This window comes from Homarus americanus, unplaced genomic scaffold (genome assembly GCF_018991925.1).
Source record: "Homarus americanus isolate GMGI-L3 unplaced genomic scaffold, GMGI_Hamer_2.0 scaffold50165, whole genome shotgun sequence".
NCBI lineage: Eukaryota > Metazoa > Arthropoda > Malacostraca > Decapoda > Nephropidae > Homarus > Homarus americanus.
Window position 1 is genome coordinate 555,051 of NW_024748747.1, and position 72,089 is coordinate 627,139.

At 44.8% G+C, this 72,089-nt stretch overlaps 1 protein-coding gene across 2 annotated transcripts; it reads right to left on the reverse strand.

Annotated features, from left to right (window-relative positions):
• Positions 1 to 22,171: 22,171 nt before the first annotated feature.
• Positions 22,172 to 50,705, reverse strand: LOC121880398. 2 transcript variants are annotated; one of them, XM_042387586.1, is made up of 15 exons: positions 50,477 to 50,705; positions 33,199 to 33,299; positions 32,580 to 32,723; positions 32,194 to 32,305; positions 31,553 to 31,721; positions 31,196 to 31,334; positions 30,886 to 31,089; positions 30,442 to 30,560; positions 30,106 to 30,173; positions 29,808 to 29,891; positions 29,389 to 29,553; positions 27,847 to 28,326; positions 25,932 to 26,129; positions 24,980 to 25,129; positions 22,172 to 24,754 (listed from the first exon to the last, which is right to left on the reverse strand). In XM_042387586.1, the coding sequence occupies exons 1-15, from the start codon at positions 50,514 to 50,516 to the stop codon at positions 24,660 to 24,662; spliced, it is 2,268 nt and encodes a 755-aa protein (XP_042243520.1). In that variant the 5' UTR covers positions 50,517 to 50,705; the 3' UTR covers positions 22,172 to 24,659. The 2 variants fall into 2 exon arrangements, with proteins under 2 accessions (XP_042243520.1, XP_042243521.1); XM_042387587.1 differs by lacking the exon at positions 27,847 to 28,326.
• Positions 50,706 to 72,089: the final 21,384 nt, after the last annotated feature.

The following is a 72,089-nucleotide window of genomic DNA, read 5'->3' on the forward strand; positions in this document are numbered from 1 at the left end:
TAGGCCTCCTCACTATAGGCCTACCACAAGGGACTACCGTACCTTACCCCTAAGAAATTCATTACTTAATTTAATCCTTTATGACTGAAGCCTCGTTTCATTCGTTATACTTTTATCTGTAACGAAAGAACAGGTACAGTGAAGGTACAGGTGCGGGTACAATTCAGGTAAAGATATACCTTCAGTACAGGTACAGTTATAAATACAGTACAAGTACAGATACAAGTGTAGGAACAGAGCTTTCAGTAAGATCACTGTACACAAATACTACTCAATGTACAGCATTATGTCACATCATTTTGTACACAACAAAGAGTCAATGTACACACTTACTGTCCGTCACTGTACTACCCACCGCACGCTAGGGTAGTCTCCTCTCCCTCCACTGTTTATTCTACTCGAAATTTATTATCACTCTGGCGGGGCCCTTGAACGTCCAGTGGACCAGCCTCGCTACCTACAGTATGTCTCCATTTACTCGCCAGATGGTCACCGTGGAGGAGCGGGGGAACATACGCCTTACGCCACGGGGACACAGGTTCGACTCTACTCACTTCTCCCGTGTCGAGGTAAGCCCGCGGTCGGTCGGAATGGGTGAGAATTCGAAACCACAAAAAGTGATGGAAAATCATATAGCGTCTTAATTGTTCTGTGTGTGGGAGTCTTAATTACTCAGGAATTTTGCCAGGAAGGGGGGGGAGGGGTGGAATGTGCAAGGGAGGGGGTCGTTCTGGACGAGTCACTGCTGGGAAAATATGTAAAGAAAATGAGGAAGTTCTAGCAAAGGAAGGAGGGAGAGCGTTTATGTGTGTAGGTCTGGTAGTTCTGAGGGAGGGAGGGAGGGATGGGTATGAAGGGGGTGGAAGAGAGAGAGGGGAGGGAGGGGTAAGGTGGGAAGAGGAGGAGACAGGAGGAGGAGGAGGGACTGACAGAGGAGGAGGAGGGACTGACAGAGGAGGGGGACAGAGGCCAGTTGGGACCTGAGCAGCCTAAAGACGGGTCGCTGACAATGGATTTTTCTTCGTGGCTGGAAAACATATGGCTTTGCCACCCGGCGTCTCCCGGCAGGGGGCGTGGGGGGGAGGAAGAGGGGAGGGATGGAGGTGAGAAGAGGAGGGGCTGGAGAGAAGACGAAGTACTGTTGAGAAGGTGGTGAGAGGGATAAGACAAGGGGGAGGTAGAAGCTTATAATTATGTGGTCTTACAAATATACGAGTCTTCTGTGTTTTGTTGACATTCTCGTACGACAACTGTAATGTTGTCGTACCTTATTGAGTTACTATTTTTTAGCTCTTTTTTATGCAGTCAGTCATTCATTCATCCTCCCATCCATCCAATCAATCAGTCAGTCAGTCAAGGTATTCTTAGAGCTGTTAAACATAGCCGATAAGTAATTAATGCAATACCTGACTCTATTCATATTTTTACCTGCTGGATTGTGTAAATATTACCATTGTTGGAGGGTCTCTACTTGGGACCTGAACTAAGAAAAGTATTAGCGTAGAGAGAGAGAGAGAGAGAGAGAGAGAGAGAGAGAGAGAGAGAGAGAGGTATGTTGAGCATCTGAAAGGAAGGACCTCAAAGCCAAGATAACTTTCCCCTTAAAATGAAAAATTAACGTAGCTTTCACCCTCCAGTTACGAATGAGCCCAGAGAATGACCGGGTTATTCATTCCTCCTAAATACGTCTTGGATAGAGAGTTGGACGTAGAAACCACCAAAAAGCAGTCATGCCGTCATCAGATAATAGCCAAATAACATAAAGCTCTCAGGGTGAAAGGAAGAAACGCCAAGGAATGACGAATCGACCCTCCAGAGTGCGACAAAAGCGCATGTGTGACCCACCTCAGGCAAGTGACCCCTTCAAACAGAAAACGAGAATGGATGGCTTCACGGTGAGGTGGTGTCTGGAGAGGTCGACTGAGTCCTCAAGATGGTGGCGGAGGAGGAGGAGGAGGAGAGGAAGAAGAAGGAAGGGGAAGAAAAGTAGGAGGAAGAGAAATAGGGTAAGGAGAGAAATATAGGAGGAAGAAGGAGAGGGGAAGTGCAGTAGGGGAAGTGGAAAAAGGGGGAAAGTGGAGGGGAGAGAAAGGTGGGAGAAGAGGGGGGAGAAGGGGAGGGAGAGGGGGTAGGAAATTTAGGAAACGAAGAAGAGGAAGAGAAGGAGGAAGGTGGGGGAAGGCAAAGAAGAAGTGAGCAAGAAGAGGAGAAGGTGGAGGGAGTGGAAAAAGACCTCTCGTTCTATTCCTCTTCCTCCTCCTCCTCCTCCTCTTCTTCTTCTGCTTCCTCCTCTTCATCTTCCTTCCCCTCTCTGATTCCTTCTCTTCCTCCTCTCTCTATTCTTGTGCTTCCTCGTCTTCCTCATTTTCTCCTCTTCCGCTTCTTCCTCCTCTTCGTCCTCCTCCCCCTCGTCCTCCTCCCCCAGGTCTTTCAGCGCCACCCTCAGAAAGGCCCTGGGCGGTGACACAGCGAAATGGGTTTAAATTTATAATGAGCAATAGGTGTGGCCCGGGAGAGAGAGAGAGAGAGAGAGATTGGAAACACGTATACATAAATTCTTTAAACTATAACATACATGTACAATTTTACGCACACACACACACACACACACACACACACACACACACACACACGCACACACACACACACACATCAGCTAATACATTACTCCCAGACAACAGAAGGTGGATGTGTGTGTGTGTGTGTTTAATTCCACCTGTGTGTGTGTCCGTCTGTTTATATCTGTCACGTCTCTTTCTCTGTTTCCTCCTTTAGATTACCCTGCCTGTTTGTCTATCTCGCTCCGTCTGTTTACGTTCACACACACACACACACACACATTTTGCTTGGATATCTAACCTCAACAGCACTCTCTCTCTCTCTCTCTCTCTCTTTCTCTTAACACGTATCACCCCTCAGCTTTTCTCCCCCCAAGGTTACCACCCCAGTCTACTCATCCCCAGGGGCCGCACATTCCCCCTGTCTCCCCGCTGACGCCGCCCCCACACAGCATTACGCAATAAACACTGATTATACGCCGCGTATATTAGTGGTTGTAAGTAAATTGTGTGTGTGTCCTCCCCCGGGCGTCTCCCAGGCAGGGCCGCAGGGTCGGTCCGGCTGTAAACTCGTCCCGTGTGTGTGTTCATCTTGGCTCCAGTAAATAATCTCGTTGAGGTGAGAGTAATAAATTGTACTATAAATCGGGTTGAGTTCTCACCACCCTTACCTGGAGGGAGGGGAGGGGGGGAGGGATGGGGGGTAGGAGGACTTTTGGTTGGTTTGGGAGGAATGGGGTCTGTGGGAGGGAGAAAACGTAGGGGAGTAAATGTGGACTCGAGGGAAGGGGCAGGGTGGTGTGGGGGATGGGGATGGGGTAGGAATTGTAGGTGAGAGGGATTGGGAAGAGGTGGAAGAGGAGGGGTTGAGGGAATGTAAGGAGGAATGGGATTGTGGAAAGAGAAAGGAAGTGAGAGAGGGGAGGATGCGAGATAGGGAGGATGGGTGGATGATGGAGGATGAGTAGGTTGGGGGAAGGAAGAAGGGAGGAAGGAAGGAGTGTGTGAGCAAGGGAAAGGAAGTGAAATGTAAGGAGGCCGTTAATGAGGGAGGGAGGAAGGTAGAAAGTGTGGGAGGTTTAAAGATCATAAAACAGTTATTTTGTCCTCGTTATGCCACTGTCACCACTACCCCACACACCACTACCCTCCACACCACTACCCTCACACACCACTCACACCACACACACTACTCCACCACACCACTACCCTACCACTACCCTTCACACCACTACCCCACACACCACTACTCCCACACACCACTGCCCCACACTACCCACACACCACTACCCTCCACCACTACACACACCTACCACACACCACTACCCTCCACACCACTACCCCACACACCACTACCCCACACACCACTACCCTCCACACCACTACCCCACACACCACTACCCCACACACCACTACCCACCACAACCCCTCACACACCCACCACCACTAAGTTGACAAATTGGCCTTAGAGCTCATTATGCTACGGCAGTTTTGAACAGTAAAATAATGAGACAGTTTACGACGCACATGGACTTAAAAAAGAATCGGTGTTTATGTTATTAGCTCATAAAATACAGCCGTGGTTTTAGTTGTTTTTGTCTTTATTTGTTGAAACTCTGGGCATAAGACGGAGACATCTGATGAAAATTAATCCAAAATTATTAATCCAAAAAGTAGCCGGGATTTGAGTGCAAGATGGCGAATAGTGTACGGGAATTAGCCAAGAAAATTGCCACGGTTAAAATTGGCGCATTTCGTCTGTATATTTTCACCCACCGGCTACAACTCTATTAATAAACCGTTTATTATTATTATTATTATTATTATTATTTAGACAGAAATAGGCGTAGAGCAGGCATAATACTATAGCATTTTTGTATTACATTCCAGGTTCAAAAATAGCCAAATATAACGACAATTTAGTCGTAAATAGGGAGATTCATGACATCGCCTCTGACGGACTTCCCGCACGCGAGGGTCGGGTTGGCTTTTCGGCTCAACTTCTTAGAATTGGAGTGAAAAGAATGTGTGAGAGAGAGAGAGAGAGAGAGAGAGAGAGAGGTGTAAGCGGGTGACCACGGGCCATCACCTCGTTTACAACACCCTCCAGTAGTTAGTCATGGTCGGCTCCAGGTCGTTCCTGACTTAATTGCTTGTCTTACAATCGTCCGAACGTTAGCAGTAGGTTTACAGTGGCCATTTTAGTTATTAGGGCCATTGACAACTCTTAAAGGCTATTGACAGGACGACTAAATGCTTGGATTATTGTTGACTGTTCTACTAAGCTGTTAAGGGCTGTTAAGGGCTCTTGGTAGGGCTGCAAAGGGCTGTCGACTGGGTGTTAATAGCCGTTAACAGGGCTCCTAAGGGCTGTTGATTGAGATGCTTAAGCCCTAAAGTCTAGTGCCAGGGGTTACTAACATCTGTCAGCTGTAGAAAAATAAAACGGCAGACGGACCTGTTAAAACCTGTTGACAAACCTGTTAAGGACTACAGACAGAGTTCTTAAGGGGCGTCGACAGGGTCTTTTTATGACTGTCACCTGTCTACTGTCTGTTAGGGAGGGAAGACGGGTAATTTACAACTTTACACTGTACGGGTAGTTTGGACTCGTGGTTTAAACATATCTCTAAACAATGTCTCGTTTAGAAGGTAGAACACGATGGTTAGGGGGAGCTATTACCTCTCTCTCTCTCTCTCTCTCTCTCTCTCTCTCTCTCTCTCTAAATGTCTTAAACACTCTTTCTCTGATTCACTCTCTCTCCTCGTCTCATGTTGGAGAGAGAGAGAGAGAGAGAGAGAGAGAGAGAGAGAGAGAGAGAGAGAGAGTACAAGCGGTGACTCATAAGGTAATTACACGCCTACGTCCAAGTACATTGTTGTCATACTCTCCCCTAGCCCCCCTCCTCCCCACCTCCACGTCCCCACACGCCTCCTCCCCTCCCCACTCCCTCTGAAGCCACCAACAGCTACTTACGTTAACGACTCAATTAGGTAGTTGAAGAAACCTCAATTGGCCTCAACTATGCGTGTAAGAGGACAGCTCGTGTTGTTTGGTGGAGAGTGGACACGAGCCTCAGGCCATCTGGTGGTTAGAGAGAGAGAGAGAGAGAGAGAGAGAGAGAGAGAGAGAGAGGTGGGAAAGAAATGAGGGAGAGAGAGGGGGAAAGATTTATGGAAAGGAAGTGAGTGAAAGAGGAAGGGAAGGACAGACAGAGAGACAGACAGACAGACAGACAGACAGACAGACAGACAGACAGACAGAGAGAGAGACAGACAGTACATTTAGTTTCCATAAAAATACGGTGGGACAGAAAATAGGATAAAAGACTACAATTTACGTCTTATTTAACCTCACAGTATTTCTGAAGGTCAATAACAGTGGAAGTTAATTAATCCAGAGGGCCCTTTGGTGTGCTATTTGCTCAGCTCAAACAGGTGAATGAGGTAGCGGCTTCTGATTGGTTTCTGCGGATGATTGAGAGGAAGGGGTGGCTTTTGATTGGCTCCTGCGGGTTATTGAGAGGAAGGGGTGGCTTTTGATTGGTTCCTGCGGGTGAGTGAGAGGAACACACACAAGCTAAGAGAAACATCTATAAGGTTATGAAGGTTTGGTGGGAAAGTAGTGTTGTTGTCGCTTACAGGTAGAGGTACAGGTAGAGGTACAGGTAGAGGTTCAGGTAGATATATAGTTACAGGTAGAGGTACAGGTAAAGGTAGAAATATAGGTGTCAGTACCAACTTATTTCAGGTACAGTTACAGGTACACTAATTTACAGCTGATGAAACATTTAACACCTGTTATTCTCAGTTAGTTAATCTCAGGTAATTTAACCAACCTGTTTCATAATTAGGTCCAACACACAGGAGAGAGAGAGAGAGAGAGAGAGAGAGAGAGAGAGAGAGAGAGAGAGAGAGAGAGACTTATCAGGTTGCCACTCCTTTGTCTCTCTTCTTTTCTCTCTCTCCTCCCTTTCCCTCACTCACCTTTTCTATCTAACTTCACCTCCCGTCTCTCACTACTTTTTCGTCTCTTTATCTCTCCTTCTTTGTATTCACCTCCTCCTTTCCCCTCCTTCCCCTCATCCCCGGCCCCTCCCTCCCCGGTGCGTCCCCTACCTCCCACTCCCAGGCAGTAAGACGCCTCGTGTGCCCTGAGAGACGCCAGTCAAGATGCCCAAATACAGAGGTCAAGATATGGTCTTCTGTGTGTGTGTGTGTGTGTGTGTGTGTGTGTGTGTGTGTGTGTACATTTCACCCAGGAATTATTGAAACACCAGCCAGTAATTCCGATCGAAGTGGCATGTGTGAACGGAAATGTTTTGACCAGCGGAGGAGGTAGTGTGTGGTCAGGCAGGCAGGCAGGCAGGCAGAGATTCCCTCACGTACCATCGGGGGGGAACTGCAACACATTCCTCGCGTGCACAGTCTCTCTTAGTATGAATCTAGCGCGGGTGTGAATGCTGCTGTGCGCTTCATCGTTTATGCTGTCATGTGCAGCTGCTGTTTTGGTTCATGAGAAGATGCGCCGTTGTGAGGAGGTCCGGAGTGACGTGTGTGGTGGGTCGTGAGGCTTTACGTGTGAGTTGACCAATGACAGACGAGTTACAAGTACACGTTGATTATTATTATTATTATTATTATTATTATTATTGTTATTATTATTATGTCCATCCTCTGATCTATAAATGGTTATTTCTAATTAACACACTGGCATTAAGTTCCCCACTAAGCGCTTCTAGTATGTGGCCCCCACCCCATCCCTCATCACCCACCCACCCACCCCACACGATAACAGGAAAGGACTAATGACTGGAGGGATAACAAAAATGGAAGAGCCAAGAGGTTATATAAAGTTAACAGATAAGAGGAAGAGAAAGTGGAGAAAAAAAGATAAGAAATAATGTGTAATAAAAGTGTAACCTGGTGTAATTGTGCTCCTCATAAACTCATTCCGTGAACTGTAGTACAAAACGAGTACAGAGAAGACGTCAGGAATGTTACAGAGAATTTCAGTACATTGTGTTTCGGGAATTATCGGTCTTGGTAATATATTAGTTATTTTACCATCAGCAGTACAGAACTTAGCCATTTTCTACACCCAGTATGTCTGATCTTGTTCCTAAAGGATTCTAGTTTAGCTTCTCACAGTACAGGACGTAATGTGACCATATGTCTGGCCACATACTTTACATCTGCCTGAGGGTCATTCTACAAGAGGTAGTTTTGTCCTAACCTTAGTCTAGCAGTTACAACATCTACAAACTATTGATATTGCTACTTATTCCATGTACATCCATCTTTTACTTGATACATCTAATCGTGGTAGACACTGGATCACCTAATGGCTGCTTACACTTGTCTGCTCGTTTTAAATTCACCAATAAGTTCTCTTTTAAAAATAGTCTTCAGGATTCTGTTCAACATTCCCGGTTTTTATTATTATTTTTTATTAATAGAAGCAACTTTAGGTAAGGCATCAACTGTCAGGGTCATTGAGGAACTACTGAGACAAGTGTGTGTGTGTGTGGCACTTGGAGTTGAGGGTGTTATGAGCGAGTAGTGATGATTGAAGGTTGGGGAGAGTTAGTCTGTGAGGATGAGTCTGTCTGTGTGTCTGTCTGTTGTAGTGACATCAACAAGTATGAGAGCTGGGAGTATGGCAGATAGTTCACTTTGTAGGGAGAGGGTGGGGAGGAGAGGGAGGGGATAAGGTGAGACGGGGAGGAGCAGCTGTGAGGGGGGGGGGAATGAGTGATGAGAGGGGAGGGAAGCAAGAAGTGAGGTGAGAGAAGACGCAAATGTGAGGAGTAAGAGGGGTTTCTGCCGGGGGCCCACACACGTGTAAACAAGACCTGAGAAGCAGGGGGGGGGTGAGGAAGGGGGAGGTTTAGCTGACAGACAGAGACAGACAGATAGACAGGCAGGCATTGCACACCACCTCTGCCACAACTGTTACATATATATTATTATTATTATTATTACATATATACCACATTATTATCCTCCTCCCTCCCTCCCCCTTATCTCCACCACTGTCCTCCCCCTCACCCTCCAACCCCCACTCTCCCCCCATTTCCCTGAGGCCTGCCCCGGCACCGGTTCGTCGCTGGCCAGGTGGTGTGCTCAGACACACTTTTTTGCTGATGTCTCTCCCCTCAACGCCACGAGCGGCTGTCTCTAACTACACTTTCCTACACACACACCTTAGCATGTGTTAGTAAGTTATTCTAATTTGTTCCTCCATCTATTTATATTATCTAAACAAGAATGAATATAGATGGAAAATTGATTTAGGTTATAATGGAGATGGAAGGGGAATATTGGTCATAAAAGAGACGAAATTAAACCTCAACATGTGATATTCTCAAACTTTCGTAGTCAATAATTCTAGTTGATTTCCCTGACTGTCTTAAATAATCTTCGAAAACACGATTAAATAATAACATATCATCTTGACGGGTAAAAAATGGCGTCAATAGTGAACTTATTAGACTCTACAATAACAACTGGACGCTTGGAATCTAAAAAAAGATAAAAATACAATTAAAAATCACCTGGTTAACATAAGCCAAGCAATAATAACAGCGTTTAAAAATAATTCCAGGTGACAATTATACCGAGTCTGCCTTAACTAGATACACTTAACTTAACTTCAATGAAAATACAAAATTAAATTACAGAATCTTTTGAGAAATACTGCATGTTAATTTTGTATCTTAACTGGTATTTGTAGAATGTATCTGGTTAAGGTTGAGTTTCAGTATAGATTTGTTGTTACCCTGTGGTTTAGCAAAGGTCAAACAGCTTGTTACAGTCTCACTTTTTTTTAACTAACGAGGAAAATCTCTTGAATCACTTGAAGATTACCTCCCACTTAGATTATTTCACCTGATGATTAAGCACCCTAAGGCTACTTGGGATGGTTAGTTTAGGTTAGGTTAGGTTAGCATTAGGGTAGCTATGTTAGATTAGCATTAGGGTAGTTAATCTTAAGTTGAAATAAAAGGTTAGGTGGGATTATTTTAGCTTTAGGTTAGGTTAGGTTCGGTTCGGTTAGGCTAGGCTAGGCTAGGTTAGGCTAGGTTAGGGTGGTGACAAACTTTGGGTTAATACCTAGATCATCCATAAGCATCATACGGCTGGACTACTAGCAGATGCTGTCACTCAGCCTCCAGGCCATAACGGGAAAAGTTGTCGTACCGTACTAGCCTCTGGACACCTAGACGCGTGCTCAACCCGCATCCCGAAATTTTAGGTTTTTTGTCTGTCTGTATTTATCTTGTTATGGATATATGTGTTATAATTGTTTTCCCAACTAGTATGTCAAGTAAAAATCTCAATAAGAACGAGCTACTACTACTACTACTACTACTACTATTACTACTACTACTACTACTTAAAGACATCGAACGTTTTCATCAGTTTTCATACCTGAGACGACAAACGTTTCTACAACACACAACCGACCCTCAACCCACCACCCCCATACGGTGCTAACCCGTCTCTACATAAATGATCGTTAAATTCCTCTAAGCTGTTTCAATATGTTCTTATCTCGCCTTTATATTATCTCTGAACTATTTTACCTTGATAAACTTACCTTAAAACATCTTCCAGTATCATGTCAGAATTAATAGTTGTTCGTTTTTATTGAATTAAAGGGAACGTTTGTGTTATAATAGATAGATAGAATTTCTCACTATTGATCTTTTTAAGTTTTTGTATTTATTTATTATTATTATTATTATTATTATTATTATTATTATTATTATTATTATTATTATTATTATTATTATATTATATCCCCCAGGCCCTGATGTGGGTCATTGACCTGTGCCCTGGTGGACTAATCCCTTAAATAAAAAGACCATTAGAATAGATAGATAGATATACAGACAGACATATTAATAGATAGATAGATATTAATACACCAAGTTACAGTAATAAATGTCATATACAACCACAACAAGACCTTCTCACCACCACACACATCTTCACCTCCCACCATTCACTAACAGGAAGTCCCACGCCTCTCCTGCCGCACACCCCCACTGTTTACACTCCTGTCACGGGCTACTGTTTACGGCATCAGTCAGTCAGAGGAAATAGGGGTGACTGTCAGCTGGTAGATGTAAACAAACAGTGATATGGCGAGAGACGGCACAATGAAAATAGAGCTGTGTTTGAGGATTTGGTCAACATTCATCCATAAGAAATATCATTAATAACCATATCCACACACACACACACACACACACACACACATGCACGTATATATTTATGTCTGGGAAAAAAATATGAGACTGACAGACGTAAAATTTTATATCCCTGTTTGGTAACTCGAGGGTAACAACAATAACAAAAGTACTAACGAACGAGCTTGTTAAGGTGGCAGGCTGTTCGTTGGATTAATTAGCCCAGTTGTAGGATTCTCAAGAGGCTCGTAAGATAAAAGAGTCTCACTACAGTTACTGGAGAGTCTCAGGGTAATAGCCATTTTGGGTACTGTGTTTCTAAATCCAGTGAGTACGATGGCTTAACCCCTTGAGTACGATGATTTAACCTTAATACGATGACTTGATCCCTTGTGTATGATGACAACCCCTTGAGTACGATGACTTAATCCCTTGAGCGATGATTTAACCCTTGAGGATATTAACCCAGTCAACACCTGAGGATGACTTAACCTTGAGTGCGATGACATAACCCTTGAGGGATGATTAACCCCTGAGTGCAATGACTTAACCCTTGAGTGCATGACTTAACCCTTGAGTATGACTTAACCCTTGAGTGCGATGACTTAACCCTGAGTGCGATGACTAACCCTTGAGTGATGACAACCCTGGAGTGCGATGACTTAACCCCTGAGTGATGACTTAACCCCTTTATGCGATGATTTAACCCTGAGCACGATGACTTAACCCCTGAGTGCGAATGACTTAACCCCTGAGGCATGACTTAACCCTTGAGTGCGATGACAACCCCTTGAGTACGATGATTTAACCCTTGAGTACGATGATTTAACCCCTGAGTACGATGGCTTAATCCTTGAGTACGATTATTTAACCTGAGTATGATGATTAACCCCTTCAGTACGATGACTTAACCCCTTGAGCTAGAAATACACATAGAGATAAATAGATATAATTAAAATGGATAAATAAACAGATAGATCACTAAGAGAGAGAGAGAGAGAGAGAGAGAGAGAGAGAGAGAGAGAGTAAAAATAATAATAAGGAATAATTAACTGTAATCACAAAGGTAAATATGTGAAGAGGGGAGGGTAGAGGAGAAAGAGGTTGTGTGAGGTGTGAGATTTTGTATGTGTGTGTGTGTGTGTGTGTGTGTGTGTGTGTGTGTGTGTGTGTGTGTGTGTATCGTGGGGAAAGTGGCAGGTGAGTCATGATTTTGCGGACATTCCATGACGCAGCTGACTCATGACTTCCACCCCCCCGCCCACCCACCCACCCCTCCACCTACATTTCCGTCACCCCTCCCCACCTCCCATCTCCCTCCACAGGACATTCCCTACCTCAAATCATTCCCCCTTCCCTCATCCCTCCCTCCCAGATGGAAATTTTCGCACGATTTAGTACAGGAAATTTCGCATGTTCTAACCTAACCTAACCTAACCTGCCTGTAGTGGGTCAGTCACCACCCTGTCTGTTTACTGTGTTATATCTGGTGTGTAAGTCTGTCCCTTGGTCTGTTTGCACACACACACACACACACACACACACATGTACTGTATAACTAAAATATCTCGTTCTTTTCTGTATCTATCTATCTATCTATCTACATTATATATATCCTCTCTCTCTCTCTCTCTCTCTCTCTCTCTCTCAAACACTGACTGGAGATCACTGGAGTGCACTTGAGCGTTGGTGATAACGTCAGTCAACACTCACCCTTAGTGTTGGATCACTACCTGGGATGTGTTCAATGTTCCCACACCCTCTCTCTCTCTCTCTCTCTCTCTCATACCCACACCTGTACCTGTATCTGTACCTGTCGTTGTACCTGTACCTGTTCATTTACTTATGCCCATATTCTTACCTGTTTTTTGTACCTGTAACTGGGGCTATATTTTGTACCTGTACCTTACCTGCACCGTTAAATATTAAAGGTTTTTTGGGGGGGATTTCTTTGACTGGGATATTGTGTTGAGGTGTTTTTTGTCTTACCGGAAATTTGTCTTTGAATGAAGTATAAAGCCTTGTCTTCCCTGATTCCACTTACGCTAATAATAATTCAGTTGACACAGTTGGCGTCTTTGGTGGAGGCGGAGAAGAAGAAAGAATATGAAAACAAAAAAATATATATAATATTATCATAATTATTTTTTGTTCGTCACGTCAACACAGTCATCACCATTGTTCTGGGGTGGAGGAGAGAGGTGGGGAAAATAATCATACCCAAGTGTGTTTGTTTGCTTCTCCACACACACACAATATTGAAGAGATATTAAGCAGGTTTACAGGTGTGGTGGGCTGGGCACGCTGGCATTATATCTCCCATCACACGTGTAAAGACAACTTGAACACACTCTGCACTTGACCTCCCCACCCCACCCCAATCTCCCACCCCACCCCACCCCACCACACTCCACCTCACTCCTGCACCCTCATCTCTGCAATGCACCCATTCCACCTCACTCCCCACCTCATTCTTCACCCCACCCCAGTTTTCCCCGGATTCGCCGGTAGCTGAAACATTAAGTAAACATGTGACCCGGAAAGATATGGGTCAGTGAGTGTATCCTAGCAGGTGGTGGCGGCAGTGGTGGCAGGATAGTGGTGGTGATGGCAGCAGGACAGGGGTGGTGGTGGCAGGATAGTGGTGGTGATGGCAGCAGGACAGGGGTGGTGGTGGCAGGACAGTGGTGGTGGAAGTGGCAGTTTGTGTGATCTAGACAATTCACTGTTACAGAACGTGTATACGTAAATAGTTTATATGTTAAAAAAATTATTGTTTTATTTTATATACAAAACTCGACTAATTTTGGCGTGTGTGTGTGTGTGTGTGTGTGTGTGTGTTCCGTTGCTTAATCCAGCGTCATGGTGTGGTGCTGAGAGAGAGAGAGAGAGAGAGAGAGAGGCCTTTGCTAACCACTGGTACCATTTCAAGTTTCTTTCCCTTTTCCAATTTCTCTTCTTCTCCTCTTCTTTTTTTCTTCTCCTCTTCTTCCCTTCCTCGTCCACTTACTCCCTATTTTCTTCATCCATCTCCTCCTCTCCCCTTTTCTTCCCCCTTCCCCTTCCTCCTCTTCCCCCTCCTCTTCTTCCCTCCTCCCTCAGCAACGAGTAACAACCTCTGGGTCTTGAAATTCCAGGGGGAGACAACGAGACCCGAGATGCCTGAACGACCGTGTTGGTGTGTTGTAAAAAGGGGCGGTCAGACTTCACCTCTTCCTCCTGACCCTCCTCCTCCTCCTCCTGTACCTCATCCTCCTCTTCCTGCACCTCCTGCACCTCCTCTTGTTCCTCCTCCGCCTCATCCTCCAACTCCTCCTCCTCCTCTTCCTTCGCCTCCTCCTCTTCCTGCACCTCCTCCGGTTCCTCCTCCACCTCTTCCTGCACCTCCTCCTCTTCCTGCACCTCCTCTTCCTCCACCTCCACCTGCTCCTCCTCCTCCCTCTCTTCCTGCACCTCCTCCCTCTTCTCCTGCACCTCCTCCTCCTCTTCCTGCACCTCCTCCTCTTCCTGCACCTCCTCCTCCTCTTCCTACACCTCCTTCTCCTTCTCCTCCTCCTCCTTATTTCCCAACCTCCTCTTCCTCCCTATCGTCAACCTTCTCCTCCACCTCTTCCTCCTCCTTAGCCTCAAAATACTCCTCCTCTTCCATACTCTACCTCCATCCTCCTCCTCCTTCCACCATCCTCCTCTTCCTCCTTCTCCGTCTTCCATCCTCCCCTTGGTCCTCCTTATCCTCAACCTCCTCCACCCACCTCCACCTCACATCCTACCTCCTTCATCCTACCTCCTCCATCCTACCTCCACCCACCTCCACCTCCACCTCACATCCTACCTCCTCCATCCTACCTCCACCCACCTCCACCTCCTCCATCCTTGAGCAGTTCCTCATCTACCAGTTTTTGCTCGACGTCACCGGAAGTTCTTAATTGTCACCTCGAACCAGATTTGTGTGTGTGTATTAATTTGTGTCCATTTCTCTCTACTCGTAATAAATAAAACTGTTCTCCGTGAGTCACCAAGACAATGATCATTTCCTGTTCTCTAATACAAAAAAATAAGTAAATAAACAAACGCTTGCTTGCCGGAGATAATGGCTTGGTCCCAATAAACAACAAAGAAACAGAAGGCAAACACCTGCTTATAAGTGGCTTGAGGATAATAAACAAAGAAATAAGTGAGAATAGAACACACACACACACACACACAGACACACACACACACACACACACGCACACACACACACACACACACACACACACACACACACACACACACACACACACACACACACACACACACACACGCTTGTTTGTGGCCTTGCAAGGGATAATGGCTTCAGTAATATTGAATAATTGGTGATGATTATAATAGTGACGATCGTATCCCTGCATGTACACAAGGATGATGTGGAGGAAGGGGAGGAGGAGGTGGTGGAAGAGTGGGTGGAAGAAGGGGAGGAAGATAATGAAGAAGGGGAGGAAGATAATGAAGAAGGAGGTAATTTTATTGTAATATTGTTCTGTTGTCACCATCGACTGTTATAAAATCTAACATTCACCTTTTAATGTTAAGTGCATATCATCCTAAAAAAAATGCCTAAGGAAATATTAAATAGGCCTATCTGTACCCTCACCTCTGTAGCATTTTAAAGGGGATTTAATATTTCAGTAAGTTTGTTTATACAGGAAATTATATTAACTTACCTGTCCTCACCTCTGTAGATAAGAATTAAAAACGGGAATTAATATTTAACTAAGTTATTTTAAAGTTTGGTGGAGGTTAGCGCGTATAAAAAATAACTACCGGTACTTTTCACTCAGGAGGCCAGACCAGGAAGGAAGCACAGCACTCCAACACCTGCTCTCGGTCTCTCACAGGTAACTCCGGGTCACTGTTCCGCTACGGGCACCAGATATACTGTTGTTACTGTTGACTCTTATTTATCCGGGGTAACGTGGACGATTTATGAACCTAAACTCAGAGAACAGGATCTTCAAGTGTGGGACGGAATGAGAGAGAGAGAGAGAGAGAGGTTGGTTAATGTGTAAAACTTTTAAAACATATCGGTGTATAATTATATCTTCTGGTGATTAAGTTAAACACCCTAACGGTAATCTAACCTAACATAACATAACATAACATACCATAACATACCATAACCTAACCTAACATAACATAACATAACCATGAGATGATATAACATTTAACATGATACACCAACCTACAGTAAACTTAACAGTATAGTATACCCTGAAGTCAATTACTAGCTTAAGCCGAATGCCACAGCGACTAGTTAACGGGGTATACTGTACACCTCGCCACATAGCAATCTACTAGGAAAATCCGGTTAAACACACACACGCACACGCACACATGACACACACACACACACACACCAAAAAATGAAGACGCATTAATTGATGAAATTATTTGGTAAGATGCCCAGGGTATTTAGATGCTGTAAACCCAGAGTTGGAAGAGGTAGTGGTCAGCGGATGTCGGATTTCTTGCATGGTGTGTGTGTGTGTGTGTGTGTGTGTGTGTGTGTGTGTGTGTGTGTGTGTGTGTGTGTGTGTGTGTGTGTGTGTGTGTGTGTGTGGTGTGTGTCGTGGTCAACGCCTGAGGGATGCGGCAGACAGCCACTTTTTAACACTGATAGACGAGTTTCCTGGAAAGAAAAACGTATATTTATGTAAAGTTGGAGAGAGAGAGAGAGAGAGAGAGAGAGAGGATGGTTAGTTTCCTGATTGTGGTTGTAGGTACAGTAGGATTGTGGTTGTGGTTAATGCTAGTAAGTAGTGGTTGACGACGGAAGATGGTGGTTTGTTACTTGATTGTGGTTGAAGGGCTAGTAGGGTTGTGATTGTAGTTGTTGTTGGTGAATGCTGATTGATGTCGGAAGATGGTGATTAGTCAGTTATTAGATTGTGGTTGTGGTGGTAGGCTAATAATTGTGCTTGTGGTTGTAGGCTAATAATTGTGTTTGTGATTGTAACTTGTGGTTGTGGCTGTAGGCTAATAATTGGGATTGTGGTTGTAGGTTAAGATTGTGGTTAATGGTGGTGATTGGTGTTTAATAGAAATTTAACCAACTCGTGTCCAAAACAGAAGAAGAAAAAACACCTACTTGTACCTCCTAGTGTTAGCCAGTCATAGAGAGCTTCTGTCTCCGTCACCGCTGAGGAAGACGGTAGTAATTTAATTGAAAACGTGACGACATCCAGAACAAGGCAATAATCTAGAATAAAAAAAAAGGAAAGATGAATAGGAAACAGATAAAGATTAGTCCTAGGAAATTATAAGTAATGGAAATATTTGAAGAGAAAAGAAAGAATTATTGATGAAAATATAATAAAATTGCAACGAGAAGTAGATTAAAGAATAATCCGTGAAATAATGGGTAAAGACGTGATGAAATGCCGGAGAACGCTGATAACAGGAATAAAAGTGTGAATATTAAAATCAGAAGGATAGAAACTTTTTTATTATATATCGAATGCGAAATTTAATTTAGTTTATTTTAGGAGAGAGAGAGAGAGAGAGAGAGAGAGAGAGAGAGAGAGAGAGAGAGAGAGAGAGAGAGTTAATGTCATCTCTCATTTTTTCATTAAAACTTGTTCCAATTTTACTTTTTTTTAATATTGTATCAAAGAATTAGTTTCATTTTAACTATTTATTTTCTGTGTTGTTATTAAGTTCTGAATTATTTTTAGAAAGTAGTATTTTTTTATGTATAGTTTTTGTTATTGACTCACTCATTGATTGACTGATTGACTGACTCACCAACTAACTCACCAATTGACTGACCCACCACCTAACTCACTGACTGACACACTCACTCATTGATTGACTGATTGACTGACTCACCAACTAACTCACCAATTGACTGACTCACCACCTAACTCACTGACTGACACACTCACTCATTGACTCGGAAAACTGATCTCACCTCCCTAAGTCACATTCCCCACATATATAACCTAAGTCCATATCAATCTTCAGTACTATTATAAAATTTTAACTTATTAACATCAACATTATTTCTAAATTTATAAGACAAATCCCAATCAACGCTAAACCAGGAAATTGTCAGGTTTCATCGTTCAAGCCATCAACACGACCTGTGACTCAAGGTTTCTCACCTCTAATCACTCTGTTTACTTGATGCCGAAGAGCTAATTAATGAATTAGATCATCTGAAGATTAGGTACCTAGCTTATGTTCTTCTTGATGATTAACTATATACCATAAAAGGAAACCAACTCAACTTAACCTTACGCAACATAAACTTAACCTAACGCAACATATACCTAACCTAACCCAGCAACATAAACCCAACCTAAGGCAACATAAACCTAACCTAACCTAACGCAACATAAACCCAACTCTAACCTAACGCAACATAAACCCAACTTAACCTAACAACATAAACCCAACTCCAACCTAAGGCAACATAAACCCAATCCCAATCCCAACGCAACATAAACCTAATCCTAACCCAACGCAACATAAACCCAAACCTAACCTAACGCAACATAAACCCAACCTAACCTAACGCAACATAAACCCAACTTCAACCTAAAGGCAACATAAACCCAACCTAACGCAACATAAACCCAACTCAACGCAACATAAACCCCAACCTAACCTAACGCAACATAAACCTAACTTAACGCAACATAAACCAACCTAACCTAACCTAACGCAACATATACCTAACCTAACGCAACATAAACCTAACGAAACCTAACGCAACATAAACCTAACCTAACGCAACATAAACCTAACCTAACCTAACGCAACATAAACCTAACCTAACGCAACATAAACCTAACCTAACGCAACATAAACCTAACCTAACCTAACGCAACATAAACCTAACCTAACGCAACATAAACCTAACCTAACGCAACATAAACCTAACCTAACGCAACATAAACCTAACCTAACGCAACATAAACCTAACCTAACCTAACGCAACATAAACCTAACCTAACCAAAACTTAACTAACCTAACCAATACCCAACAAAATCTAACCTAACCTAACACAACGTAAACCTAACCTAACCTAACCTAACCTAACCTAACCCCCATCCCCAGCTAGCGTTAGTGTGTTTAATCATCAGGTGAAACAAACTAGGGTGCCCAATCTTCATGTGATTCCCCCTAAATTATATCACTAAACCAAACTACTATATAAATCACCATCCTTACTAACGAGCAACGACCCCTAGTGACCTATAATGACCTAGTTCACTGGATGTTAATGATGTAATTACCAAATGATAACATCTTCCAAACACGAACATAAGAAGGCGACAATAATTATTTGACCTCCTCTAACAACGTCTTAACTACCCTCAACCACCACACTACTTCCGCCTTGTCTTGTGGTTGTTAACATTGGTAATAATTAACGATGGTTTTGGTGGGGGACGGGTAGTTCAGGCTAACTTTGGGATGTGTGTTGTTGTTGTTGTTGTTGTTGTTGTTGTTGTTTTGTGTGGTGGGCCCCTCCCCCCTTCTCTCTCTCTCTCTCTCTCTCTCTCTCTCTCTCTCTCTCTCTCCTCCATCATCATCATCATCATCTTGTATAGTGTAAGTCATAGTTAGTGAAATTTGTGTGTTAAAAAGATGAATTTTCTCATTAATGTGTTGCAGAATGAGAGAGAGAGAGAGAGAGAGGGAGAGAGAAAGAGAGAGAGAGAGAGAGAACACAACAGCCTAAGTTAACGAGCTGTTTGACTTAGTGTCGAGGAACAATCCAAAGAGACCGGACAGCTCTCCAACTGCACTGGCTAACCATTACCTCAGAACACGATCCTCAAATCTATTAACATCCAGGTTCACATTTACTGCTGAGTAGACAGAGACAAATGACGTAAATGGATAGATGGGAAGAGAGAGAGAGAGATAAAAAGAGAGAGAGAAATAAAAACGGGGGAGAGGAATCTATTATGCCTGTTTTAATACTAGGAAAAACACACCTTGGACTGGTACTAAGCTGCATCAGTACGGACTAGTAAATTAATCTCAGTCAATCAGTTAGGATATGCATTCATAGATCTGAATGGTGCAGCTGGAGAAAGAACTCACAAAGAACAGAGAACCGAAAGAAAGTGAACAAGACGGATCAAGATGGCATAACAAAGAACCTCATAACGGAACTCACCTCAAACCAGTGTGTGTGTGTGTGTGTAAAACTTCAGGAAATTCAATAACAACTTAATAACTACTTGAGGAGCATTAGTAGTCAAATTTCACGGTGTAGCGAACATATTCAGTCATATATCTTGCCAAGTAGACCCGATTAACCACTCAGTTTAATCGAACCTGGTGGATGCAACGCGATAAAAACCTCTAAAGAACCTTCACCACAGCACAGGTCCGTCGTCCATTATAAGCCTTTAGTGTGAGTAAAGATTAACCCCGTGTATATAGAATCCTTTCAAAACTCTTATTACCCAACTCCGTCATAGAGGGTTCGATCCTATTAGCGCTGCCAATACATGTGAAGGTAAGGAAGAATAGGTTGTGGGATCGAGGCGTCTATAGTGGTCCAGTGGAGTGTGAGCGATAGATCAGTGTATACCTCGCTTTGGTGGTGTCTATAGCGGTGGGAATTTATTGGATCTGATCCTATTTGCTGAGCTGAGAAGAGACCGTGTTTCTTAAGGCTCAATTGCGTTCAAGGAATTTTGTGGTGTGTGTGTGTGTGTTTGGATTCTTCTTCTTCTTCTTCAATCTTTCTGTTTCTTCATTATTATTATTATTATTATTATTATTATTATTATTATTATTATTGTTATTATTGAAGGAAACTGAAAGAAGAAAATGAGAAAGTGAGAAGGAAAAAAAACGGAACGAGAGAGAATAGAGAAAAATGATAACAGTAGAGAGAGAGAGATGCATGGTAAAGAATCTGAGAGAAAAGAGATTAAAAAGAAAAAGGAACAAATTGATAAAGAGAGAGAGAGAGAGAGATCACCCACACTTACGTCCGTCTTCTCAACAGGTAATCCTACTATATGCAAGTCTCAAGTTCCTGTGTTTTTTATCAGTCCTCTTTCTTACGAGGGTCGAATATCCCCGTCTAGGACTTCCGAGTAGGGTATTCTCACCTAGGATTTCCAAGTAGGATATCCCAATGGAGGGTTTCCGACACTAGGATCCCAACGTAGGATTTCCGTTAGTACAGTAGGAAATCCCCACCTAGGATTTCCGACATCACGTAGGATATCCCCACTTGTACTAATTCCCCCTGCGTAAACTATCGTAAAATCCCAATAGCTCTTACGATACACCTTCCCTACCAAGCTAAGTGATAATAATTTTACGATTTTTCCACACCATTATCGTAGGGCTTAGGGGAGGGGGGGGAGGGGGTGCGGGAGGTCAGGTAAAGGGTAGGGCCGTCCTTCTCTTTCTGTTCCTCCTCCAGGGTTTACACCACGTGGAGCTGAGGTAGGAACAAGTAAGGACGTGTACCAACTTGTTCTTTGTTTACACCAACCAGCTGTTCATTGTTGTTCTTGGGCCGTGTGTGTGTGTGTGTGTTGGGGGAGGTAGCAGTGAGGGAAGGAGGAAGTATAAATGAGGTGATGATTCACAGTCCTCCTCCTCCTCCTCGCTTTCACACGTGCACATTCCACACCCTTGCTGTCCCTCCCCCCCTCCTCCTCCACCCAGAGCACACTGACGGCTGGACTCCTGTCGCCCCCCCCCTTCATCCCCCACCACTACACGTTGCTACCTGTTGACAACATACCATCGCGTCGCGCTCACAATTACCTCCCCCCCCTCCTTATCCCACACCCTCCATTACACTCTCTCCCCCACCCCAGCCTTTACCCCCTCTGTTCTTCCCCCCACTCCTCAACACCATGTTATTGCCGCCATAACTACTGCCATCACGAACATCCCCCACCCCCCTCTCTTATGATACGCCTTTTCCCCTTCCAAGGATACGCCTTCCTTCTTCCCTGTCTCTCTGTGTCTATCTTCACTACTCTTTTCCTGTTTCTATATGTGTTTGTCTTCTTCATTCCTCTGTTTCTATCTGTATTTCTCTTTCGATTTCTCAACCCTTGTATCTGTCACTCTCACTCTCGTTTTGGTTTCTACTTTCTCTCTCTTCACATGTACGTCTCTTTTTCTCTCTCTCTCTCTCTCCTTCACTCTGCCTCATCACCTATAAGGGTCTGAGAGTCACTATGTTATAGAACTTCCTATAAACGTAATTGTGTGTATTATTCCCAGCTTGTTTTGTTTTTTTATTTGGTAGCGTGTATGTACTATGTATGTATGTACTGTGTATGTATGTATGTACTGTGTATGTATGTATGTACTGTGTATGTATGTATGTATGTGGCGTGTACAAACAAATCCTCATTAGGGTTAAGGAAAACAATACATCAGTGCACACAATTTACTGTCAAATAATACAATAATCATTTACAAACAATATCACATGCTAATTCAGCCATAAACTCCTCTATTTACATTTATTTACAGGGCGAGTCTGGTCATGTTGAGCTGAACCAGATATATTGAGAAACAAAAACATCATATATTCACGAAAGTAAAGACCTATATGTATATACCTTTCCTATACAAAGTGTTAATATATACTAATAATTTGTCCTGGTAGAATAATATACACAAATGCCGGGTAAAGGATATAATATAGGTGAGAATTAACAATATCCTCAATAATAGCAACAAAAGGTACACACACACACAGACACATATAATATACCATTATTTTTTGTATATGAATTTATTGATATATGTTAGAGATTATCATATATGTAAATGTACGATAATTATGATTCATATATTCGTAAATAATATAGTATAGTTCCCGAGCCATAAACGTAGCTTATGATTCGTCCCACAGCAACACACAGAAGACTAAGTGACTTCCTTACATCTGACTCAACACAGGAAGCCACATATGTGTATTTACAATATTAATAAGTGTCGGGTTCTATTATGTATATATATATATTTATACGTATATACAACCAATCCCGAGGTCCAGGATTAGCTGATCACTGTACAATGATTGGGAGTGACTAGAACTTACTGTCTAAGTTAGTAACACATATATATTATTATAAAAAACCGTAACATTGGCTGGACTGTGTTACGTTACATGGATCTATGTTATGTAACACGGAGCTATGTTATGTAACACGGAACACTGTAACTTAACACGGAACTAAATAAAGCATAACTTGCCCTGACCGAGGCCAACAATACTGTAACGTATGTAATTTTCACGAGGAAAAAAACAAAATACTGTAATTCAAGGTACAAAATGTTGAAATGTATGAGACAAATGAATAATATGTCTTAATTTATGGAGACAGTGAACTGGGGTAGTGAGACATTAAGACGAGGCATGCTGGTACAAGAAGCAACATTGCGACACGTAAGCGGAGCCAGAAAAAGCTTGATTCATGAACAGAAAACGAAGGCTTCTCTCTCCCTTGTCTTTATCTATCTATCTATATTCTGACCTATCACATAAAAGTACTGTTGTTCCTTGACTACATGCTCAAATATTAGAAATGGAATTCAGTAAAGGTAGATGTTAAAACTGATAACAATCCGTCAACAAAGATTTTCATATTGGAACCTCTCCTGGGTTTGCATTCAGATCTGTTGATTGTAAGTCTTAAAAAGAGTTACAATTGTAAATAATAATAATAATAATAAAATGTTAATACAAAAAATAATAATAAAACAATAATAATAATAAAATAATAATAATAAACGTGTCACTGTTGCCAGATCTGTATACAAACATTAATATTTAAACGCCGCCTCAAACACCTAATACAACAGATGCTTAGTAAACGTAAGGTAATGAGATCACAACACAAGACTCGTATGGATGAGTGGATGAAACTCTCCTTGGATGAATGACTCTCAAAAAAAATATACGTGAAGTGGATGAATCAACTCGTAAAAAAAAAATGAAGAGGGTGATAATAAAAAAAATTCATCCCCAGATTTGTAAATATTATGGAAAGTCTTTGTTGAACTGTATGACAACATTCAAGAAGCGACAGACTGACATACGTATAACCATATCTTGGACTCTTGTGGCGGGAACCCTTAATAACATTTATCTATATATATAAAAAAAAGAAGAATGACTAGAAGCAATAGGAGCAAAACAAGAATGCCAGTGATTGGATACTAAAGATGACGTCAGAGGGATGCAGAGAGATGAGTGGTTGACTTCTATGATGTGTTATGAATGGATACTAAAAATTACGTCATAACGATACAAGGAGCTAAATCGGTGATTTTTAATGACGTAATTGTCGATTCTGTGATATGATTGGATGATACTGATGCAGGGAGCTGAGTGGATGACATGAGTGGTGTTATCAGGCTGTGGTATGAGTGGATGACATGAGTGGTGTTATCAGGCTGTGGTATGAGTGGATGACATGAATGACGTCATCGACAGCGCTCTTATAATCTGATGGGCTGAATGTCGTGGTAAGAGTTTCCTTTGACTATAACAAATGTGATAAATACTGCTTGTAATGCCTGGGTATAATAATGAATGATGTCATGCAAGTGTCACCGCCGTAGCTGTGACAATGTGGGTGTCCAACTCTATTGCATCTCAGAAACTGGCTTGTTGTAAGCTATGACGTCACAGCTTCTTTGGCGTCACATGTAGGAGAGATGATTGCCAAATGTGATGTCGTGACGTCATGGATACACTGTGAGGCGAGTGGCTGGTACAAGTGACGTCATGGCTACACTGTAATGCGACTGGCTGGCACAAGTGACGTCATGACTACACTGTAATGCGAGTGGCTGGCCCAAGTGACGTCATGACTACACTGTGAGCAAATGGTTGGTGCCCAGGTTGGATCACAAGGCGGCCAGCAGCAGTAGCGTAGACACCAACAAGGACTGAAGGAGCCTGGAGGAGGCCCTGCCGCTGCTGGAGTGAGCTGCCCTGGGAACTGTGAGGAAGAGGGAAAAGGACACGGTAAATAAATAAATAATAATAACAACAACATTCAAACCTTTCCTGTAATCACACACATACATACATACATACACACACACACACACACACACACACACACACACACACACACCAAAGCACAACAGACGCGAACACAATACACACACAACACAAAACAGACACCGTAACACAAACACCACAACACAACACCAGTACTCACTCTCATTGTTCCAGGGCGGCTCCTCAGTACTGTCAGTCTTCTTAAGCCAAGGGTTCTTGGTAGTGGGCGGCCACCAGGGGGGACGCGAGGACGCCTCCAGGTGGGGGGGTGAGGGGGTGGACGACCTGGCCTCGATCTCGCTACACGTCGCTGTGGGGGGAGCAGGAACACAAGGGCGAGTTAAACTAGATATACTTAGCGATATAGATACAGTTAGTTACCTCATATAACGTAATATATTGTTTATTTTATTATAAGAAATGTTATGTAGTATAAAGATTAACGGTATATCAAGTCCTTTATATGAGTCAATGAGGTTCGAACTGTGAGTTATTAGTGAGAGAGACAAGAATTACCACTAAGCCATCGAATGGAATTGTTGGTTATGTAATTCACTCTCCCTCTTTCCTTCTCTCACTCTCTCCTTACCCACCCTCTCCTTCCCTCACTCCCCCAACCCCTCACCTTCCCTCACTCCCCCAACCCCTCACCTTCCCTCACTCCCCCACTCCCCCAACCCCTCACCTTCCCTCACTATCCCACCCTGTCCTTCCCTCACTCCTCCAACCCCTCTCCTTCCCTCACTCCCCAACTCCTCCTTCCCTCACTCCCCAACCCCCTCACCTTCCCCTCCTCCCCCCAACCCCTCTCCTTCCCTCACTCCCCAACCCCCTCACCTTCCCTCACCCCCTCACCTTCCCTCCTCTCCCCCAACCCCTCACCTTCCCTCCTCCCCCAACCCCTCCTTCCCTCACTCCCCAACCCCTCACCTTCCCTCACTCCCCAACCCTCACCTTCCCTCCTCCCCCCAACCCCTCCTTCCCTCCTCCCCCAACCCTCACCTTCCCTCATTCCCCAACCCTCCTTCCCTCACTCCCCCAACCCCTCACCTTCCCTCACTCCCCAACCCCACCTCCCTCACTCCCCCAACCCCTCACTCTCTGGTACTCACCTTGCCTGACCAGCTTCATGCCATAAGCCAGAGGTTGTAGTCCCCTCTTACAGCTGGTGCCCGCCTCGATGATAAAGATCTCATTAGGGCTCACCACCACCCCGGCGAAACACTCGTAGGTGTCCACGTCGCGGCGGTGTGTGTAGGTGTACATGACCCCGCCCTCTGACCACTGACCCAGGCACCTGTACTCTCGCTCTGTGTGTAGGGGTGGGGGGGGAGGGATTAGCTGATTGGTTCAATGATTAGGTGAAGAATTAGATGATTGGGTGAGGGAGTAACTGACTGGGTGAATGATTAAAGGATTGGTTCAATGATCGGGTGAGTAATTAACTGATTGACTCACTGATTGGGTAAGGAATTAGCTGATTGATTCAATGATTGGGTGGTAGATTAATTGATTAGCTCATTGTTTGGGGTGATTGAATAACTGATTGGCTGGGTGTTTAACTGATTTGCTCGATAATTGGTTCAATGATTAAGTGAGTAATTAAATGATTGGCCCAATGATAGGGTAAGTGATTAATGGACTGGGTGAGTAATTAACTGATTGGCTCATTGATTGGATGAGTGATACAGGTGTACAGGAAGGTATGAATGCATGTAAACAATATATAAAATAAATAATTACAGTGCCATCAGATACATGCCAACTCCTTATTTACAACTCGTTTACAAACACACAAGGCGATGATGCTTCAAGCGAGAGAAACAAACAAACACACACACACAAACACACGTCAATATACGAAAGAGTTAGTCATGCTAGTGAATAACAACTACAACAATTACAACCACTACTACTACTACGTCTAAAATAAGCGAAGAAAAAAGAAAATAATTCGAAAATAATGTGAAAATTTTGAGCCTCTACTAATATAGGTAATGGTGCTTGCATATTATATCACTCAAAAATACATAATGCATCGTTCTCTGTGCTTGAGGTCAGAATGATGGGTCAGAGAAAGGTCATATATATAATGGTCATTTTTCTTAGTTGTATTTCATTCATTATTAAGGAATTAAAAGTGTCATAGTGATCTTCATTTTCACAAGCAGGTACTGTGAGTCACTTTCCGGTCCTGTAAATTAATTCCAAGTCATGAGTCAGTCAAATCACTTTCGCATTATTGTATTTTGTCTTTAGTCGATGTTAAGTCACTGTCGACCAACTGTAATTCACTTATTAATCGTTTAGGTCAATTGTGATGATCGTTAAGTCATTTTATTTTGGTAATATAGTTCGTCCTCCTCACAGTCCTCGTCAACAAATTCAAAGTCATAAAACTACATTGACATGTTCTTATTTTTTCAGGAGCTGGTTTAGGTACTTGGAGGCATCCCTGTACCGGTCAGACCAGATGTGTACTGGGTCCAGCAATAAGTCAGGTGGACAGAACCTGGACCCTCAGGTGGACCGGGCCGAAGTTCAGGTAAACAGTCTACTGTATGTTAGTTTCATGTCGTCCAGAACAAAATAAAAAAGGTAGTACTCGTGCAGGTACGTGAACTGGGTGCTGGTGGTGCTGGTCTGATCTAGCGTGAAAACGACCAGACGTGGTGTGCCTACCAACCCCCACCCCCTCCACACCTTCCCTCCCCTAACCCATAAGGGTCAATTGAAGGAGAGAAGGGAGGCCATATGAAAGAGGGGAGGAGGGGGAGCAGGTTTACAAACATGGCACTGGTGGGGGGAGGGGTAGAGGGGAGTGAGGCACTGTACAGTGCGTGGTGGGGTAGGGAGGAGGAGTCTACGGTGCCGACACTGAGGTTTTACACTGCTGGTGCTCTTGTAGGAGGAGTGTGGTGGTGCTGCTGGTGCCACGGCACTGCTGGTGGAGGGCCAAGAGCTACAGGAGTACCGGGAGAGGACAGGCCAGGCCAGACAGCGAGCCTCCCATGGTTGGGTTCTGACCTTCGATGGTGACAGGTTCCTGACCCTTCAGGTGAGCCCAGGCTGACTCTTTGGACTCGACGCGGAAGTAGAAGGGTCGCTCGTGAGGGTATGGCAGGCGGGTAGTGCCCTCAACCACGCCAGACCCTGCCACGTCCTGTGGGCGCTGCTGCTGTGCCTCCATCTGCGTCTGTGCCTGTGCATTGGCCTTCGGCGCAGACGTGCGAACTTCTTCGTTGGGGAAGACGTAGATCTGCCTCGGCGGGTGCTCCCTGCGCCGCGGCTGCGCTCCGATAGTAGTAAACTGCGCGTCGACAGACCAGCCAAGTTCTGCTGCGCGGTTGTATGCCCAAGATAGCTGGCGGGGGGCGTGGCGAAGGGCGTGGCGCGTGGCCCGGGCCCCCAGCAGGGAGCGTGGGTTTGACACATGGTACACGTTGCGAAGGTGTCGCCTGGGGGAGGCGACGCCCGCGCTGCTTGCCCCGCTGATGTGGCCGCGATCTATCACCATCAACAACATCATGACTCATCGTCTCACACTAACACCTTCTTAACCTATCTATAGTAAACGCCCGTACCATAAAAACAGCGCCAATGCGACCAATAGACAACGCCCGACATTCCGTCCGCCCCACAATGATAAGCTGGTGGACGTGCCAGCACGCCAGACGAACTTCTGCCTGCCTACTACCAACAGTGGCGCTATTTTTCTGGTACAAGCAACAAGCAGTCCCCTGAGGTGAAACCTTCCAGAGAAGACCCAAGAAACTATATAAAGATATATTAAGATACTTCAAGAAATTCTAAGAGGTACTCCACGATATATTGATATTGGTTAAGGAAGGTCAAGAGATACCAAGAAAATCAAGACATTTCAAGATATATTAATATACTTCCCGAAACATTAAGATTATTTAAGAATATATTAAGAAATATGCCGACGGGAGGTGTAACACTCAGACTCCGGGAACACCTTAGAACATCTGTGTAAAATTCGTTCTGTGCCGCGTGGTTGTCGACACAGAGAGGTTGTTAGTGTATCTATAATCAGTTAATGACCAGGGAATAAAGCCATTAAAGATGATCATGCAGTTAATACATTAGTTAGTACAAGATTGAGCTCGTCCAGAGAGGACTTAATGGATTGTTTACAAAGTCCCTTGATGTCTCTGTTACGAAGGTTCACAAGTAACATATTGGAAACACAGATTTAAGTACTTTATTAACCTCTACACGTCTCTCTATGTATCTGTGTCTTCCTGCCCGTCTTTGTCACAGCGAACATAGCAAGATAATACAGTAAACGTGGATAAATAAACGTTTTCATTACTTGTGTCTCGGATGTTGGATATCTTCAAGGGACTGTGTGTAGACGAACATCAAGGGACTTTATAAACACCGTCTTAGCCTGAAGACTTCCCAGCTGTTATACATACATACAATTATTAATAAACAAACACCCTCCCACAAACACACACACAATCATAAACAAACAACCCCTCACCCTAAATATCCCCCCCCCTCCCCCTCCTCCCCCCTCCCGACAATCCACTCAAAACTCACCCTCATAAATCTCGGTGTCGTTGAAGCAGGAGCTGACGGTGTAGTGCATGTGCTGAGGGTCACTGCAGTCGGAGGAGAGGCGGGCACACAGCTCCTGGGCGTCGGGGATCACGCCTGTGTACTCTCCTGTGATGGGACACCCCGACAGGTTCTCTGGGTTGAGACCTTTGGTGTGAGAGAAGAGAGAGAGAGATGGTTAGAGGCTGTGAAATATTGAGAGGGGGGGAGGGGAGGGTAGAGAGAGAAAGAGAAATTGGTGATAGAACTAGAGACGAAGGAGAGAGTGGTACAGGGAGTGAAAGGAAAAGAAAAAAAAACGATGAAAAGAAAGAGAGGACTTCCCATAACACATCAAGTAAACAAACACATATACAACACACACACACACACACGGGGGTAAAAGAGGGTTGGTTACTTACGTCCTTGTGTCAACCATTCCTGCCCCCGGAACATGTCATCAGAGCAGATCCTGGAGGCGTTGTATAGTTCGCTGGGGTAGGAAGCTGTGGACAGACAAACAAACACACACTAAAGACGGCTGTTGTACTCTCTGTCTGTTTATGTCGTAGTTAACTGTCTGTCTCTCTGTCTAACTAAAGAGGTCCTGTTTTGTCTTATTTTACGGTATAATTAAAAACTTGATCTATCTGTGGTATCTACCTGTCTCTTATCAACCAACTATATATCAATCTGTCTCTCTGTCCACCACAAACTCACCTGTCTGGTACTCTATCACGTTGACTGCTCTCTTCTTGATCCAAATACAACTGAACGTCTCCTCGCCGCTGTGGGTAAGAGACAAACATTCAGACACAACAGAAAATAGGTACTAAGAGGTACTAAATTATATCAGGATTGGGATGACGTGGAGATTAGGTTAAGTTAGGTCGTGTTAGATCAAGTTAGGTTTAGTTAAGTTAGGTTTGGTTAGATTAGGTTAGTGTTTAATTAAATATCAAGTTAAATAAGCCGGGGGTCTAATCTTCATGTGATCCGAATTTACCTGAAGGTGGTAACTATGGTAAGTCTTAATACCTGAAGTGAGTAACTAACCATTGAGTCTTGGAGTAGAGGGCGTACCGCTCGCCGTGTGGGGCGTGTTGGGAGAGGCACAGCGTCTGGTACTTCTTGTCTGCCCCGTTGTCCTGAATCCACAGCTCATTGGCGTCGATCTGAAGGAGGCGACGCAGAAGGAGGAGGTTAATGAGAGGCTATAAATACATTCGTTTGTGGGACAGTTGAGAAATGTCTTCCTCTGTGTTATTTTAGGTTACACAAATTAGACTAAAAGGTGGTTGGAATATTATTCTTATTGTCGGGATACATATTTATGAATAAAAAGGGGAGCAATAAAGTATGTATTAATGAATGTAACAGATAAAAAGAGGATAGAATGGAAGGAAGAAAAAAGTAAAATAATTTAAAATTACGAAAAGCTAAAACGGAGAGAGAGAGAGAGAGAGACCAGCCGTCGACCGTGCGTGTTACCCAACTCACCTGCAGGTGTTGCCAGGAGCCCTGAGCCCAGCGGGGGAAGGCGCAGACGGTGGTGTGGACGACGGCAGGGGGCGCTGGGGGGGTGACGGGGGTGAGCACCATCGTCTCGTATCCATCCCAGGGGCTGTGCAGATGGTTGGTGCAGGTGGCGTCAATACTGAAGCTCAGGAAGACTCGACCGGTGGCTGATTCGACTGAGTACATCTGCCAGGAGAAGGTTGATAATAACTGTGTCGTGTGTGTGTCCCTAGGAATCACTGACATATTAACTGTATCACTGGAACTGAGATAGAAGAAGAAGAGGACTTACAGCACAGCGGTAGCGAGGCTGGTTGTCGGTGGTGACTTTGGGGTCCCACAGGGCGAGGTACTGGTGACCGTCGTGTCCCTGCCAGTCTCCCAGGCACCTCAGACCCATTTCCAGCTCACCGAAGGAACACCTCCTGAACCTGTACCAACGACAAGATGAACCGGCGTTGTGATTCACTTGTTTTATTGACTTAAAACCCACAAGAATAATTTTGAGCATCGAACTGTAAACTCTTAAAATATGAATATTTCTTCTCTATATTTGGGGAAAATATGTCATGACTCACATCATGTTGAACACTTGGCTTCTAATCCATTAAATATCTTCAGTCCTAATCATCAAAATCTCTCATCTCACCTAAGCTGGAGCTCTGAGCCCATGGGACAGTTAGAAAGCTCTGAGGTAGGGTCGGGGCACTCCACCGAGCTCTCCGTCCCGTCGTTGACGTCATAAGTAAAACGGAAGCGGCCGCTGATGGGACAGAAGACACGGTCGATCTGTCCATCCTGCGTGAAGCTCCGAGATTCTGAGGAAGGAAGACGAAACAAAATGTTCAAGTTGTCCCTGGCGTAATTTGAGCTGTAATCTCAGTATTACTTAACTCATATAAGTTTTGACTAGATTCTGAGGTGTTGAGGAACCCCAGCTACCAAAACAAAGGCCTGTCTGATGAAAGTCACCGTCTCATTTCCAGCAGACGGATGTAACACCGACGTGACGTCTTGAATGTAAATAGAAACAAACTTTCCCACCTGGTGGTCTTGTACGGCGCTGATTGGCTCAAAGACCACCACATTCATTTCCCGGTTCAATTACGTCACCGTCGGTAAAAGGAAGACCTTCATCTAATCATCTAAATTACCTTTTCTCCGTCAATGTTGTTATAGTTATATTTATTCTCAGATGCTTAGCTAAATTGTTGGTGTTAATATCTGCAGCCAATTAGAACATTAAAAGTGGAAAATGAGCGAGAACACAAGAGTCATTCCCCCACTTACTGTAGAGCATGATCTCGCTCGCCCTGTTGGCTTTAATGGTGTGTAGGGTCGGGCAGGTCTGGTGAGCGGCGGCCTCTGTGGCGTAGCACTTGTTGAGGCCCTCAGTGTAGATCTGACGGAGGGGGTGAAGGAGGGGTGGTTAGTTCAAATTACAGTAGAGTGAAGTAGGGAGAGGGATGGTGACAAGGTATATTGATTCGTCGTGATCGCTGAAAGCAGACATGGACAGAGAAGGACTGATGTATGAGTGTTGGCGAGGGGAATATCACACGCACGCACACACACACACACACCACCACCACCCACACACACACACACACATATCCCTACACACACACATATCCTTACACATACATGCACACACACACACACACACACACACACACCTGGATGACGTTGCCGGAGTGTAGAGAGATGTGGAAGCACCTGAAGCAGTCCTCGCCTCCTGTAGGGTCCCTCAAGATCACGTTGTTGTCGAACTTGCGGTGACAAACGCCCCACACAGGGATGGCGTCAGGCAGGATGGTTACCTGGAGGAGGCCACGAATGAGGGCGTCAATACAGGGAATCTGATCTAATGAACCTACCTGTATAACCTAATTACTGTGGTAGGCGATGAAAGAGAGTTAGGAACAGGTTATTATATTTTTTGGGATTTCCTGTATAATCTCGTCTCCTGGGGAAGGTGACGAAGGAGGGGCGAGTAAAGGCTACAGAACGTCATATTTTACCTGTGTCTCTTTATTACCGAAGGAGGTGATAACGTAAGGAGCAACACAGGTAAGTCGCTTGAAATTTCAGGATTTAATTAGTTATACCTGAAGATGTTTTTATTAATGCCTTCTGGATGTCAAATGTATTGTACATTATTCATCTGTTTCTATCGACTACTACTGATAATAATAATAATAACAGTACCATTAGGCTGTTAGTTTTCCCTTTATTTTTATTATTATTATTATTATTGAAGAACGTTATAGTAGTAGTCATTGTCATTACACCTACCTGGGAGTACTGGTGAACAGATCCTTCAGAGATACTGGAGATGCTGGACTGGGTGGCGAAGATGCCCTGGTACTCTACCGGGAAGTAACACACCCCGGCCACTGTAACACATCAACAACAACACTGTCAGTAACACTTATAAATATGGAGAGGTAGAGGGAGAAATAGGGAGAGGTAGAGGGAGAAATGGGGAGAGGTAGAGGGAGAAATAGGGAGAGGTAGAGGGAGAAATATGGAGAGGTAGAGGGAGAAATGGGGAGAGGTAGAGGGAGAAATGGGGAGAGGTAGAGGGAGAAATAGGGAGAGGTAGAGGGAGAAATGGGGAGAGGTAGAGGGAGAAATGGGGAGAGGTAGAGGGAGAAACAGGGAGAGGTAGAGGGAGAAATAGGGAGAGGTTAGCTAAAACAGGTAACGTTAGGTGAAGTTGAGATCTGCGAGCGTTAGGTTAGGATCTGCTAGGATTAGGTTTGGATCATTTCACTTGAGTTATTTTCAATATCTCATCTGCTTATCTCATAACATATCTCTCACTGCACAAAGTATCACGTTGAGAAAGATATTTTTAAGTTTTGTGTTGAAGCGCAAAACGAAGTGAATATTTTAACACGACTGACAGAAGGTAGACATTCTTAGGCCCTCGTGCGTGTCTCTCTCTCAACATTATCACGTCGAGTTTTTGTTGCTCTCTCCACTGAGTACATTTAGTTATATATAAGGTAGAGTTTCAGGGCAATATCGACGCAAGTTGTATGTCATGCTGTAGGTTGGGGGGAGGGAGGGAGGGAGGGGGGGTGTTAAAAATAGCGCGGAACTGCTGCGTGAGTCCAGGATTATGTTGACCTTTCCCCGACCCCCCCCCCTATACTCTTCTCCACCCATCCTCCCCTAGTTCATTCCCCTCCATCAGGACTATCAACTCCACGCCGGCACGCCCTCTGGCTCAACCATAGCAGCGCAGGTGTTGAAAATTACACCTAACACCCCACCCCGCTGCTGGTAGGATGTGCATCAGTATTGCCGCGCCGGTATGCTCGTTGCGGGGCGCTCTGTTGTTGTCACGGTATTAAGCCGAGTCAGGGGCCCTAGGGGTGGAGACGAGGACGATCAACCATTTAGTAATGACTTTTCGGTGATCCTGGATTTATTACGGTATAAACAATATGTGGGGATCAATTTCTAGTTATATACAACACAACTTATAAAATGGCTTCACAAGAAATAGAATCTGAAATATATGGAACTATTCAGCGAGGCCGTTCACATTGACACAGGAAATCGGAATCTGATTTTGTTGTGTTGGGGTGATATCAGTTGTCAATCAATATGACATTTCCGACCGTGAGTTATCGGACATGGGTCGAATTTACACCTGATTGCGTTATCGGTATCCAGGTACTGATAACTCTAGCTGAGAGAGAGCGGGGAAGGGGAATCGAAACTGTCCCATATTGCCCCCTCATCCGGGTACTGAATCCATTTTAGTATTGATAAAATTTTTCGTATTATATCTTCGAGGAAAATTACTATTATGTGATACGCAGATCTCTCTCTCTCTCTCTCTCTCGTTTTGACTTTCCTTTTCGTTTACGCTTTCATCATCACGAAAAATAAAGCAGAGAGAGAGAGAGAGAGAGAGAGAGAGAGAGAGAGAGAGAGAGAGAGATCACTCATCATACACACGGACAACATCAACAAAGGATATCCTCCTGGTGGGCGTTAATACTGCTCACCTGGACCGCCGACCTTACGCCCACCCCACCCTCCCTCCCTCTCTCTCACACTCTCACGCCAGTTCACACACACACGCACGTTTCGCCCGTATACACACACACACACTCACGATTTTGTTTTAAGCCATGTAAATGTATTCAATGCATATTATATCATTATGTCTAAATCAAATGTAAGTAAGTCTGTATATTCTCAGCCACCGGCTGCAACTCTATTAATAAACCGTTTATTATTATTATTAATATTATTTGCGATTATACATGTTTTTTGTTTCTCATACATATCCTGTACATAAGCCCATTTGCATGTTCACTTAAAATGCTTCTCTCACCCATACGTACACGCATATTCTCTCTCTCTCTCTCTCTCTCTCTCTCTCTCTCTCTCTCTCAGACACGTTCCGGTAGCAGCAAGACGGCAGGCGGGGACCAACAACCCTAGACGATAGTACGATGAATCTGGGTTTTCTGGGAACTCCTGGGAGCCGAATTCTCATTAATTATTGCTCGAGCGATCTGGTCGATTGATTGTGTCTCTCGCCGTGGCGCCTCGACCAGACCGAGACTGATGGGCGGCCTTGATCTGTGTCTGAATTTTTTTTCTTCTTCTTTTTCGTGAACTTGCGGTATTTTTTTTTCTTTCGTTCTATTTTTGTTAAGGAATCGTAATTTGTTTTGGTGTTGAATGTCATTAGCTTTGGCATCGATTGTCATTTATTTTATTGTTGATTGTCATTTGTTTGTGGATGTGATTATTATTTGTTTGTATATGTAATTATTATTTGTTTGCTTCTCCAGGTCGTTTATTGATACATTACTGTCACTGCCATCATTTATAATCCAGAGGTATAATTATTTATTGACATTTCGTTGTGACTGTCACTTGTTTTTGTTATTTCACGATTATAAGAGCTGTGATCGCAGACAGTTGACAGGTAAATCTGTCTTTCCGTATGGTACTGTTATCGTCTGTGGGCATTTCAGTGTTAGATTTTATTAAACTATCTGTAAATCTATGGTATTATTTTGTTATAAGTTTCCTACGACAGTCTTTTTATTTTTGTGAGACTGGTGGGATTATCGTCTATAAACATTTAACTATGATCGTCATTTGTTTTAAGCTTTGGTGGTCACCATATGGGTAAATCCAGTAACTGAAGCTTGTGTTAGGTTAGGTTAGGTTTAGTCGTCAGTACTTAGGTTAGGTTAGGTTTAGTTCGTCAGTAATTAGATTAGGTTAAGGTTCAGGTTTAGTCGTCAGTAGTTAATAGTTCTTCATTTGTTTTCATAAGGTCAGTGATGTTCATATGTTATAAATTCGGTGATCGTCATATGTTTCTCCTGACGGGTGATGGATGGCCAGCTGCTTACAATCAATAACATAGATTTATCATCTTTTTAATCTCATTTTCATCCATGGGAGCCTGAAAAATACTGTCAGTCCACATTAATCTGACGTTGATTGATCAATTCATTGACTATAAATAAGCGTCATCAGCCTTATACAGCCCCCGCCACCCCACACAGCCCTTGCCACCCAACACAGCCCCTGCCACCCAACACAGCCCCCGCCACCCCACACAGCCCTTGCCACCCAACACAGCCCCTGCCACCCAACACAGCCCCCGCCACCCAACACAGCTCCTCCTCAACAAACAAGTAATCACACCACGCACGAATGGCTGAACAGAAGACTTGGTTAGAGGTTAATAAATTCGACTCCATCCTCCGAGATCAGTGTCATGCGCACAGGATACAGACGCGGCCGCCGTAACAGGGATATGGCACCCACCCCCCCCCAGTCCAGCCTCCGAATACTCTCACTCGACTGTGGCTTAGGATTACTAATATATCATCCACCACCACCACCTTTCTCTTAACGCTAATCCCTTTCCCAATCCATCCTAATCTCTACATAGTGATTAGATAATTGTTGTGTGTTTTAAAGCCAGGAGATGTTAGAGTGTTAATGGTATAAATAGACAGGGAGGAGGAGGTGTTAATGTAGTCAGATTGAAGGGTTTAGGGGACGTTGGCACGGCTGGGGGACTTAATAACAGGACAGACAGGTGTGTGTGTGTGTGTGTGTGTGTGCGCGCGACCCTGCTAGTAATGGTGCTTTATATTACACTATGTTGCGTAATTTATGGTGTGGTCGGTCATTCTTTGCGTCACATGTTGCTTTACGAAGTTTGTTGTGTTGCGTCATTGTGAATATTCTGGTTATCGACACTTCCTCACCTCCATCTTAAGTGACGGGTTGTGACGGTGAAATAGGAGGCTACTAAGTCTTCCCTCGTAACACCAAGGACGTCACGTTATAGCCAGTGATGTGTGACGCCCGTAACACCCAGAACGTGACACTGGCCAGCTGACGATAAGAATGAGTGGGTGGGTGTGGTGGATTGTGCAATAAACGTCATTAAGCTTCCTGTGTGACGCCCCCGTAACGCACTATGAATAAAATGGTAACGCTATATGAAATTTGAGCGACAGATCATGACGGTGTGCAATAAGCGTCACAAACCTTCCTTCAGTGACAACAGCTGACTCTAAGACTAAGGGAGGGAGTCGTGACGGCGTGTAACAGGCGTCACTAACCTTCATGTGTGACGCCCATAACAACCGACCAGCCCGTCACACTAAGATGACTAGTAACGCGGTATACGCCTCCTCCCCCCCCCCTACCGCGCGTCGCACCCTGTCCGTCACAAGGTTAGAGGTCACGAAATATATCACACACTTCTTGTTTTGTTTTGTTTTGGCGGGGGGTCCTTTTATAAATTCAAGACTGCGAAATTTACACTTAAAATCTCTCTCTCTCTCTCTCTCTCTCTCTCTCTGCTCATATTTCCCGCTTCCTTTATAACTTCATTTCCGGAGTTTGACTGTAGGTGTGGGCGGCGGAAGCGGGTCTACAAACAGGAAGAGGGAGGAAGCTAATGCAGAGGGAGGAGGAAGCGGGAGGAAGCTAATGCAGAGGGAGGAGGAAGCGGGAGGAAGCTAATGCAGAGGGAGGAGGAAGCGGGAGGAAGCTAATGCAGAGGGAGGAGGAAGCGGGAGGAAGCTAATGCGAGGAAGGAGAAGCTAATGCAGAGGGAGGGGGAAGCTAAGCGAGGGAGGAAGCTAATGCAGAGGAGGAGGAAGCGGGGAAGCTAATGCAGAGGAAGGGAAGCGGGAGGAAGGAAGCTAATGCAGAGGGAGGAGGAAGAGGGAGGAGGAAGAGTGAGGAAGCTAAACCATAGGGAGCAGGAGGAGGACGGAAGCTAGACCAAAGGTGTTCGAACAGTGTTGTGTAGTTTCGGTTCGGTGCTGCTTCGAAGAAAAAAAAGGATCGATATTAAACTCGGAGGGGGGGGGGGGGTCAGTATTGCTTCGAACGGGTTGATGATTCGGTTCGTTGTTCACACTGTTCCGAATACCATTAAAAAAGTTGGTTTGTTACATCATTTACTTCGATTTACCAAGATGCTATGGATGGTTCGGACACAGCTCGGAACACCCTAATGACTCATCACTGCTTTTGAACACCTTGATGAAACAAACCATTGCTTCACGTCACCACCACTCTGAACCCCATAATCAAGTCTCGCATCGGATTCATTACTATTTCAAACAACAAACAAGGATTCGGTTCCTCAACAGCTCGAGACCCAAATGAAGCACCAAGGAGTTCGGGTGTTTTGTGGGCCTGCATTATGACACCGTTACCTGCGAGGGGGGGGGGTAATTACTACGTTGCCGTGTACACCTGGTTCCTCTCACTAATTAGCTGTCATGCGCACAACTCACCTGCGCCCGTCACGCTGTCCTGGGCTACCAGACAACGTTGCAGAAAGTAATTACAATGGGCTTAATATATAACAAGTATTAACTTCTGAATATAATTAATATATAAATGTATTTGATTTCTAAGTACAATTAATCTATTAATAGAATAATTATTTTGCCACTTAAATACGTCATTGATTTGCAGGTAAATAAGTCATTAATTTTCGGGTAAATACGTCATTAATTTGCGGGTAAATACGTCATTAATTCCGTGTTTTTTCCGACTTTAATTTAGCGGTGAAGTATTTTCTTGCCACTGTGGTAATTCTTTCATTACTTCCTAAATAAATGTCTGTTTTACTTCATCCTCTCCCCTAAGTTAGGAGGGAGGGAGGGAGGGAGGGAGGGAGGGACAATGTGACTCTGTTGGAGGGAGGAAAGGAACGAGGGGGAGGGGGAAGGTCACCTGGCCGATCCACACCTGTAATCAACCTTCTTGTTGGTGCACGTAATGGAGCGCGTGTTGTCCCTGAGGTCAACACACGGTATAGAGTGCACGCCCATGCGCCTGTCCCTACACGCCCCCCCCCCACACACACACACAGTCCTTCAGACCCATCATGCAACAGACTCTGACGTCACACTCGTCTAATCGTCAACAATCAGCCTAAAAGTAACAATCATCCGTTATTGTAATTATTAACCTCAAATTACCTCTTTATTCATTAAGTAACAATTATCGTAATCACCATCATTGCGTCTGGATGATTCTATGTCTTGTTTTAACGGCAAATATAATTGAATATTTGCATGATGGGCGAACATAACTCCTGGAAACGCGATATTGCAATGACCGTTCCACCTTACCCTCCCCCCCTCCCTCCCATTTCACCCCTTTTCCCCTCCCTTCCTTCCTTTCCCCCTCCCTCCTTCCCTCCCCCCTTACCCCCTGCTCCATTTCTTGCTAATAAAAGGGAAAGACAGAAAAAAATGATCAAGCCAAAAAAATAATGTTGTTGGGTAATAACAGACACGACCTGACTCACTCCCTTCCCTGCCTTCCTACCTCCCTCCTTCCTTCCTACCTCCCTCCTTCCTTCCTACCTCCCTCTTTCCTTCCTACCTCCCTCTTTCCTTTCTACCCTATTTTATTCCTTCTTCAATCCTTTCTTCCTTGCCTTGCTTTCCCTGCCTGACTCTCCGGCTCCCTCCCTCCCTAACTCACACCTTCCCCCTCTCTCACTCCCTCCCTTCTCCCTTTCACTCCCTCCTTCTCTCCTTCCCCTCTCCTCCCTCCTTCCTCTTCCCTCCTCCCTCTTCCTCCTCTCCTCCCTCCTCTTCCTTCCCTCTCCTCCCTCCCTCTCACCTTCCCTCTCACTCCTCCTTCCTCCTCTCACCCCTCCTCCTTCCCTCTCTCCTCTCCCTCCTCCCTCCTTCTCTCCTTCTCTCTCCCTCCCCCCTTCCCCTCTCTCACTCCCTCCGTGAAAAAGTCCCACAACCAGTAATTTGTGACTATAGAAGGGTGTCCTTAGGGTGATGTATGACCTAGAACGAATATAAGAAAGTGTCGATGAAGAAAAAAACATGGGGGAGGGGGGGAGAGGGGGAGAGGGAGAGAGGGAGAGAAGGAGAGAGGGGGAGAGAGAGGGAGAGGGGGGAGAAAGAGAAGAGAGAAGGAGGAAGAAGGGGAGGAGATAGAAAGAAAGAAAGACAAACGGAGGAACCGGAGAGAAAATGAAGGGGAAGGAAGGAGGTGAATGGACCAAGAATATTAGAGAAATAACAAAGACAAAAAAAAAAAGACAAATTAAAGCGTCTTACCAATAATACAAAGAGCTAGAGAACAAAAACATTAATAGGGGGAATAGTAACTCGTAATCCCTGACACGCGAGCTAGGAGGAGGCCCTGTACCCCCCCCTCCCCAGACCCACATTACACGCACATAAAAACAATAATAAAAAATTCGACGTAAAATATCACACAGACTGCTAACAGGAGGAGAGTAGCAACAAGATTGAGCCTATAGGTATGTGTATCCAAGAGCCTTATGGATAGGATAAGGGGCAGTAGAAATGGGTTGGATAAGGGGGTAGAAATGGGTAGGATAAGGGGGGTAGAAATGGGTAGGATCAGGGGAGGGGTAGAAATGGGTAAGATAAGGGGGTAGAAATGGGTAGGAGAAGGGAGTACCCCTCTCCCTTACTTCCTCCTCTCCCCCCTCCAGACTCCCCTGAAGTCGAGCCAATAACAGTAGGTTAAGACCAGGTGATCATGAGAGGTACCTGGCAGGTGTCGGTATACTTAATGACGGACTCAGACATGACAGTAAAAATAAACACAACCATCAAAGACACAGTAACACAAATACTAGCAACACAAATACACCACACAAGGAACACAAATAAAGAAACACAACACGAACATCACATAACCAACACAGACAAACAAACACCTCATAGACACACACACACACACAGAGAAACAACACAAACAACAAACACTGGGTCCACAAAGGGTATGGCACAACACAAAACACACACACACACACATTACTATAATTCAGACAAACGAGGTTACGGAAGTGGTGGTATAACAAAGCTGGAAGTAATTATAGGGAAGGGGGGGGGAGGAGGGGAGGGGTGTTTGGTAACGTGAGGGAAGGGGGGGCAGTGGTGAAATTGAGGGTGGATAGGGGGGAAGGGGGTGGTACAGTGTCACCCCCTCCCCCCCCACTATCACCACTCAGGCATAGAGAGGGTATATAGTAAGTGATGGTGACTCTCTCTCTCTCTCTCTCTCTCCTTACGTTTTCAATATCCATCACGTTTTCAATATCCATCGTTCTATTTAACGTATATATATATATTGATGATAGTTTAACCAGTATATCTATCAATCTATCTATTTATCTATCTATTTATCTATCAGGTTTAACACTAGAGTAAGGAACATAAGAACAAGACAGGTAAACAGTTAGACACACACACACACACAAAGAACTTGATAAGAAACCTACTGAGAGGACCTGTTCTCTTGTCACTCTGTCTATCAACACCCCTGGCCGTCAGTACAACACCTCACCTGCACCTTGATACACCTGAGCCGCCGTATAACCCTGACCCTTAACTCTTCTGTCTTACTGCTGACACTATACTCTGTCTATCATACTCCTCATACTATACTCTCTGTCTATGTTACTATTGAAACTATAGACCACACATGAATTTTATATTTCATAAAAAAAAATTATTCTTTTTCGTGTTGTGTCTAAATATTTCATCACGGGTTAAAAACTCTCGTCAGAAGTCCGGGACTTTCTCTGAAAAACTTTGTCCACTCCGGCAACTTGATAAACGTAGGCTGATAGCCCCGAGCAGCGAGGAGGAGGAGGTGTGTTCTTCCGTAGCCCTCGTGTGTGTGTGTACCTCCGCTGCCTCAGGAACTAAACGCCCTGACTGCCCTCGGTGGCAACAAACTTTGCCCTATCCACTTCCTTCATTAATATCCGACCCTGATTTACAAGTCCCCCCCACCAACCACCCTCCCCTCACACACACACTATTAACACACCCTTAAGTAATACAACACTAAAACACACCTTAACTATAATATGACAAACATAGTCGATATTTAACCCGAAAACGAGAGAAAATTCACACTATAAACCCCTGGTGTTGTGGGCTGGGATCTCGGAAACTTAAGGACCGACCGGTGAGCCTCAGGCGACTTCTGGCGGATGAGAAACTTGTCTTAACCTTCCCCCGTGACTCCAGGTTTTTGTTGTTGTTGCACAGTTGTCCCAAGGATTAGCTGACTGAGTGCTTGAGTAACTGGTTGACTGACCGACTGGGCGGTTGAGTAACTGGCTGACTGACTGACTAGGCGGTTGAATGGCTTGTTGGTTGATTGGGGGGTTGAGTAACTGACTTGCTGACTGACTGTGTGGCTGAGTAACTGCCTGAGTCGTTGAGTAACTGGCTGGTTGGCTGACTGATTGAATAACTGGCTGAGTGGATGGTTTAATGATGAAGAGAAGAGGAGGGGAAAGAAATAAAGGAGTAACACACACACACACACACACACACACACAAGAGCTTTGTCTCTTAATTGGCGGCGGTGAGAAAACTTCGCGATCGCCAAATTGGTTATTAATCTACCGGGATCTGTGTAAACGTCAAAATTTATTGATCTTGGGAACAATACAGAGTTATACAAAAAAAATCACACATTTTACTTGTCTTCGCACATTCATGCCGAGGTCACTAGCGAAACACCTCACGTCATTTGGTGTTCTTGTACGCATCGTCGAATGGAATTTATTTTTGCGTAATCTGAGTTTGTTGATCTGATGGGAACTATTGACCTGACGTACGCCGAATTACGCATTACACCCCCCCCCCTCCCTTGTTTATCGGTTATTAATGTAAAGAAAATAACAAACTGAGTTACAATAGATTAATTTTATCTATAGAATGAACTGTTAACGGGACAAGACACAGGTATGCTTTATATGTTAACGACATCTGTTAACGGGTAAAAGAAACGGGAATCATTAATTACTTAACTGAGAACTGTAACTATTAACGGGAAAGGAATTATCTCCATTATCTGTTAACAGCCAAAGAAACAGGAATCCCTCTACTGTAACTGTTAACAGGAATCCTATATTGGTATACCCAAGACTGGAACTGTTAACTGGGCGAACCAACAGACAGTGAACGTGACAGGTACAATACCGAGGGTAGCTGAGAGACAGGAACTGGCAATTACCTGTTGATGAGGGAAGGGGTGGAGGAGGTGTGTGTGGGGGGGGGTCAGTACGACTACAGGTGATGGCCTCGGCGATGATTAGACACTAACAACTCCGCGCGATGCTATTCCCGTCTTAGCTGTGATGCTCAAACGACCTAATTAATGAACATCCGGCCTCGAGCACTGGTTTAAGTGATTTAATAATAATAATAATAATAATAAACAATAATGATACATAGATAAAATAAGACAATAAAACATACACACAAGAGAATAATATTAAGTTCAAAAGACAAGTGAATCACGTTACAGCAACTCAGGATTACATAATGTTTAGTAATGTGTCACGTGTACTAATTTTTCTCGGTGTGTGTGTGTGTGTGTGTGTGTGTGTGTGTGTGTGTGTGTGTGTTAATGTGTGTTAGTTTGCATGAGCTTGTTAATGCATATAAGGTTGTATATATGTAACCATCATTAAACCACATACTTTTGACGTAAATATCCATCCCACCAAATTTGTGTAAGTGTATCAGAATGTACACTCATACGCTCCAGATCCTCGGGTGTACAGGCCAGTGCGTGTCTCAAATGGGCCTGGGTGTACACTGCAACCTTCCGCTTATATTGCATGTTGCATTGCAATATATCACACTCGTTAAAGTTGCTTAATTCGGTAATACATATCTCTGGAGTGGGTTGTGGGAGAGAGAGAGAGAGAGAGAGAGAGAAAGAGAGAGAGCCTGATCGCTTAATACAATAGTCCTGACAGCAAATATATGCGTTAATAGTCAGCAACAGGAGCGCATGTCAACGAAAGTAACTAGTGTGTGTGTGTGTGTGTGTGTGTGTGTGTGTGTGTGTGTGTGTGTGTGTGCGTGTGTGTGTGTGCGTGTGGAGGGCTGGCAGGCAAGGGTATTTTAGATGTCTACACAGTGTGCTATTCAATTCACACTCACACACTTGGCCAAACAGGGAGTGATCCGGATGAAGCCTTGGCCAACACCGCCCACTTGCCTTAAAAGAGTTGTCACCCCAGTGGATCATATAGCTATAATACCTAAGCTGAATCACACATAAGTGGATCACACATAAGTGGATCGTGCATAAGTGGATCGTACATTGATTAGGTTCTATCATCTCATCCACCTATTTATTTGTATTCATTTTATTATTATTGTTATTATTATTATTACCATCCTCATTTTTTACTATTATTTTTATCATTTTTTTACCATTTATTATCATTGTCATAAAGAAAATCGTATTATTATATCGTTATGGGTGTGACAGAGTTAACACGTCTCTGTAAGTGAGCTGGTGGGAGGTGTAGGGAAGCCTGACCAGTGTACAGCTGACCTCCTTACTGAATCCTGGGTCTTGCTAACGACAGGTGGAGGGTGTGTCCTGGTGAGAGAGAGAGAGAGAGAGAGAGAGAGAGAGAGAGAGAGAGAGAGAGAGAGTCTATCTACCTATCCATCTATTCTATATGTTTATCAAATTAATCTCATTTTTCTATATGTCTATCTTTTCATGTTTATTTATCCATCAATATATTTATCTCTCTCTCTCTCTCTCTCTCTCTCTCTCTCTCTCTCTCTCTCTGTCATTGAAGGGTCATCCCTCGACACACGCACACAGGATGGGGAGTGACCTCTAGCATGAGACAGACAGGTACACACACCGTGACCTCTGACCTCTCACTTCCCCGGTAGCACCACACACCCTCCTCTTCTCCCCCACCCTTCCCACATCCTCTTCTTCCTCCTCCCTCCTCCTCCTCCCCCCATCCTTCTTTTTTTCCTCCTCCTCCCCCCACTGTCTTCTTTCCCTCTCCCTGCCCAGTCCCTCTCCTCCCCCCCCCCACCACTCGGCAGTAAACAAAAGAACTATCACGCCGCCAGAAGGAGAGTCGCTCGACCTCAAGAGCAAGCAACACCACCCTTGGAACACCCTTCCTTCCCTCCCTCCCTCCATTTCCTTCCTTCCTTCCTTTCCTCCCTTTCTCTCTTCCTTTCCTCTCCAGTTCCTATTCCCATTCCAGCTCTCTCATAACAAAGTCGCTCACTGGAATAACTCTCTCTCTCACACACACACACACACTCAATTCCCATTCCAATTCCCCACTTACAGATAAGAATGGAATCCAGATGGGAATATTCCAAGATGGGTTGGAGGGGGGAGGGGGAAGGAGGTGAGCAATATCGGGGTTCTTCAGGGAGTTCCGGGGCAGCATAGGGCACAAGGGGGCAAAAGCTCAGGCAATTGTCCGCCCCGGGTACAGGAATTGCCCCGCCCCTGACCCCGTTATTGTGAATCCCTAAGGAGGGGGACGGTGGTAGAGTGGTGGTGGATGGACGGTGGTAGAGTGGTGGTAGATGGACGGTGGTAGAGTGGTGGTGGATGGAGGGTGATGGAGTGGTGGTAGATGGAGGGTGATGGAGTGGTGGTAGAGGGAGGGTGATGGAGTGGTGGTAGATGGAGGGTGATGGAGTGGTGGTGGAGGGGTGATGGAGGTGGTAGATGGAGGGTGATGGAGGGTGGTGGAGGAGGGTGATGGGAGGGTAGAGGGAGGGTGATGGAGTGGTGGTGGAGGGAGGTGATGGAGTGGTAGATGGAGGGTGATGGAGGTGGTAGAGGGAGGGTGATGGAGTGGTGGTAGATGGAGGGTGATGGAGTGGTGGTGAGTGGGGGGTATACCTCACACTTTTACAGAGGGAGAGAGGGAGATTAACTCACTCTAAAGATGAGGGAGAGTGAGGAGAGAAGGGGAGTTATATACCTTATACTCTATAGGGAGAAGGGTGGTATACTATCAACACTCCAAAACAGGAATTATCATGTAATGTTGATGATGCGTAATACTCGCCTTCAAGGAATAAAGGAGGATGGGAAGAAGGAAAAGGAGGGTGGGAAGAAGAAGGGGAGGAGAAGAAGGTATAGTTCACCTTAAGAGGGTAGTTATATTGAGAGGAGGTAATATATATAGCATACACACCATAGAAGAGGCTGCTGTTGCTTAAAGCTGGAGGTGGTGTACCAAAGAGCAAGGGTCGTGCTGGTGAGAGAGAGCGTGGGACCAGGGTCGTCAACAGAGGATAGGAAGGAAGAAGGATAGGCCATTGGGTTAAGACGGAACTGAACACATTTACAGTACTTTCCCTCTCTATCCCTCCCTCCCTCTAGCCAAACCCTTCCTGCTTCCTTCCTACTGCAGCAGGAGGAACAAGCAAAGGCCCCTCCATACTTCCTGCTAACAACAACACAAAGAGGAAATAAACCCGTCTACATTCCTGGCATAGGAAAAGGTGGTGGCGTCCAGCCCCTTCCTGCTTCCCGTACCGTGACAAGAGAGAAAGGTAAACATCCTCCTATTGTTGAGAGAGAGAGAGAGAGAGAGAGAGAGAGAGAGAGAGAGAGAGAGAGAGAGAGAGAGACCATTAGTTTTCATCAACATTAAGGGCGAACACCTGACCTGAGTATGTCACCTGTACCTGGGAACGCCTCTCTCAACACAGGTGATAACACAGGGAAGGAATTCTTCAGAACTGAATCTTTTATGACTCTTAGCCAATGATGTATCCAGTCCACGAAAATATACCCAACCGAATTCTTCAGAACTTTTACCAATCATTTATCCAATCCATAAAAAAAATTCAACCTGAATCTTAAAAAACCCACAAATTAGTGTGTGAATCTTGCCTCTGCAATCTTAATCAGAAAAAAATAGATAAATTACATGTACCTGTTGGCATCTCTTAATAAGGATAAATCTCACATCATAAAAAAAAATATTGATAAAAACCTAACTACCAACGTGCTAGCCTCCGGTCTGAGGGTTGGCGACCACGGCCCACCAGCTCCACACACACACACACACACACACACACAACAGGCTGATACGACCTAAATTTCTCTCGGAATTATGTCTCTAGGGACCTCCACACCTGTTTAATCTCAGTTCCTCTATCCCAGTCCCTCTCTCTACCCTTCTCGCTTCCTCCTACCCTTCAATTTTCACCCATTAATAAATCTACTATGCTCAATTAGGTATATTAGTGGTCGAGGTGTAAAATTACTTCTAAATAATATAACGACAAAGGTGACAATTCAGCTTCAAGTCTCCCTGGTAGGAATGTGATCAATACTCCCTCCACGTTATGTTATTGGCTGGCTGCTGGACCTCCTGATTCCTGGAATTTGTGAGTGATGGATTCTCATTCCCAAAACCGATGTGATGACAGGATCTAAAATAACTGGCTGGCTATCCCTTAGAGAGTAACGACACATAGATGGATTTCTCAGAGACTCGTAAGATAAATATTTTCGTCGTCGTAAATAAAAAAAATAATTGGCTGGTATATCCCTTAAATTTACGATATAAAGATGATTTTTCTCTTGGTGGTAACTTGAAATATTTTGTTCGTGATACTTGTAAGAACTTCATCTGTCTGGTTGTCTTGGAATAACATACAATACAATGATGATTTTCCAGACAGATTGGTAGGTTCTTGTCTTCCTCCTCTTACTCGACCTTCCTAAGCTTAAGTAAAAGAGACTAGCCATTCCAATATGACTAAGACTAGACACACTATTATATGCCTTATGTCTTAATCTTGTCTAACTGGCTGGCTGGTTGCTGGGAGGCTTAACTGAGGTGATAATAACGAGAGACTTTCATCCCTGTAATGTTGTCAGCTCCCGTTATCACCGTTCATCTCTGGTATCAACGTCGATTCCTCCGTTTATTCGACACATTTACCTTCTCGTGGTGCGTGCGAATGACATATAAAATCGACTTTTATCTTGGTGAAATGGCGGGTTATAAAAAGGACATTTCTTATTCAGGTAAATTAATTATTAGAGTTGGCGTAAGACATGATGGAAGGAGATGGCTGGATTAGATATGAGTGTGTGTGTGTGTGTGTGTGTGGTGTGTGTGTGTGTGTGTGTGTGGTGTGTGTGTGTTAGCCAGATGGTGTGTATGATCCACGTGGTGTGTGTGTGTGACATGTGGCAAGCTCTTAGTCTTCCTTACCCATTGACCACCTTCAAACTTCCCCGCCAAAATCTTTCCTTCCTCAAGACAAAGCCAGTACAGTACCTCTCTCACCACACGTTATGGTTCACCAGTAAAGAGAGACGTCACAGTACACATATATATAGCGACCTGGCTCACGTAAGCTACCCAAATTGCCCGCCAGACTCAAGCAACCGGGTGAGTTCTGTAACTTCTTTTGTCCTTAGAGAGAAGAGTTCGATTACCTGAGGATTAGTCCCCAGCTTAAGTTTAACCACCGTAACGCTAACCTAATCAAACCTACAGTAGTCCCCAAGTAGCGTTAGGGTATTTAGCCATCAGGTGAAATAAGCTGGGGGTTCTAATCTTCAGGTGATTCGAAGAGTTATATCAACGTTAAGAGTGGAGGTGTGGGGGGACCCGCAACCTGTGTACATGAAGACCCCGTCAACAGCAGCAACAACAGCGTCGGTGTGGCGGCCCGTGTCCCATCTGCCGTTAATAACAGCTGTACGTGAGCAGCATGCTGTGTAGGTGCTGTAGGCTGCCGCTACCCTGCTGTTGCTGCTGCATGCCTGCCCGACCCTCCACGCCCACACACCAGCTGGGCGACGCTAAATCTGCGCCCGCCGTTTTTTTGCCCGACCGCTCACGTTGTGACGGAGGTGGTGGCGTGGCGCTCTATTGGCGGTGGTGGACGTGGCGTTGTGGTGGACGTGGTTTTGACGTGGCGCTGTGGTGATGGTGGTAGCAGTAGCGGTGTATGTTGATGGTAAACAATGCCAGTAATGATGATAGTGGTGACAATAATGATGACAACAACAACAATAACAACACCTGGCCAATGAAAATATTACCGATCACGAAAACAAAAAACAAACTATTCTAAAACACTACAGCCTGCCGCCACTCCTGTACAATATCTCGGCCACACACACACTACATCTCATCTACATCACAGTATATGTAGATTTATACAATATCTGGAGACGAGAAATCCGAACACATAAATTCAGTGTGTGTGTGTGTGTTTTAATACTTTATCAACCAACCTACCTGTATCAGCCTACCTCCCTATATCAACCAACCTATACTTACCTCTCTATATCAACCTACTTACCTATATCATCCAAGACCTACCTATATCAACCCCGCCACCTTTTTATATAAACCAACCCTACCTCCCTATATCAACCTACCCATCTATAGTATATCAACCAACATACCTATATCAATCTGCCCACCTGTATCAACCAACATACCTATATCAATCTGCCCACCTGTATATCAACCAACATACCTATATCAATCTGCCCACCTGTATCAACCAACATACCTATATCAATCTGCCCACCTGTATCAACCAACTTACCTATATCAATCTGCCCACCTGTATCAACCAACTTACCTATATCAATCAATCCACCTTTCCACCTATATCAACCAACTCACCTGTATCAATCAACCTACACATTTATATCAACCAACCCACCTACAGTAGATCAACCCACTCACCTATATCAACCAACCCACCTACAGTAGATCAACCCACTCACCTATATCAACCAACCTACCTCACTACGGTATATATGGTCATATAGTCATAATACTCTACTACGGTATATAATGAGTAAATATTGTTCAGTCACTGTGGGGGGAGGGGGGGGGGCACCCTTGTGTTGTACTGAGATACCCCACAGGTGGCCACCCTTGTTACTAGGTAGCTGCTGGCCAGGTGGTCCTCCCAGCCAGGTGACAGGACGTAGTGTAGGTATGTAGGGAACTAATGATTTTTACAAGTACAGGTAGGTAGGTAGAAGTGGTTAGATGTTTAGTTAAATTGCCATACAAGCTCACACTAGTAAACACAAACAGTACAGACAACGGTAAACAATAAGTCGATTTAACCACAGAAAGTCCAAGGTGTTTTCAATGTAATTTCCTCTGAGATGTCGAGAACATTTTTTAAAATTGTATATATAAAAAAATATACATATTATTACTTACCATAAGTTGCCGAAAATAGTAGTAACAACAAAGTCACCATTTTTGGTTTATTTTCTCCACCGTCTGTGTTTATACAGTGTCAGTACACACGGTGGGCACCACACACTCTCTCCCACTGATCAACATTCACAGCCTTTCGCCTTCTCACAAAATTCAAAACAATCCACAGAAACACGCACAAGTCAAGTGGTTCCAGGAGGCCCGCGCGGCGTAACCTTCTCTCGCGAGCACCAACAGTCTACTGAATTTTTCAATGGGAACCTGGAATGAATGGACCTCGTGTACTGAACTGGGGGAAGCGGAGTCAGTGGAGTGTCTCGGGCCCACCCACCCGCTGAGACCACCGACTCCCTTTCCCCCGCTGCCCTACCTGACCAGCATGCGCGCTTCTCTTAACTGGTTATAACCTGTGATCTTTCAGCTGGATAAATGTTCGTCTACCTCCCAGATTATCAAAAATTTTCTCCGAGAGCTATTAAGAAGCATCCACAGTGGGCTTTCTATTTGCGCAACAAAGCTTTCTCTCTGTGTGTTCTTGGAAGCGTCTACCAATCAGCTGACGATCAGGGATGAGGAGGGAGAGAGGGGACTAACTCAGGTATGCTAAGTGTAAACAAACTCATCTGATGACGCCCGCCCTTACCAGAAGTCCTTAAGTCAATCATTACACTCACGTAGCACTAAAGTGTCTCTCTCTCTCTGCACTCCTATACACTTTTTCATGCTACCTCCGCTACTCTGGGGGGTCACTCACCCTCGAGTGTGTGTAGAGTGTGTGAGAATATAAATATCCATGTACTGGGTACGGAAGGAGGGGGGGGTAGTGATGGTAGTGTGGAGACGTGAGAGGTTGTGGGTGTGGAGACGTGAGGAGGTCGGCCGGTACAGTGGGTGTGGAACGTGAGGTCAGCCGTGTTACAGTGGGTGTGGAGACGTGAGGAGGCCCACGTGTTACAGTGGGTGTGGAGACGTGGTCAGCCGTGTTACAGTGGGTGTGGAGACGTGAGAGTCGGCCGTGTTACAGTGGGTGTGGAGACGTGAGAGTCAGCCGTGTTACAGTGGGTGGAGACGTGGGTATGGGTGTGGACGTGTGCGTGCAGAAGAGGCGTGTGTGGAGAGTGTTGTGGGCGTGGGGTGAAGTGTTGAAAGGGAGGCGTGGGAATGGCTGAATAATGATGGTGTAGGCGTGGCTTATGGCTCAACAACGGTCGTGGTGGTATGGATGGGCGTGGGGGGGTTACAACATCTGCCTGGCGTGGGGAGTAGAACGGCGTGGGTGGTGGCTATGGGGTTAGTCCATCTTCCAGGCATGGGTGGCCCGCGCGGTGCTTCTACTATCTAGGAGGCGCGGGTGGGAGGCGTGGGGGCGTGGATTACACCATCTAGGAGGCGCGGGTTATGGGAACTCTTGCGCTAACACAACTTCCCGAGAAACTGGTCTTACTCACACCTGACCTTCTTGAAGACAGACAGGTGTGGGGTCGTGGAGAGAGAGAGAGAGAGAGAGAGAGAGAGAGAGAGAGAGAGAGAGCATATCCCCCTACTAAAAGTCAGTACATACACCTAAGTCTACACTGTTCACATGGAGCTATAATCTATAATACTTACACATAATTATCAGCTGTATTCCCTCAACAGGACACAATCGTCGCTTTTGTCATATTTACGGATTACGTAAAACTGATTTCATCTAAATCTATTCTTTATAACTCCGAATTATTTCCAGTAAAACTTTTCTTTCAATGGTACAATATATTTCTTTATTTATTTGATTTAAGCTTAAGAAATGACTAATGAAATCAGGTTAAATGATAGTAAAATAAAGGCTAACGTGTTTATGTTTGTACAGGTTATAAAGAAGTGATTAAGTCTGAGGTAAATATTGGAACGTGGGACTTGGCGGGAAAAAAATTGAGAGAAAATTATAATAAACTCCTTTGTAAATATTTATAACTAGAAATAAAAAGACACTTACATTGACGCATTGTTCAACCTCCAATTGCCTCCCGATACTCCCATGACCCTTAAACAACAATAACATTCATAGTACAAGAGCGTAAAAGAAAAGATACGTGATGGGGGGGGGGAATAATGTTGGAACAATGCCTCTCAATTTCACGTCGACTCAACAGATTCGTGAGCTTCTGAAACGCTATAAACAAGGAGGATGTTGACGGGTGAAGCAATGGGGGAGGGGGTTTCTTTATCCCCTGAAATATGCTGGGCTATTGTGAGGTCTAGTAGAGGGAGGGGAAAGAGTGATGGACGGAGGGAGAGATATAGGGATGGTGGATGGGGGGGGAGGAAAGGGAAGTGTGATGTGAGGGAAGAAAGGAAGGTGTAAATGGAGGAAGGGCTTAAGGAGGAGAAGTAGAGAGAGGAAGGAGAGCTAACATGAGGAAGTAGGAGTGGAAGAGGTGGGAGGGGGAAGGATGGGTGAGAGAGGGATGAGAGGGAGGAGGAGAGTGGGGAGGGTGAAGGATGGGTGAGAGAGGGTTGGGGAGGATGTGGAGTGGGGGTGGGAGGGGATGGTGAGAGAGGGATGGGGGTGGAGGAGGGGTGCGGCTACGTGCATGGGGAAAGTTCATCAGGAGGTGGGAGTCGGTGTTGTCTCGTGGTATTGCGGCAGTAGACACTCGGTGAAAGGTGTGGGGCGGCGGGCGTGCAGCGGTGTTGGGTCGACTTGTGGGGTTTTATTGGTGTGTGTGTGTGTGTACGCATACCTGTGAGGTGGCTTAATTATAAAGTAAGAACGAAAACATCCCCCCCCCCTCACCCATATCCTTTAAATTAAATAAACAGCCCAATTTCCTTTCCATCTCTAATTTGGAAAATAACCCCCTTCACCTCCTCCCCCCCTCCCTCCACACCCTTTACCTTGATAGAGCGGACATTGCATCATTAACCTGTACCCCGTAATAACCAGGTATATTGGTACCGTCATGCACACCTGTATGTTAAGTTAGGGATAGAATGTTGAGTTAATTGTTGTGTACACGGATTTAAGCCTTCTATATATCGTGGAGAAGAACGACTTAAGCTGCCCAACTTTATAATAGAATAATAATAATAACAATAAATATAATAATAAAAAACGACGATAATCCTCCTCCACCTCATCATCATCACCACCATCATCATCATCATCATCATCATCACCATCATCATCATCATCATCACCATCATCATCATCATCATCATCATCATCACCATCATCATCATCATCATCATCACCATCACCATCATCATCATCATCACCATCATCATCATCATCATCATCATCATCATACCCATATACAGTGCACAGCCACTAGCCCCGGCACTAATAACACACACACAGATAACATTACACGAAACAATGTGTCGTCACCTCACCTCCTGAACCTCAAGCTGAAACTTTTACCATTCAGTCTTGATATGAAGAGAAAAGAGATTAGTTTTAATGGTGAGTGAGTGAGTGTCTGTCTGTGTGTACGTGTTAGGTGAAGGGACCCGCTTATTGCCAGGTTTTTCTCTGATCAGGAGTTATTTTTTGGCTAATATAAGCATCGTGTTTAATGACTTGTTAGGGACATGATAGTTCAGGGTCTTGTGATGATACTGTTAACATTAATAGTAGTAAAAGTAAGGACCTGCACACCACACCACAACACAGTTTTCCCCAGCTGCACACCAAAATAGGGTTAGTCCAATAGATTTAAGAAGATTTGTCAATAAATCCTTCAAGACAGAGACCGAAGGGAAAAAATCCTAAAACAACTTCCAGATACACGAAACGAAACTGGTGACTTGTTTGTTGAGGCTCAGCTGTCCTGATGAGACCAAGACAGACGATTGTGGCGAGAAAAGAGGTTAAGTGTTTTATTCGTAAACCAACATCTGTTTTGATCTGGACAGAAGCTCTAATAACGCCATCTATGAACCGAAGTCTGGGGAAGTCACTTTAGTCTTCCCTTGTGATGTTTATATAATAACTGTGCCTTATATCATGTCTCGTTAAATGACACGATCGTAATTTTTTGAGATTTATTTATTAAAAAATTTACATGTATATACCGTGGGGGCCTTTATGTAACAACAGAGGATTATACATAGCATTGGTGATGATATACATATAGATTACACATTATACATATACACAATAAAGTTAAAGATCAAAATTACACAGATACGTATAAATCTGCCACACACACACACACACACACACACACACACACACACAGGAAGTAAACACGTGAGAATAACGGTGAATAGATAAAGCTGAAGAGACGCAGCAGCTGAGGTCAGTGGATGGAGGGAGAAAGGGAAGGAAGAAGGAGGTAGAGAAGGAGTAGATGAAGTCAGTGGATAGATGGAGGGAGGATGGAAAGAAAGGAGGGACAAGACCATCCATACGATATCGGAACCTCATAAACAGAAGTAGAGCGGTATCAGTTGAGAAAATTTAACACTACGTAGTCCCTCTCTATCTTTCTCTTTCTATTTCTTCTTTTCTATCTATGTATATATCTATCTATCTATGTATCTATCTCTCATTGCAGGTCGACTCAATAATAATATCGTATTCTCGAAGGCGGTTCCGTTACGACAAAAAATAAATACCTTATCAAATGAAGAATCCCAAGGACTTGTATTTAATACCACAACACAACCCCTGAGTATATTATAATTGGGGTCAAGGTGTGGAAGTAACCTCATCTGGCGTGGTGTAGAGGCGTGAGAGAGAGAGAGAGAGAGAGAGAGAGAGAGAGAGAGAGAGAGAGAGAGATGAGAAGATAAAGCAACACACAAAAAAAAATCAGAAATTAAAACGGAATGGACTCTCACCCAGCGGCACAACACAGCTCTTATTTCCTTAACCTAGTTCCTCGTCATCAGTTTCCCCTCGACCCAGGCTGCAACAATCACCTAACGATCATTAGTATGCAAACCACCATCTCTGGGGCTTGATTGGCCATTGGAGGAGGTGGGGGGTGAAGGGAGTGGTGGTTCCGTAACGAAAGCCTTGAGGTGGAGGGAGGGGAGAGGAGGTGGGGAGGGAAGGTTGTTAGTATGCAAGGAAGCGATTGGGTTAAGGCGAGTCCGGATTCTTGAGGATTTATTCGATATTTTCTTCTTCCTTTTTTACCTATCACCTAATTGAGGCTTATAAGAACGCGTCTAGTTAAAGGCTTATAAGAACGCGTCTAGTTAAAGGCTTATAAGAACGCGTCTAGTTAAAGGCTTATAAGAACGCGTCTAGTTAAAGGCTTATAAGAACGCGTCTAGTTAAAGGCTTATAAGAACGCGTCTAGTTAAAGGCTTATAAGAACGCGTCTAGTTAAAGGCTTATAAGTCTCGCGTCTAGTCAAAGGCTTATAGGTGTAAGGTCTGATAGCATTCTGGCAACCATATTGTTTATATTTTTGTCTGGTAGCTTTAAGAGAGATAGCAATCGGGATCTCTTATCTCCAGTTTACGTGAGATACTTAAAGTCACGAACTTTTTATCGAGGATCCGTCTTTTGCATCGTAAGTTGAGTGATCCAATTTGTGTGTGTGTGTGTGTGTGTGTGTGTGTGTGTGTGTGTGTGTGTGTGTGTGTGTGTTTGTTTTACTTCATCAATTTCGGGAAAAGTTTAACGGAGGAACCTCTTAAGACTCGTGGCCAGAGGCGGTCAATTCAAGATGACTTGCTCCTCTGCTCTTGCTGGTCGTTTTTGTCACCTCCGGAGATGTAAAGTGATGGTGGGGTGAAGGTGGGTGTTGTAAAGAAGGTAGGTTGGGGGAGGTGGTGAAGAAGGGGTGAGGTAGGGTGAGGTGTGGTGAAGGAGGAAGAGGAAAGGGGTATGTGAAAGAGAAAGGGAGGTAGAGGTGTGGTAAAGGGGAGATAGGGAGGTAACAAAAAGAGAGAGGGGGAGGTGTGGTGAAAGAGGGTGGGTGGGGTGTGGTGGGGAGGGAGTATAGGGAGAGAGTGGGGTGTGATGAAGGAAGGAAGGAGGGAGGGGGGTGTGGTAAAGGAGGCAGAAGGAGGGGTGTAGGGGTGTGGGGGAGGGAGGAGACAAGAATCGTGTTGGCGCGCGTGGCGGGGGAGAAAGGGGAAGAGGTGGAGGGGGTGGTATGTGACAGGGAAGGGATGGGGGAGGGGGCGTGTTAGGAGGGGTGTAAATAAAACTGCCTCTCATTCTATTTATCTCTGCCTCTTACTATGTCTCAACATTTACATAGTCTTCCCTAATATGTCTTAAAATAAATCCCATTATACAAAATTACACAGAAAATTAAACCAAGTCATAACATCACGCCACGAAGGGAAAACATCCTACTTTATTTACATCTCGATGCACCAGGTCGCTTAATCTCCAAGTCGAACACGCGATCAAGACGGAACCATCCACTCCTAACCCCCACCACGGAGAACCTGAACGTTTTGCAGTGTCTTTCTTATCGTTAAAATTACGTTCGAGTGAAGGTGTATTATAAAAGATTATGAGTCTTTACTAACAATTACGGATCGTTCGTCAGGGTATCAGGCATCTTTGGAACGTCTTGAAGAAATGAGAGATGATGATGTTCTTCGATGTCATGGCGGGTTGGGAATGTGACGTCCAAGTGTAGTTATTTCCACATATTTATCTACGTACACATCTATTTATGGGAATATACAAACATACAAATGCACGTGTATATTAATACATACATATACGTATATAAGTATGAATTGAGCAGTTTTTATACATACACAAATGTATAATGAGTGGCATTTCCGGTTCATTGACTGACACCTTCACAAACCAGCCTCTCTCTCTCTCTCTCAGCACCGGCAGGAAGACCCCCAGTCGGCAGTCTCGCTTGGGAGCTGAACAAACCTACACTTACTATTTTTAACCTCTGGTGGGTCAGGTTCAGTGGGAGGGGGGTCAGTGTGTGTGTGTGTGTGTGACTTGAATTTTTGGTAGGTATATGTATAACCTCTCTCTCTCTATTTGTTTAATGATAAATAAAAGCTTCGTAAATATAATAGTAAATGTAAACTAATCAAATTATCTTTTACCAAACAATAAAATGGATTAACGTAAATTATTTTATCAGTATAATCTATAACATTATTTATTCGTATCTCATTTAATAACTTACTAACTCATTTATAAAATAGGAGTTACTGTAGCCACATCTCCTGGGTGGTAAACAACATTAGCGTCCTGTACAATACATTAGCATAAAAATCCGCTTTTTTGTCCCAATAACAACTTTTAAGACGCTCATTTGCATAAAAAAAATCACCTTTTCTACCTCGGATAATAAGATCAGATGTCCAGGGCAACCCTGACCATTGGTGTTAATGGGCGGTGCCTTACTGAGAGGCATGTCTGTGTGGGCGGGCCAGCTGATGGTCCCTCCAGGCTATAGGTCCCGTGACAAGCAATCGCACAGCGTCTAAAGGCGATCCAATTCCGCACAGGTCTTCCTTCCCGCCCAGCGCTCCCCGATCAAAATATGAAAAGGAGATTTGATACGCCATCGGAACGCGCTTAAAACGATTCAGACTGCTTTTGTAGGCAGAAGAATAGGGTTTTAATGGTTGTGATTAGGGAGGTGGGTACGTAGAGGGTCCGGCTGGCTGGTAGATTACCCGAGATTCTCTTTCGCCTGAATACCTTCGGGGTCCGAAAATGCTCGGGGAAGTGGCGGGGTTTATGAGATTAAATTCTGCTCAGATTTTCACGCATGTTTATTGATTATACGTGTAGGATAAGTGCGATGTTTTCTTAGTTTGCCCCCCCCCCTCCCCTTCCCCTCTTTCGCTCTCTCTCTCTTCTCAAAATATCTACAACTCTGCTAAACAAAATAATTGATATATTGTATACTACTAAGTACTACTAAGTACTACTACTAATAATAATTTCAGTAATAACAATTACTTAGCTAATTATAAAATATAAAAACAGTGTCACTTCCTTTCTTGTATTCAGGAGCTGGATACTCAGAAATATTTAAGACGTTCCGTCTCCCAGAGTTGGTCATAACTTGAGCTACGACGTCTTTTTTTCGCTGCGGCTCAATACTCAAAACAAAATTGGCCCATGGGCACAGCCATGTTTGATGACGTATGGCCGCACAAAGTTAGGGCTGCTCAGAGGGGTTATTAGTGAGATTGTAACCATTGAAGCCCCATCCCCTTCGGCGTTATTACAGGTATTTAAAATATATTGGAAGTGTAAACAAAAATATAGATAGTTGCAAGCCAGTGCTTGCCAACAATGCGTCAGAAACGTGACCGACCGCCCAAGCGGCTAACGATCCTATCAGTGACGAAGGGGATAAAAGTAAATAATAAATAAATAAATAGGTGAAAGTATATAGAAGTAAGAGCTAATGTAACCCAAGAATAAGGGGAAAAACTGTACAAATAACCACAAATAGCTGTATTCGTAGATTGTATTTCGTGCAGGCAGAGGACACCGCTGGCAGACTACATGGTAGCGTTCACGGAGTTTGTAACAGCATATGTGTTGGGCCGTGACCTGCGCAGGGAGAGAAAGTACAGGGAACCACTGGATCCTGTGTATGTTAGTGATGAACATTTGATTAGTTACTATCGATTTCCTGGCCAAGAAATTATATGGTTGTGCGGGATAAGACCACGTTACAGCAGCGGACGCTTTCAAAGAGTAATTGGAGGATTGACCCAAGCCAGTATAAGTAGGGTCATTACCCGAGTATAAATTTTCGCCGGACTTCACCTACATCACTGTATATTTTTTAGGGGCGGGGCACTAAAGGCGTATATTAATATATGTAGAGTAAAGGCTTCTGAAGGAAGTGTCTATATAATTATTGAAAAATAAATAATAATAATTATAATGTAACGATAATAATAATAATAATAATAATAATAATAATAATAATAATAATAATAATATTGCCATGACGATATCTCAGTTTATAAGTGAATGTTTTCTCTCTCTCTTGTCTGGTTTATTTAAAGGCATCATTCACTGCCTCTACCACCGCGAGCCAGGCATTGTTTTAGGTCTTAACCGTGTTGGTATTATCCAGCTTCCCGAGGATAACTTGCTTCCTCTTCCTCACCTCTTCTAAGAGGACCACCAATTCCTCATCAGAGAATATGGTCTTCTTCTCTTTGATTTTGGGAACGAGAAACGCCAGCGATCTTCCATCTTCGTGTTGACAATATCAGCTGACAAGCCAGTGTTGTGGTTGGCTGAGCAGCCGCCCCCATTAGTTGTTAACTATGTTGGGATTGGTCGACAGACCGTAAGGCAGATCGTTAACTTTGACGTCATTGACTGAGTCGTATCTCGTGGCCAAGATGTGACCACCACATGACGTGATAACTTTCTTTGAGTATGCTGTCATAACGGACATCGTAGGCAGGTAACAGCTTCCTGCAGGTCATAACTTGTTGACACTTTTGGGTGTCTCGGCTCAGGTCAGGTGATTTGCGACTTTCAAAAGATATATGCTCGCTGATGATGGTCTGTGTATCAAATATTTAGCATTTATTTTTGCAAAGTAATTAAGATCAGATTCAATTTCCCAATTTTAAAATTGATGTATTTTTTATCTAAACAAAAATTCATATGTAAAGGATGAAGTATAGGGGATATTCTTAATTAAAAGTAAATAATTTTGTGATAGGTGTGCCGACCAACGGTCCTTCACAAATTACAGGAAACGAAACACGCCAGTGTCGGCTGACTTGCCTGAAAGAAAAAGTCGTTTTAAAATATCTCGCTGTAAATGCTTCTTCGAATTTTCATTTTATTATTTTGAAAGAAGAATAGTTGGAGTGATTTGTAAATCATAATTCAAGTGAAGAAAAGACTCGGGGAAAACTATTTAAACAAGTAAAGTGAACGTGTGTTGTGATGCAACCGTTGTGTTCAACCGTATTCAGGAAATATACGACAATTGCTAAGTAGTAAAGCAAGAAACAGTGTTTATGAATTATCAACTTTCGGTCATTTTAAGTGATATTAATAGTATTTATTTAATTAAGAAACTTAAGATCGTGTTAAGTATTGTGAGTTGGTGCCCCAGTTGAGGCGGCCAACACGTCACTACGGGGTTGCCTGAGGTAAGAACATGAACTGTCTGATTAGTTACTATAAAACATCATCGTAAATGACAAACTTGTAGAGTGATTCAGCTCGTTCCTTTTTTTTTTTACATAATTATTAGAGGTTAATGATACTGTGTTGAGCCAGACCGCAGACGTCACTTCTCTATAGGTGGAACAACAGACATAATTAGCTGTTAAGGGCCCGAACTGAGTGTTGTGGAGTACTTAGTCTTGTGGTGTGGCCCTCACTACCTAGGTGTGGTACAGGGTGTGGTGGAAGGTTAGAGGGAGTGGAGACGGGGAGGAATGACTAGGAGTTAAGGGAGATGGGGAGAAGAGTAGGAGAGGAGAAGGTTCTAGGAGGAAGGGGCAGAGATGGGAGGAAGGAGGGGGCCAGGGAGATAGGAGGAAGGAGGGGCGGCAGGGAGATGGGGAAGGAGGGGCGGCAGGGGAGATAGAGGAAGGAGGGGGGCAGGGAGATAGGAGGAAGGAGGGAGGCAGGGAGATGGGAGGAAGGAAGGGGGGAGGAGATGAGGAGGAAGGAGGGACGCCAGGGAGATAGAGGGAAGGAGGGGGGCAGGGGAGATAGGGAGGAAGAAGGGGGGCAGGGAGATAGGGAGGGAAGGAAGGGGGAGATATAGGAGGAAGGAAGGGGGAGAGGGAGATAGAAGGGAAGGAGGGGGCAGGGAGATGGGAGGAAGGAGGGGCGCCAGGGAGATAGAGGAAGGAGGGGGGCAGGAGATAGGAAGGAGGGGGGGAAGGGAGGAAGGAGGGGCGCGGGGAGATAGAGGAAGGAGGGGGCGGCAGGGAGAGGAAGGAGGGGCGGCAGGAGAGATAGAGGAAGGAGGGGGCGGCAGGAGATAGAGGAAGGAGGGAGGGGGGCAGGAGATAGAGGAAGGAGGGGGCGGCAGGGAGATGGGGAAGGAGGGGGCAGGGAGATAGGGAAGGAGGGGGCAGGGAGATAGAGGGAAGAGGGGGCAGGGAGATAGAGGAAGGAGGGGGGCAGGGAGATAGGAGGAAGGAGGGGGCGGCAGGGAGATAGAGGAAGGAGGGGGGGGGAGCGTGGCGAATCTTAATGTGTATTTGAATCATTATTAACCTCCATAAACCGTCCCCCCAAACCACAATATCCTCCGTCCGTAGATTTACTTCCTTGCCGACTGTACGTAGACTTACTCCCCACGTGTCCTTTATGGAAGACAGATCACAACAAACACGTGATAAATAATGTTTGGAGATACTTGAAATAAAATAAAAACAAAAGGAAAAATTAACAACCAAACTGATAACCCAGACGAATTGGACCTCTGGCCTATTGGTGACCTGTGACCTCTCATGGCCCTGTGACCTGTGAGCACTTGGCCTGCTCAGTGACCTGTGCATACCCTACTTTACCTGTGACCTTCCATAGCTACTCAAGTGACCCCTGTGACCTTCCATGGCCTACTCGAGTGACCTGTGACCTTCCATGGCCTACTAGAGTGACCTGTGACCTTCCATGGCCTACTGGAATGACCTGTGACCTTCCATGGCCTACTCGAGTGACCTGTGACCTTCCAATGGCCTACTCGAGTGACCTGTGACCTTTCTTGACCTATCGTGACATTTTTTACATCCCATAACCTTTCGTGACCTTTCAGAACCTCTTGTAAATTTGCCTTAAATTCTCCCATAACCTCCAAGACTTGACCTGCCTTTCTGTGACCTTGCCTGGCCTCTCCGTCATCCCGGGGTAAAAGGTCAAGAGGAGAAGGGGGGGATGGAGGGGTCAGCCAGCACACACGGGGATGGTGAATGAATCAATGGTTGAATGGGTGGGGGATGACGATGACGGAATGCGTCGAATACATGAATAGAAATTACCTGATTACTACGTTGCCGTGTGTAGGGTAAGAGGGAGTGCTGGTTTAGTGGTGTAGGGTAAGAGGGAGTGCTGGTTTAGTGGTGTAGGGTAAGAGAGAGTGCTGGTTTAGTGGTGTAGGGTAAGAGGGAGTGCTGGTTTAGTGGTGTAGGGTGAGAGGGAATGTTGGTTTAGTGGTGTAGGGGTGAGAGGGAGTGCTGGTTTAGTGGTAGTAGGGTGAGGAGTGCTGGTGTTAGTGCTGGTTTAGTGGTGTAGGTGAGTGCTGGTTTAGTGGTGTGGGGTGAGAGGAGTGCTGGTTTAGTGGTGTAGGGTAAGAGGGAGTGCTGGTTTAGTGGTGTAGGGTAAGAGGGAGTGCTGGTTTAGTGGTGTAGGGTAAGAGAGAGTGCTGGTTTAGTGGTGTAGGGTGAGAGGGAGTGCTGGTTTAGTGGTGTAGGGTAAGAGAGAGTGCTGGTTTAGTGGTGTAGGGTGAGAGGGAGTGCTGGTTTAGTGGTGTAGGGTAAGAGAGAGTGCTGGTTTAGTGGTGTAGGGTAAGAGAGAGTGCTGGTTTAGTGGTGTAGGGTGAGAGGGAGTGCTGGTTTAGTAGTGAAGACGTGCGTAGGGCGAGTCACACACACACACACACACACACACACACACACACATACACAGAGCTGCGTACATAATATACTCAGACAGATCCAGTTAGCGCAGGTGATTGATTGTTGACATCGGATGCTCATTTGACTAACAAGGTACTGAACCATGACAAGAAATATCATAACTTAACCCTGTTGATATATTTTCTTTCGTTACTTAATATATATCTTTTTTTAGGTTAGGTTAGGTGAGGTGAGATATTCCTTGTTTGTATTCCTATAAGGTGTTTTAGCTTTTGTGAAGAGATAAATTAATGAGAAAAGATTCATTTATATGTGTGTGTTGTGTTTGGATGTGGAGTCTTTTTGTTTCAGTGAATGTTGTGGATGTTGTCAGCAATAAGGGGTGAAGGTGTTATGTATTGTGTGGTTATCTGCCTTTCCTACATATCGCTGCCACACATCATCTATCTTACTTTTCCTTTCATTCCCTTCCTTTCTCTTCCATTCCATTCCCTTCCCCTCTCTTCCCTCTCGGTATGAGTATCTTACTCTTAATATACCTTAAGACATTTCCCACCTACATCGCCATCAACACCATTGCTATTATCACCACAACCATCACATTTATAATTACTTCAACACTATCAATCACCCTGTCACCTACCAAGCACTGTACCTACTCCACCACCAACCTATTATATACTCCACCACTCCCACCACCATAACACAACACCACCACTCCCACCACCATTTCCACCACTCCCCACAACCACCACCACCACAACCACAACACCCCTACCCCACCACAACCACCACCACCAACCACAACACCACCACTCCCACCACCATTTCCACCACTCCACCTCCCCCACAACCACCACCCACCATTCCCACCACTCCCTGCCCCCACAACCTACCACCACCGGCCCCTCCCACCCTCCCCCCACAACCACCACCACCAAAGGCAAACAGGAGCAGCACTTATTTCCTGCATCTTTCCGTGAACCCGTGTCCCTGGTCTCTTCCTCCCACGGACCTGGCCCTATGAAAGGTGATTCCTGGTGCCTTAACGAGTTGACCCAGGATGACCTTCACGGGTTAATAGGGTCAACTGGCGGCGGATCAGGCTTCTGGAGAGGTCACACGGTGCTTGGGACTGGAAGACGTGTGATAAAATGTGAGAAGGCGTGAGAAGTGTCAGTGAGAATGATTGAATGACGAGAGAGGGGAAGGAGAAGGAGGGGAGAAAGAGGTTTGTGTGAGGAGAGAGAGAGAGTTACATAGGAGGGAAGAGAGGAAGAGGGAAATTAATTTGATTGTGAGGAGAGAAGGAAGGGAAGGAGTAGACATGTAGAGGCCAAGGAAGTGAGTAAAGAAAAATAAAAAAAAATAAAACTAACAATTGCAACAGTTTATTTAGCCATGATGATACACCTACTAATATTGACATGGGCTAAAGGTCTCTCAAAGGACACCTGACCAATACTGTTTAGAAATATCTGGAGAAAATGACTAAAATAACATACAATATCATCTGGAGTATTGTTGACGCGGGTTTCGTCCTTGTATAGGTGAAGTTGATGAAAGGGATCGTACGTATATTTACAACAACAACAACAACAACAACATCAGACTATTTACAACAACAACAACATCAGACTATTTACAACAACAACAAACTACCCCATGTGCCCCAGTTATTGTAGTTCATAGTTTAATAGGCTCAAATTGTAATAGACCGTAAGTTGTAATAGTCCCCAGTGCTATTTGTTTGGGGTCTACTAGGGTTGGGCCACACCTCGTTATCACAGGGAGCATCGGGTCAGACTGGTGGAGGGTGTGAGTGAGGTTTTATCAGCGACCCACTCTGCCTCCTGCTGCTGCTTGTATTAGTGCCTGTCTGCTTGCTTGCTTGCTTGGCTGGCTGGCTGACTGGCTGAACGGATGACTGCACATTCACCCGCTCACAGCATCACCAGCACTACCACCACCTACTCCTCCACCACCACCACCTCCACTACTTACACCACCACCACCGCCAAAAACAACAACAACAATACATCTACCACCACTACCTACACAACCACCAACACTACTACCACCACCACCACCACCATCCCCACCAGCAGTGCGCCTCAGAACGACCAGTAGATAACACGCTTGGATTAATCAGGAACACCGGAACACATTATTAAACCGAGGAGGATACCTTGGGTGGAGGGGGGGGGGTTGACGTGTCCTAGAAAACCACCCTCCTTCCTCGCTCTGTAGTCAGTGTCTTTCCCTAGGCTTATTTCACCTGAAGATTAGACACCCCAGCTTATTTCACCTGAAGATAAGATACCACAGCTTATTCTCATATCACAGTGAGAAGAAGAAGAAGAAGCCTAAAGTACGAGAACCACAGGAAGAAATCGTAAACAATCCCGCGTCAGTAGTAACTCCGGCTGCAGGTACACCTCTACTGAAGGCGAAGGACCCCCCCCCTCCTCCCCCAGCACCACGTCAGTCCACTCCTGCTTCAAGTACTGTACACACTCACTGGCTGCCTTAGCTTGAGGTGGTCCATGGATGTTATGGTTGTGGTTGTTTTGGTTGTTGCTGCAGTGTTTATTTTGATTGTTATTTACCATGTGGTTGTTGCTACTGGGGTTGATGATGATGCTGTGGTTGCTGTTGTGGTTGTTGTTGTGGTTGATGTTGTGGTTGTTGTTGTGGTTGATGATGTGGTTGTTGTTGTGGTTGTTGTTGTGGTTGATGCCGTGGGTTGCTGTTGTGGTTGTTATTATTGTTGTTGCTGTTATTGTTTATGATGTTGCTTCTGCCTTCAGTGTGAGTAAGGTAACGAGAGAGAGAGAGAGAGAGAGAGACTGTTCATCAGGCAAACACCACGTGAGAGAAATGTGTGTGTGTGTGTGTGTGTGTGTGTGTGTGTGTGTGTGTGTGTGTGTGTGTGTGTGTGTGTGTGTGTGTGATCCTGAGGCCTCACACTTTGTATGTGTGTGTGCCATGGCTGACCCTCCTCATCCTTCCCTCCCTCCCTCCCTCCCTCCCTTTCATCCATCTATCTTCTACCTCTTCCATCCCTCTCCTCCTCTTTTTTAATTCCTCTCTCACCATCCTCCTTCTTCTTCCTCTTTCTTCCTTTCTTTCCCCTCCCTACTCTCCCTAATCTTTCCTCCCCACCCCCCCATCCTTCTCATCACTTTGGGGCCCCTCTTCCTCTCCCTGACTTTCTTTCTCTCTCCCTGGCTCTCTTTTTCTCTCCCTGGCTCTCTTTTTCTCTCCCCTGTCTCTCCCCGACTCTCTCTCTCTCTCTCCCCGATTCTCTCTCTCTCTCTCTCTCTCTCTCTCTCTCTCTCTCTCTCTCTCTGTGTGTCTGTCTGTATGTATGTATGTATGTATGTATGTATGTATGTATGTATGTGTACCTGATTTTTTGGCTGTATGAATTAGAACGGAAGATTACGGTGAAAAAAGAGGCATATCAGATCTGCATATTTAGACAGGTGTTTTAACATGACAGTTACTTAATAAAAAGAACCACCCCAAAAAATTACCTGCACACTTGAACTGGTGGAAGCGTTCTACTTGATGACGTTTAGTAAAGAGAAAGTTTTTATTTCCTGGTTTATACTGAGACAAGAAACATAAGTGGAGTTTGTTTTGTACTTTTAACAACCTCCTGTGTTGTGGTTAGGTTAGGTTAGATTGTGTTGTGTTAGGTTGTGTGGTGTTGGGTTGGGTTGGGTTGGGTTGGGTTGGGTTGGGTTAGATTGGGTTGGGTTGGGTTGTGTTGGGTTAGGTTGGGATTGTGTTGGGTTAAGTTGGGTTGGGTTGGGTTGGGTTGGGTTGGGTTGGGTTGGGTTGGGTTGGAGTTGGGTTGGGTTGGGTTAGGTTGGGTTGGGTTGGGTTGTGTTGGGTTAGGTTGGGTTGGGTTAGGTTAGGTTGGGTTGTGTTGGGTTTGGTTGGGTTGGGTTAGGTTGGGTAAGGTTGGCTTGGGTGAGATGGAGGGGCTAATCTTCATGTGATACAATACATTTAAAGAAACAGTATTTTGATGTTTTTGATTGACCTGTTGTCTGGTGTTGACAGAGAGTGAACTGTGTATCAAGACCCCTGACCCGTGGACTACCTGGGTACTGAAGCTCACAACAACAACAATAGTGAAGTGATAACGATATGGTCAAGATAATAATTAAGGTAAGAGTCAATTATAGTTTTGTATCACATTTCAAAGATTTTCGCCATTTTAAGTATATTTGATTTTGTTTTGGTTGAGTGATTTTTGTATGTTAATAACAGAGGGAGGAGGTGTGAGGGACAGGAAGGGAGGTGTGAGGGACAGGAAGGGAGATGAAGGAAGGAGGAGAGATGAGGGTGACGGAAAGAGGGAGGATACGTAAAGGAGAAAGAAAGAAGGAGGAGATGTTAGGGAGAGATGATATATGGAGGAGAAATAAGGAAGGAAGGAGGAGGTATGAGGTTAGGGGTAGAGGGAGGGAAGGAGGAGCCGTGAGGGAGAGGGAAAGACGAGGTATAGTAAGATAGAGGGAAGGAGGGAGGAGTAGGAGGCGGGGGAGTAATGGCCTCCTAGGGGTCGTGAGAGAGTAGGGTCCTCCTCATTAGTTACTCTTAAAGTGAGAGGCGTCGATCAGATCAACATTCCGCCTAGGTTCTGACTCCCTCCGGTGATCACGTAGTGTGTGTGTGTGTGTGTGTGTGTGTGTGTGAGGGTGTTTGTGAGGACAGAGTGTGTGTGTGTGTGTGTGTGTGTGTGTGTGTGTGTGTGTGTGTGTGTGGGGAGGTGTTTGTGAGGACAGAGTGTGTGTGTGTGTGTGTGTGTGTGTGCGTGTGTGTGTGCAGGCTGGTTGTGTTGTGTGTGTTTGGGAAGGGTGTTTGTGCGTTCGTAGATAAGCTCTCTCCCCCCTACACACGGATACAGTCTTTGACGTGCACACACACAGAGTGGCGGTATGGGGTCTCCACAAGATACCTAATAAAGAGCAATTTTCCCCTTCAGATGCGACAATTTTCCCCCAACTTAGGGAAAAACAGGAAGACTTACTGTGAGAAGGTGCACCCTGACCGTCGGCCCCTCTAGGGAATTTTCCCATGACCCCCACAGGTACCGTCGGGGATAGTTTAGGGTCACGTTATTGGATTAGGGACATATTTAGGGTAACCAGAAGCTGTTATCTCGTATTTTTGGTGGGAGGATATATTAGACACGCCTTATTGAATCGTAAACACATTTAGGGTAACAATAGACTATAATCTCGTAATATTTTGGGGCTTACGTAGGTGGATTATAGACTTATTTGGGGTCAATAAAGAATCATGTAATCTCCTAATATTTTGGGGGATTTTTTGTGATTTCTCGGTTACGTTCGTTGAGCGATTTGGGGAGAGGGGGAGGGGGGTTAATGTGTATTTTCTGTTGATTCGAGTTTTATTTTCTCTCTCTCTCTCTCTCTCTCTCTCTCTCTCTCTCTCTCTCAGTAAGCCCTACCACAACCTCTGGTCAATACTTCAGGGGTTCGGTACCTCCTCGGGCGGTGTCTCAAGTGGTTTGTTATTGTTTATTAGCTGCTGTTCTTTACCTGGAGTGAGGTACCAGCTGATCGCTCAGGTGTTTTGAATTCTTCTATCAGTTGTTATTGTAAGGGGCCAGCAGGTAGGTCCCTTAGGTGTTTGGTTTTCATCCATCTATCAGCTGTTCTTAATCTTATAGCACAGGTAGTGGAGTCCAGCTGGTTCCTCGCTTGTTTTGATTCCATTGATCAGCTGTTCTTGACTATGTAGCACAGGTAGTGGGGTCCAGCTGGTTCCTCGCTTGTTTTGATTCCATTGATCAGCTGTTCTTGACTATGTAGCACAGGTAATGGAGTCCAGCTGGCAATTCAGATATCTTTTAAATGCATTTGTCAGCTGTTCTTGACCTGGTAGCATAAGTAACTGGGCACACCTGGTTGCTGAGGTATGTGCTCAGTGCCGTGGGTATCCAGTGCGTCTCTTGGGGATTGTATTAGGTAGTTATGTAGCGTCTGGCAGATCAATCATAATTACCCAGAGGCGGATGGATCATTAGGAGTTATCTTAACGTGGATGTCAAGACGGAGAGATTGTGTCATATATATATATTTTTTTTAGATTATGAAGAATGTGATTTAAGTACATAGACTAGAAACATATGCGTAACTCTCTCTCTCTCTCTCTCTCTCTCTCTCTCTCTCTCTCTCATAAATAAATAGCCACAGCTCAACGTAAACACTGTATCACAAGACTTAGTGTGTTTAGGACTGTGTAACCATTCAGGGGCGACCTATAGATTTCAGGGTACATTGAGTGTGAGGAGACACTACTACCACCACTACTACTACTACCACCACCACCACCTCTACTACTACTACTACTACCACCTCTACCACCACTGCCACCACGACTACCACCACCACCTCTACCACCACTGCCACCACGACTACCACCACCACCTCTACCACCACTACTACTACTACCACCACCACCACCACCTCTACTACTACTACTACTACCACTACCACCTCTACTACTACTACTACCACCACCACCTCTACCATCACTGCCACCACGACTACCACCACCACAGCCAGCTACTGAGGAGAACAATGGGCATTTAGCACCCCAATTTCCTCTTCTGGGATCCCTGAACATTAAGGTGCTTGTGGGAATCTAGGAACCTCGTGGGTGTAAACTACTTTCATAATTTTCTCATTCACAAACTATAAACATTTACAGAATCACAAACATAAAACCTCCAAACCCCCACACAATCCCACTCAACCAAACCCCCACAAACACAATCCCACTCAAACACCACTATACTCCCACACAACATTCCCTCCCACTTGTCCATAATCACACTCACAAACACCTCCCCATCCTCTCCTTTCCTCCCTCCTTGTGCCCTGTACCCACCTACCTAGGGATTATATCTGCCCTTAGCTGAGGGGGAAATATTTGTACCTGGTGACCATGGGAACGTATCAGGGTCTCTTAGTTTTAATCACACAGGTGAGTCTTCTCTTAGCAAACACACACACACACACACACACACACCTGGCCATCACCACGACCTCATCTGCAAATTTGGTGAGAAGCTTCTGCACCATCCTCAACACCGGCTCCTACTACCACTCGAGATCCCTCGTTCACGATTTGCTGTTCGACACCACAACAGCATCCAGCCCATACGAGCACGTACTGATCGTTAAAAGAACAGCCCAGTCCCAACCATTGTAAAAATTGTCATCAACTTGTAATCAACCAGTGTATTCACTCCCAGCCACTCTTACCTTTTTGCACTGTCACTATGTTGAAATGCCCTGTAGTATAACAACATCCACACCTAGTTATTACATATCATATTTGTATCACTTATGTTACTTGTATATTATTTGTCAATCAAGTGACCCATTCCCCAATTATGTAACTGTATATTTTCAGCCTTCCGGCTGCCATGCTCTTTCAATAGACCGTTAATTATTATTATTATTACACACACATACACACACGCTCGCGCATATTGAGAGATAGATAGATAGAAAGAGATCATACGCCTACACGGTGAGATAGATAGATTAGTAGGTAAATAGAGACAAAGAGACAGACAGGCACGGAGGGAGAGAGAGAGAGAATACCAATTGTTCACTCAATGGAAACAATGCTTCAGTTCCCTCGTCTCCCGGCGAGTGAGCCATTTAGTGATGTTTATTTCTCAGTCTATGGGAGAAACAATGAGCCATAAAAGCGACTCTCGGCTGGTATATTACGATCAGCATTAACCAGATTGTGAGTAATTGTTATTGTATGGTAATTAGGGAGGACCATAAAGCATATAGTGGTTAGTGTGTGTGTGTGTGTGTGTGTGTGTGTGTGTGTGTGTGTGTGTGTGTGTGTGTGTGTGTGTGTATTTTTAATTTTCACACCCGTAGTTGTTGCCACACCACAATTATTGTATCTCCCATAGATAGTGTTATACCCACAGGTGTTGTCACGCCTACTGTCTCGTCCCCAGAGCTGTCACTCTTCAGTTATTGTCACGACCACAGGTGTTGTCACGACCACAGGTGTTGTCACGACCACAGGTGTTGTCACGTCCACAGGTCACGTCCACAGGTCACGCCCACAGGTCACGCCCACGCCGTCACCAGTTTACGAGCGTCTCAGCTTCCTCGTCGGGCAGGTGGAAATAGCGAGACTGACAATAAAAAGACATTGTGTTGCCCCCAAGTATAATGGAACGAGTTTGTAATTGGTGTGAGAAGAGGAGGAGGAGGCGGGGAAGAGGAAGAAGAAGAGGGAGACGGAGGAGCAGCTGGAGGAGGAGGAGAAGGAGGGGGGCGGGAAGAGAAGAGGATAAATATGGATGACGTGAAGGAGGGATGAAAGGGACGGTGTGGAGGAGTAGGGAGACGGGAGGAGAAACAGGAGAGGAAGACTGGGGGGGTGAGTGAACGAACTGGGGGTAGAGAAGAATGGGAAGAAAGTTTAGGGTAGGAAAGGGAGTAAGTGAAGGAGGAGGTGAAGAGAGGAAAGAGTGGCGTTGAAGAGGAAGAAGAAGGAGGAGATGAATAGAGTAGGAGATGGAGGAACCGAGTGGGAGGGAAATCACACACTTAAACAGCGTCACGTTGTGTATCTCTCTCTCTTTCTCTCTCTCTCTCTCTCTCTCTCTCTCTCTCTCTCTGTTATTATTTTTGTGCTTATGTCCAGTGTTAAAGTTGTACTGTCTCTGCTTCATCAACATATCTACACGACTTGAAATGCATAGATGAATTCAAAACTTATTTAAAACGTACAAAGTCCCTCAGAACCGTCGACATCTTTGACAGCTCGACAGCCGCTATAGCCACCGACAGCTCCCCAGAACCTTCGCCAGCACATCGCGAGGCTCAAGACGTTGGTGCCCCACTCACGAGCGCCCTGTTGAAGGCCGGCCTAATTACCTGCAGGTCTCCCGGGCCGCTCCCCTCCACTTAGCGACCTGCGGCTGACTCTTTCTCTCTTAATTAATCCAAATTACCACTTCCGCAGGCGATTAATCAAGGAAAGCAAGCACATGCAGGTG

Excerpts from the sequence above, each read along its gene's own strand:
- LOC121880398 (XM_042387586.1), bottom strand. The coding sequence starts at position 50,516 with ATGGTGACTTTGTTGTTACTACTATTTTCGGCAACTTATG. Across the intron at positions 29,892-30,105 it reads CGTGATAGAGTACCAGACAG|CTTCCTACCCCAGCGAACTA; the intron begins GTGAGTTTGTGG and ends GTCTGTCCACAG. Across the intron at positions 25,130-25,931 it reads CATGAAGCTGGTCAGGCAAG|CGACGTGTAGCGAGATCGAG; the intron begins GTGAGTACCAGA and ends CTCCCCCCACAG.